The 72,089-nt window shown below is 44.5% G+C and overlaps 1 protein-coding gene and 1 long non-coding RNA gene across 3 annotated transcripts; one reads left to right on the forward strand and one right to left on the reverse strand.

Annotated features, from left to right (window-relative positions):
• Positions 1–909: 909 nt before the first annotated feature.
• LOC142488096 (uncharacterized) lies at positions 910–25,723 on the forward strand. The gene is made up of 5 exons (XR_012799393.1): positions 910–1,027; positions 18,740–18,883; positions 22,859–22,914; positions 24,369–24,451; positions 25,502–25,723. It is a non-coding gene; the product is annotated as an uncharacterized LOC142488096 (long non-coding RNA).
• Positions 6,431–37,901, reverse strand: GDNF (glial cell derived neurotrophic factor). Of its 2 annotated transcripts, none has more exons than XM_075588462.1 (3): positions 37,852–37,901; positions 25,500–25,733; positions 6,431–10,815 (listed from the first exon to the last, which is right to left on the reverse strand). In XM_075588462.1, exons 1-3 carry the CDS (start codon positions 37,856–37,858, stop codon positions 10,337–10,339), a joined length of 720 nt encoding a protein of 239 aa, XP_075444577.1. In that variant the 5' UTR covers positions 37,859–37,901; the 3' UTR covers positions 6,431–10,336. The 2 variants fall into 2 exon arrangements, with proteins under 2 accessions (XP_075444577.1, XP_075444583.1); XM_075588468.1 differs by lacking the exon at positions 37,852–37,901 and adding an exon at positions 31,823–32,559.
• Between the last annotated feature and the right edge of the window lie 34,188 nt (positions 37,902–72,089).

Raw genomic sequence — 72,089 nt, forward strand, 5'->3', positions numbered from 1 at the left:
GACCTAAGGGGTTACTGGCCTACTCCGTTCCCCTAGCTCTTCCCGGTCCTGACTCTAACTGATCAGTACTCCCAGCGCCTGCAGCAACGCATTGCAACCAGCTGGGTGCGTGCAGCAACCGTGCTGCACAAACCCTGTGCCTTCTTGTCAGACCTCACAGCACTGACAGCCGTGACTCTGACAAGACAGCACACAATCTCACTAAGGGCAGCGTCCCTAACCTAGGGCCGTCCCTTATCAATTACCCACTAGCCTGGTGGGGAGTTGGGGCCTACCTGGGATATGGGGGACCTTACTTGGTGCAGGAGCTTCACTCGCTCCCTGCACCCTTCCTTCCCCTTCTGCTCCCCAGCTCCAACTGCCGTTCACAGCGCGCAAAATGTATCTTATTCTGTCTGTCTGGTAATCCTTGACCCTCATTGGCCACTATCCGGCACCTGGTAGCCTTGGCCCTAAGCCTCATGGGAGTTGTAGTCCTGTGGAGGCTATAAACACATTGGGGCCGCATGCGCGCCTTCCCTGCGCATGCACGAGTCCCCAATGGCTGCTGCAACCTCTCCTGGGCTGTTCCTACCCTCGCGCGACTTCCTAAGGGCTGCCGTAACTGTCTGGCTAGTCCTGCGCATGCGCGACTCCGTCGGGCCGCCGGGGGCTTACTGCGCATGCGCGAACTGGCGCAACATGGCAGCGCCCTGCACAGGAGCCACCGGAGATCTCCAGCGCACCGGAGCGCTCCCTGCTCGGCCCCCACCCTCCGGAATGGCCGTCGGGTCTGCCGCTTGCAAGAGGGGTGACCTGGCTACATGTATTACATAGTAGATGAGATTGAAAAAAGACATGTCCACTGAGCTCAACCTATGTCACATTTAGATGACAGATACTTATCCTATATTTGTATTTACAGTATATTGGTCCAGAGGAAGGCAAACAAAAAACCCCCAGTGAAATATCATCTAATGATATAACACTCCTGGTGTTCCCAGCACTCCAAAAGAAAACAGAAAGACTGATGGTGTATCAATAAAAAGTATGTATTGCAAAACACAACATCCTAATGCAGCAGTATGTGGAGGCGAACAGGGATATAAAAACTGACTGCAGGTACAGCCTGAAAGGGGGTGGGGGTGAAAGGGGGTAGGGGAGGGAAACGTGAGATCACAGAGAAATGGGAAAGGAATAGGAAAACCCTAAACGGGGAGGGAAATGTGGAAATAAAGATGCAGGGGGGGCAACGTTTCGGGGTGGGAAACCCCTACTACTGGCCCATTCCCACAGCCTCCATAAGGAGGCTACGGCACTTCCCTACACCCTCAAAACCCAATCCTCCTCCTAACAGACGTAAAAACAAATGGTCTCACGGAAGACTCAAGGCATTACGGCCTGTTTACATGAATGTGCCTTGCATCTTAGCACTATTTAGCACTATTTAGTAAATGTGGGCCTCTTGTAAAGCCCTGCTCCTTTGCTTCTTACAATGGTACCTCGTCCATAATTATTATAAAACCATGTCGGGTATTTTAACAATTTACCAGTGCTAAAGAACATTTTTCCTTTATCCCCTGAAAGGTATCGGTTAGTACAGGGGTGCGCAAAATGCCGGGGGACCGCGCGAGGCCTCTGTAACTCACTGATCTTGATTGAGCTGGCTTCGGGCGATGCGTCACCATGGCAACACGGCATCAAATGACGCAGCGGGGTCACGTGATGTCAAATGACCCCGCAGCATCATTTGATGCCGACCCCCTTTGCGCACCCCTTAGTAGATAAAAAAAATGTTTTACACATTCTCTTTACCTTTATTTTTCATCTTGATCACATATCTTATCATAAAAATTGATCTAAAATAATATCTCCATGGACTCTTAAATATGTAAATTTTTAAGAACTTTAATAATACAACTTTAGAATTGCTTGACTCGTTCTCTACTCAGATCTTAAAAGAGCAATCCAAGCTGTTTTTATTTTCCCTTCATTTTTGAACACAGGATTGAAGCAGGGGATCTCTGGAGCTGAACGCCATTAATTTCAGCTCTGGGGAACCCCTGCTTCCGGAGATACACACCTCCTTTGGGGGTGCTGGGATCTCTCTGCAGTGTTCTGTAGTTTAAAGTGCCTGGTCACAAGGGCCAATAGGAAGCCACACCGGATGATGTCACGGCATCCTATTGGCCCAGGAGCTTTGAAAAGCAGACATAATTTGAACCCTGGGGTAGATACCGGCACCCACCACGAAGGTAAGTACTTCTGGAAGCAGGGGGTCCTCAGAGCTGAAATTAATGGGGTACAGCTCCGGAGACACTCTGCTTTCAACCTGTTCATTTATTTTTAAACGCTTGGATTCCCTCTTTAATGAGCTCCAAACAAAAGCTTTATGCATTGTATGGTCTGAGATAATTGTGCAGCTACTCCACAATCCTTAGCTCTCTATGCCATGCATTGCACCATAGTTCGCTTCACTTGACTTTATTTCTTAGTCTAACATTTGTATTTGCGTTTCTCATCTCGCCTTGTTCATTTAACTATTAACTCATAGTACACTATGATTGTACTAACTCTAATATAAATGTATTGTAACCAACACTGCATGTGATTTCTGGGATAAGAACTTGGCATCATAAAACCACAGTAGTGAGTATCAAACCTCTCAAACAATACTATGTAATTTAAAGCATTGCATTACGCCCGCCCATTCATGCAGACATACTGATATCTTGTGCTAGTATTTAATGAAACCCTGATTTTCAGAGGTTTGTAACTTATGAAGAGGATTAGCAGGAAATACTGGCATGTTTAACAAAAGTCACAGAAAACATAATAATCTTTATTCTGGACCCAGGCTCACTTGTAGCATGTGAGTAAGTCCATGTAGCTTAACTCGTCCCCCTTAAAAGCACACAAAGTCCTTCTATTTTCTTCAACTTTATTGAGGGAAATTAACAGAAATATAAAAGTTCTACATGTGGATTGTGATAGCAGATTTCTCTTGTCAAGAGAATAACCTTATGAGAGGAAGGTGTTCTGCTATGGGGAAGTGCTTCTCTGAGGGGAAGGTAAAAAGAATTCCTTTCTGAGGGAGCAGAGGAAGATGTGTCTACTCGCTGTGTCTGCTGATGGAAAGAGAGAGCACACATTCCTGTCAGACAGGAACACACTAAGGGGCAGAGCAATTTGCAGATAAAGGCACAGGGAGAGGAATAAACCAATCTCAAATATGAGCATTGGGAGGTTGCCAGGGCAACGGACTAGTGGCTGTGTAAAGGGGATTACTTGTAACAATAATGTTGCAATATACACAGGCACTAGCTGTTTCAGAGCAGGGAAAAGCATGTAACTTAACAAGGTAGCCTGAGAGCTGCAAAGGTACACAGAAAATGAACAATACTGTTCCAGGACAATCTTAATGCCATTCAAGTATTAGATTCTCCGAAAATCATTAGAAACAAAATCAACTTCAATGTTTTTTTTAACAATTAGCCTTTAATATATTGAGTATTTCCCCGCTATTGTCAAAAATCACATTTATAGCTTTACATGTATTTGACCTCCAAAAAAATTGCATTTCTAAAGCAGAAAGTGTGTAAAAGAGAAGGATTGGCTCAGTGAGTAATGGCACTGACTCGGTAAACAACAACACTGAGTGTGAAGCAGGGGAACCTGGTTCAATTCTTGGTGTCGTCTCCGTGTGATTTGGGCAATTGATTACCTCCTTGTGCCTCAGACACCAAAAATCAAATGGTAAGCTCCACGGCCCAGGGACTGTGTCTGTGACATTTCTACGTGCTGAGTACCAAGCATTATACTGTCATTGTGAAGCGCTTGGAATCCCACTGGGAGACAAGCGTAGTATTATTATTAAAAACAATATACAGCGTTCTATATATGGGCTATAAGAATATACCAAAATATCAAAAAGATCACTCTTGATGGCACCCATCTGACAATGTAAGCAGCCATAGATCTTATTCTGCGAAACCTAATGGTTTATTCTCTTCTTCAGCACCTTGAAGCCGCTATGCTGTATACCTGTCAATGGCTTTTGCATGCAAAGCTGCAGCCTAAGGCCGCGCTTATAGTGCTGGCGACGGCGACGCGACTGATGCCGTCGCCACCTGCGAAAGTTATCATTTAACTTTCAGCGACGTCGCTAGCGACGGGGTCATTGATCGGTTTACAGACAGTCACATGTGGCGACAGTCTGGAAAAAAAATCAAATTTAACCCGCTTCCAAATTTTTGCTTGCGACATCACTCCGTCGCGCTTACCATAAGCGTTTGCGACGGAGTCAATTGTTTTGTTTTGGAGCGCCGTCACCTTCGCGGGCACTATAAGCGCAGCCTATGGCTTGGTCCCCGCTGGCTGCTGCAGCGCTCGGCGGGGACAAGAGCCGCCCCTCAATGTGGCCGGGCCCGCTGCAAGGGGTGGCCGCTGCGCTGCACGGCCAGTTTTTAAGGCAGACATTAAAATTGTGAGTAGAACTAGCAATGGAGCGCTAGGCCACGCCCCCCCACGGGTCAGCCAATGAGGGTGAACCTGCCGGGTGACATCATGGCTGCGCCCCCCCTGTCTTTTCCCCTGCAGCTCACTGCAGACCGGGGAACTCGGCTGCACGCGCCGCCAGCCTTGCAGGTGCGCGTGCAGCGCAGACAGCTGGGCCGTAGCCTAAACGTGCACACCCTCTCCCCCCTCACTGCATGGCAATAATGTGCACATGGTGCAGCTGGGGTAATATGTGAGAGGATCATTATGGGTTCTTAAGAAATCATTGTATTGTGACACCGCTACTTTGAGATATTTGGGATATAAATAATGGAATTAACTAATTGCTGTACCCTACACCGAATATTTTCTCACATTTTTCTAATTGCATTACCTTCATAAATGAGCAGGGTTGCCACCTTCTATTGAAGGCTAACCCGGAGATAGTATTGTTTACATTTATCATCTTCTATATATATTTATTTTTCTTCCCTTGGTGGCGCCTCCCGCCATCCTCCCCCTACAAATCCCGTCAACATGGCTGCGCGACGTCAAATGGTGCCGAGTTGCCATGACAACGGGATGCTACGTAATGTCGCAGTGTCAAGTTCCCATGACAACAGGATGAGTTATGGTACCGAGGCGTCACATGACGCCATGTTGTCATGGCAATGTGATGCGGCGCAACGTTGCCACGTAGTGGCTCGTCATGGCAACTGGCGTCACGTGACCCCATGGCATCACGTAGCATCCTGTTGTCATGGCAACACGGCACAATTTGACGTCGCTCAGCCATGTTGACAGAATTTGAAGGGGGAGATGCCAAGAGATGAGATTTACCAGGTAAACAAGTAGCCCGGAGATACGTGGTCGAAACCCGTAGTCTCCGGGTCAAACCCGGAGTGGTGTCAACCCTGTAAATGAGTGAACTTCAATGGCTAAGAATAGCACATCTGTGTCTTTTTACCAAAATGCTCCTATCGTAATAAATGTGTCGTACTCTCATGCAAAATTCTCAAGATACTCGGAAATACATGACAGAGCAAGAAAGCAAGTTTGAATGAATTCATCCGTTATAGATGTAGGGGCACATTTGTCATATTTTGAGGCAGCTTAAGGCAGAATTGGCCTCTTTCCAGAGAAACCAATATTTTTAAGAAGAGCGCTTTTGTCCTCTTCCAAGATGGCTGTCGGGCAATTTCCTGCTTGCCATGGTGAACTCAAAAGCCGCTTTTACCGATTGGCTCGCTGGCAGCTGTATAGCTATGTGACAAGCTGGATCACAGTTACTGAGAGGCAACCTCCGATCCAGGCAAATAACCAAATCCCTAACACAGGACCGGTCGCTACGTCAATGTAGTCTGAATCAATACGCTCAAACCAGGCTCTTTCACCAGTGACTTAAACACAAGGCACTAATTCGCTCTGTCCTGTCTCACATATGTTTACATGGAAGTCAATATCTGGCAACAAATCTGGAGATTCCTTTGGAATACTCTCTCTGTGTTCGGCTCAGAGTAAAATGTACAGAGGTCTTTCAAGTGCCACATGTTTTCAGAATTTACAAACACTGCGCTGATCTCTCTTGAGTGGGTTGGAAGGGGGTGGGGAGGAGGAGAGCGAGCGACCTTTTTGCATGAGACATATGTTAGTATCTCACTGCTGTTTATTGTTGATTTGACTTGTTGCACCTGGCAGCGAAAGACTTATGTGCTAAATGCTCATTGGGTGACTCTCTTCCACATTGAGTGTGCTGCAAATATTGATTTAAAAGCACAAGGGATCTATCTTTCTCTCATGCTACCAAATTCTAGTCGTATTTGCCTAATTTAAACGAGGAGAGGGGTTTGTGGCATTTTTGTGCCGACTTACTGTGCAGACAGGAAAAAAAAAGACACAAAGAATGATAGAAATGAAGTTTTATTTTGTAAAAAGTTATAAAATGAATATTGTACAAAAATAAAGTCTGTAGAGAACTTTGGTTGAGTAACACAAACGACTGAGACATAAATCGTAGGTGAAAATGAAACTTTCAGATAGGCAGATAGATAGTTTATATCTTCATGACATTGGGAGAAAAAAAAAATCACAAACTTTACCCTTTTCGTAGACCAGCCACAATGCATTGAGGATACAGTACTTCATTATAATCCGAAGCAGCGGTTTCCGGTCGTTATCGGACGGAAACTTCCTTTAAAATCAGTGGAAGTGTTCGGACGGTAACGACCCACGCGGTCACTTTGGACTTTATTTAATTACCCTTAAGAAGAAAGGCCTGTTAGCAACTAGTGCATCAATTAAACATCGTTGAAGGAAGAATATTCAAATGTAAAAAAAAATCCTAAATATGCATGTTTAATTCAATTTCCATGACCATATTATAGCTGCATTTGGTCACACTATGAACGGTGTCTCAGTGTACAGTACTTCATTTGAAGGACGGCCTGTTTTGTACACGACTTGCCATATGTGAGAAATAGATAATGATTTGAGTGCTAGGTTTTAGGGTTGCTTTGTTGGGGTCAGTATGCAATTGTTTTGGTGGGGATTGTGAATTGCCAACATAAATCATTCCTGAAGAGCACAAGACAGGTATAACTTGTAGTTGCTGAAGTGCAGAAATCTGCAAGTATCAGTAAATAAAAACATCATCAGGTTAAAACCCCTAAGTACTTCTTAGGCTGAGATTATGGTGTCGGCGTCGCTGCGTGCGCGCGCCCAGCAAGCACTCTTGCTGTAATGGGCTATGCAAGTTACCCCAGTGCCTGCGCGCCTACCGGCGAAGAGGCGCATTGACGCAGCAGTGTTATGAAAATACAACAAACGTTATATTTTCAGGCGACAGCCTCATGCCGCCAGCGCACGTGAGCTGGTTCAGTCAATGAGGGCGAACCAGCTTCGTGACGCTTCTTGCCATGCCCCCGCATCGCGTCTACAATCTCCTGCAGCTAAGTTCACAAATCGCTTGGGCTAGATGAGTGTGTGCGTGGTGGCGGGCTCGCTTGCATGCGGCCACGCAGGGACCATAATTCAAGCATTATGTTTAGATTCAGGCATTTGCCATATGGAATAAAAATACGAGGTTCTCAACTCCAGTCCTCAGGACCCCTCCAACAGGTCAGGTTTTCAGGTTATCCCAGCTTCAGCACAGGTGGCTCCATCAGAACTGAGCCTCTGATTGAGCCACCTGTGCTGAAGCAGGGAACCACTGATTGAGCCACCTGTGCTGAAGCAGGTATATCCTGAAAACCTGACCTGTTGGAGGGTGGGGGGGGGGGTCTTGAGGACTGGAGTTGAGCGCCCCTGCATAATGGAATCAAGGTTTTGCTAAATGTTTAACACTCTTAGTGTATTCAGGCCGTTCTCATATCTATACAAATAACCAGTGTGGCCCATGGAGTCTGTGTACTTTTCTCACATCGTGTGGTCCAGGCTCTTAACTATCATGCAGTGATAATCTGGACACAGACATGCAAATGAACCCATCCAGAGTCGCAGATTCTTCTTCTACAGAAACTGACCTAATGTGCACGTTTATTGCAAGTGAGCTGTAACTGATTTGAGCAAATTGCACCAGATGTGAGTTTTGTTTCTCACATGAGTTTAATCTCATTACATTAAGTAACTTGTTGTTTTTTTTGTTGTGGTCAGAAAGGTAAAAGCTAATTTTTTAGGCCTAATGTCCCAAGCAACCATACACAATAAACACCAACATAAATGTGTGTGACGGTGACACTGGAAGAAAGGTGGAAATGGCTCCAGAACCTAATGTACTGGTCAAAACGGTGAACAAATACTGTAGTGCCCACGGTTATTGTAACACAAACCAGTGGCAATCGCCAAAAAGACCCAGGTACATGCTGGATACATGCATTAAACTTGCCTTAAACTAGACCCAGCATTTCTGCATTGATTAATGGCCCATCAGATTAACAGCGGGGGTCCCTGGCAGTCCCATTCAAACTGAATTGGAATGCCAGGGATCCCTGCTGTGTTAATCCTATGGGTCATTAATCAATACAGAAATGCCTTAAACTTGCCTTAAACTAGCCAGGTTACACCGAGCACATACCCAGAATGTAACCGGGCTAGTTTAAGACAAGCTTTAGAATACTCGTGGTCTTGTCTGTAGGTACAAATAGGTCTTGGCTGTACTGCTTTGTACATACGTCTCTTGCAAAATGTGATATTTGCAGTAATTTTTCCATTAACACCTTAGCTACCAGAAAGGCCTGCACTGCAAAACAGTGTCAACACAGTTGTTAAAAGTAACCTGTGCTAATAACTATACCAAACATCATCTGTTTCTTGTTTAAAAACTTCCTGGGGTTTGACTATGTTACGTTCTCACGTGTACTGCTCATGTGGGCTGTCAGCATAGCAAGCACTACAGAAGGAGACTCTAGAAGTGTAGTGTTCGGGGCGGTGCACAGGGCAGCTCCTCGGGACCCAGGGATTTAATCTAGATCAGCCAAAACGTCAGATGGGGTGGTGGTTGCAAAATGTTTAAGGGTTGGGCATGTTTGCAGCAAATTATAGGGTTTTTCACCCACACTGCTTATTATACTACGCAAGCAATGTGTGGTACTGGAGCAGTTCCCTGTGCTCAGTCTACGACCCCCCTCCTGGTATGAAATGTGTGAGGTATTCGGATCTCGGAGCTGGACCGCATTAATTTCAGCTCCCCCAGAGCTCAAATTAATGTTTCGGCTCAGAGGACCCCCCTGCTTCCCATATGTTAAAAAAAGGGGGGTGGGCAGAGCGTGGACGGCTGCATGAAGTCTCCAAAAAAAGGTAAAGTATGTGATTTTACAGCGATCAAATACATGTTTTATTTGCATGCATTTTTTTTTTATCATTTGAATCTCGAGAGTATGCTCCACTTTGGCACCATTGAAGAGAAAGTTTAATAAATAGGAAAAAAAAAAGAAACATTCATAACTGGACCGTAATAAATAGCAATAACTTAATTCTCAATAAATATCCTTTATATATTCATGTGTCTGAATGGATGCATGGCATCAAGTAGTCTGCTTGGTCCCATGGACCAATAACTAATGTATTGTCAAGAAAGAGAAAGAACTCCATTGTAAACCAGAAGAAACACGTTTTTGTGCTGTGTGGTTGATCGTTCCTCTAACAATTGTTTAAAAAAACAAAAAACACAAAGTGGGGGAGTTTTTTCAAAGTTTGACTCCAGCAAATTTATCAATTATATATTTTTTTCATTGACAAATATCCCCCATTTCTACTAGAAAATGGAAATTAGATCATGGTTTACAGTTACCTGTAGATTGTACATTGCTTAAAAAAGCATTTGGTAAAATGATGTTGTCAAATATCAACAGTTATTGGACTGAATCGTTTAAGTCAACTGAAGTAGGATGTATTGTAATTGCAAATATTTTAATTAAACCCCAAATACAGAGCTAACGGTTCATCTTATACACTGTTTTTTTGTTGTACACAAATATACAGGAAAACCTGACATGCATGATGTATAAATGGTTGTGTTTTAAAGCTGGTTACTGACTTATCCAGTCTTCACTGCTGGTGAGCCATATCATATATATACTTGTGATAATACATCCATCCATCTAGAGCTTTCTCTCAGAGTGGGTTCTGCGATTGATGTTCTCCTGCAGAAACACCAGGGCCCTGTATTTGTAAGTGACCCATGCCCTGATATCGATGCTGGACATATGCACCAACAGGTGCCCATGAAAACGTTGGTGCTCCATCATCCTTGGTCCTCTTCTCTAACTGAATCCTCGGGAGCCTCAGTATGGGAATCTTGATCCCTTCCTTTGCATTATTGCAGGAATGCAATGCACACTATCACGTAGCCATCCTAACAAAGTCAGATACATCCACATCTTTTAGCGGAATGTTGTTTCAAGGTATGATAAACTAAGTTGTCGTCTAAAAATGAGAGATCATCATCGTAGGCGATTGGCCTGCAACATGCTTGTTTGACTTTGTCATTGACCAATTTTTTCTTTCTTGTCAAATTTTTGAGAATTTGGTCATAGGTTGTCTCTGGGGCATTGCAGGATCCACTGCAGTACCGAAAGATAAGTTCTTCCTTGGTTTCATATCCCAAATCCAAGTCTGTCACGTTCAAATGTATCTCCCTTAAGACGCAGCCTTTGTTTTTCCGCTTTCTGTCTTTGCCTGTTTTCTTACTGGAATTCTCTGTGTTTGCTGTGGCGCTTTGTCTTCCTCTTTCTCGCCTGGAGAGCATTTGCTTGTTGGATGACCTCCTAAGTCTTTTTATGGTGTCTTGAATGAATTCCAATACATCATCAAACTGATCTGGATATTCATCGGGTATTTCAGCTGTATTGTTTTAAAAAGAAACAAAAAGAAAAACACAAAGTATGTTATAAAAGCTTACTGCCAGATTTAATATGAAATAAAAGAATTAGCTCTCAGTCACACGAATCTTTCAGTATTCAAATAGACGGGAAGCAGATTTATATGTCCATATAGATATTTTGTCATGGGTGAGCTCAGGGTAAAAACAATGGGATCTCAAAATCCAAAAACATAATTCATTTATTGAGTACTCATCATTATGGCCAACTTTTCTATCCACTGGAACATGTGTAACAGCAGATCTTTAAATACACACATGTCCTCTTGTTATATTCTCTAACTCAGTGTTTTTCCACCAGGGTTCCTATGAACCCTAGGATTCCGTGGGCATCCCTAAAGGGTTCCATGTAATATTCAGGTACTTCTAAAATTGTACCAAATACAGAAGAATTTACAATGCATCTGATCTCAGACACTATTAGAGAGGGTTGGGGTTCCTTACAATGCACTATTAGAGAGGGTTGGGGTTCCTTACAATGCATCTGATCTCAGACGCACTATTAGAGAGGTTTGGGGTTCCTTACAATGCATCTGATCTCAGACGTACTGTTAGAGAAGGTTGGGGTTCCTCAGAATTGCACATTCCTTAACCAAAAAGGTTGGAAAACACTGCTGTAACTATACATGATCCTACCACATGAGCATCATTATTAATAATGTGTCCAGTATTTGGTTGTGAGTGAGCAAAGGGGACATTACAGTAATTCAGGAATCACAGAGCTGAGACCTCACCTTACCTGCCATGAGCTGTGATCCACCATTATAGAAATAGATACCATGCCCCATCATAATGTTATATATATATATATATATCTCTTTTAAGTGAAGTAAATAACTTAACTATTTCAAGGACTACACAGATAACAACACCTATTAGCCTCAAGCTCTGGACAATTTTCCATTTAAAAATGTATTTTTATAAATGACTGTCTGACAGGTTCAGAAACCAAGTTGGGCTTTTCCAAACTGAAGCGACCAAAGAATAAATATATACTTGGTCTTTGTGCTACACCTACAGAGTTCCAAATATTCTTTGTAGCTACTTAAGACCCTACGGCTACAGCTTTTGAACTTTACATCTTTTATGTAAATAATATTACTCAACCAAAAACGTTAATTCACGTTGTTAGTAAAACCATATCTACATCATCAGGAGCTATGTGACCGCATCGAAACACGAACAGTTTAGACCACTAGGAAGATGGAGAAGACCTGTTTAGCTGCGTGGCTATTTTGGTTGTTTCTGGTAATTTAATGGTGCTATTGTAATGGTTAATACATTGAACATTATGTCATCCTGCTGCTAAAAGAGTTTATAAATATAGGATAAAGTATCTGTCGTCTCAATGTAGCATAGGTTGAACTTGATGGACGTATGTCTTTTTTTACATCTACCATGTAACTCTTCTCTGTGCCATTCCTTTCCTACTCCTCTGCCTTAGATTGTTATCTTGTTTTTTTTTACATCTGTGTTTAACTCAAGGGATATTGTGTAAATCAGTATTGTGACCTGAGGAGGATAGAGAACTCTCGAAAGCTTGTCTTATAATATCTATTGTTAGTCCTAATAAAAAAGGTAGCACCTAATACGGAAGTACTCATTTACTCTGCACTATCACAACTGGACTAACACGGCTATTCCTACTTCATTCAAAAGAGTTGATGAAACTTTAATTATTAGCGCTTTAAACCCTCTATTGTCCCTTACTATTTTTCACTTCTCCTCCATTGGAGATGGGTAATGACGTAGTGAATAGGAAACGTTTACGAGCGAGAGCTATGAACCTTATCGAAGGTCGCAGAAGTGCATCATTCCAACACCTCAATTCTGTGCCCAGTGCCAGAGAAAACCTCTCTTCTTTGTTCTAAAATTTGTCACGTAAAAAATGATTTTCATATCAATCTAAGGCAATATATAATAATTGTGCTGCCTATATCACCAGATATTATTTTCATTGCGTAACATAAGCTGTGTAATGTAAAGCAGGGGTGCTCAACTCCAGTCCTCAAGCCGCGCCCCCCAGCCCCCAACAGGTCAGGCTTTCAGAATATTCCTGCTTCAGCACAGGTGGCTCAATCAGAGACTGGAGACGAGAACCCCTGATATAGACCACGTGTTCTATATGTTCTATGAATATGCTAAAAGTGAAGCATAACTAATAAAAATCAGTTCCTCCTATTGACAAATCGAAAGATTAATTCCTTTAAGGATAAAGCACACCTCCCAGACTCCAATGTTGGTAGTCTTTGTATATATTTATATAAACAAAAAATTATTCAAGTACACTGCAACCATTTTTTTCCCAAGATGCAAAGAGGGATCTTTTTTTTTTTTATATATAAAACTCACTATTAAACAAACAACCACTGCTTCCAGGTGCTGTTCTATATCATAAAAAAAGACTACTTAAGACACGCTTTGAACTTTGAAGTGTGTGTGATTGTTGAAGTTGGAATGGGGAAAAACGTCGGTTTTTATGACAGACTAAGCAGAACAATATAATCTTACCATGTGTACGCAGGAAGAATCATCGTGCAAAATGGCAGATTTATTTATAGAAAATGTGTCTGTTTTTATAATAAACGAAGAACTAGGAAAATCTGCAAATGAAACTAACACGAGCCCAGATTCACGGAAAAGAGCTAAGCTTTGTGAAACACCCAATTGATTTAAAACAGCCAATAAATAGGACCATTTTGCTTCCTTCCCTCTGACGAAGTGGCAAAGCAAGGTCTAAATTTGCACTTGAATAAATGCATCTTCTTCAATCCCTTTACTGACCAAGGCATGCGCAGTTACAGTGGAGAATTAAAATATGCAATATACTGTATAGTGACCCTACTGTACATCAAGCTCGCCAGTCAAAAGAAGGACTGCTGGCAATATCCACAATTGTAACCTCAGATCTCACCAATGAGCTTCTATGTAACTAAGATAATGAATGCCAACGAGGACACACCGTTACATAGTTATATAGTTACGTAGTTATATGCATAGTAGATGAGGTTGAAAAAAGACTTGCGGCCATCAAGTTCAACCTATGCTAAATTTAGACGACAGATACTTTATCCTATAGTTGTACTTACAGTACAGTATATTGATCCAGAGGAAAGCAAACACAAAACCGCTGTTGCCGCTCTTCGTATCCTGTTTAGCATGTTACACCCTGCAGTGTTCTGCGTGCCGCACTTGTACTGAAGGCTTTTATTCCCCTAATGAGTTGATTTGCTTTCACCTAACTACAGGCATACCCCGCTTTAACATACGCAATGGGACCGGAGCATGTATGTAAACCGAAAATGTACTTAAAGTGAAGCACTACCTTTCCCCACTTATGTATGCATGTACTGTACTGCAATCGTCATATACGTGCATAACTGATGTAAATAGCACATTTGTAACAGGCGCTATAGTCTCCCCGCTTGCGCACAGCCTCGGTACAGGTAGGGAGCCGGTATTGCTGCTCAGGTCGTGCTGACAGGCGCATGCGCGAGCTGCCGTTTGCCTATTGAGCGAGATGTACTTACTCGCGAGTGTACTTAAAGTGAGTGTCCTTAAACCGGGGTATGCCTGTAATATCATACCTGCCATCTAACTCTCAACTGTGTGGTAATGGTTCAGGACATTTTGCTGCTTTGTTAAAGGCAGTAATACGGGCCGTTTTTTTTTCTTACAAACGCAGTTATTTGGGCAAGTCTACAACAAACGTACTCAGACTTTGCTTTTCAAGGCGAAGTCCCACTTAACAGCATGCATCGCAATACAATGAAAGCACAAGGCCCGGGGCGGCCAACTCCAGTCCTCAAGGGCCACCAACAGGTCAGGTTTTAAGGATATCCCTGCTTCAGCAGAGGTAGCTCAATCAGTGTCTCAGCCAACGACTGAGCCACTGATTGAGCCACCTGTGCTGAAGCAGGGATATCCTTAAAATCTGACCTGCTGGTGGCCCTTGAGAACTGCAGTTTGCCATCCCTGTACAAGGCCAGGCCATCCCTGTACAAGGCCAGGCCATCCCTGTACAAGGCCATGCAACATGTACAGTATTCCACTACCTGGTTCTATACCCGTCAGAGAGTCCTGCAGAGCACAGTGTTGCGAATCCTCCTGGTTCTGGCGGGATTGTTTACTTCAGCATACAGGAATTTCTGAATAGATATTTCAATGCAAAGCCCGAAGCCCAAAATAACTCTGATGACTATCATATCAAATATCACTGACTATACAATACACACTGCTTTTGTTGCATGTTCATACTGCATGTTGCCGATCGAGGTATGCTACAGAAAATTCCAATGTTTCAGGTACTGTGCTGAATGTGCAGGGGTTTTTGGTTTGGGACAGCAAGATGTCCCGAACTTGAAGACAAATCCCCTTGCCTGCCTGAAGTTAGCGATAGGACGGTCGGATTTCAGTTATGCCATGCAGACAACACAGTGAAAAAGCAAAGTGGTGTCTGCCGGGAAAGGTTTGCCAGCCAGCAGCACAGTATCTGCCACAAGCATATAATGTTTCTCAGTGGAGAGGAATACGTAAATAGAAGCTCCTCGCCATGTATGATGCACCAACACCTATGTGGGCTATCCATTAAACTGTGATATAGTGCTGACCTTGCCACTATAGTACAGAAACGCCCACTGACTATCCCAATTTAATGAATAACACCACATATGTGCACCAGCGAAATCTATTGTTTCTGCATCGAGTACATTTTTCTACTTATCCGTGTTATTATTTATCTGGCCGTGTAATGTGCGAGCCTGCACCCTTTACAACTTTAACCTGTTTTCTACGTTTGCTTCTGGGTTTCTATTATGTTTACATTTTCCCTTTTCTTTAAAGGAGTAGTTTCCCTTACTCGATGTTTTATTACCCCTCCTGTAAATGTTTTTTTTTTTTTTTTAACATGGTGATACCGTGAAACTGATATGTTTTGGTCATGGGACGCCCTGCTTTCTAAGATACATACCTGTAATAGCAAGACTCGTCCTCTCTGGTGGAAAAAAATGGTGATTCAAATCTCCCGCATCAGACAGGCCAGTATAGAAAGCCACAATGAATGTTCTTAGTGGCGGCTATGTAAATACACAGAAATACTAGCACCACCTTTCCTGGTATGAATCTGAGGAATCAGGAGGTCCCTGGTGCTGAAATGAACGCAGTTCTGGAGACCCCCTGCCTCGCACCCATGTAAAAGAAGGGGGGTGGTCAGACTACTCCCTTAAAGTTTCTCTATGCAGATACATTGTGTTGTAGGTTGTGATATTTTTAATGATCCAACATTAGTTGTTCATAGATAAGTGCCTGTAAGGATTCGGGGAACACGTCCCTTGCGGCGTGTTCCCTCCTTACCTGCTGCTGCCGCGACCACTGTTCCTGCCCATGCGCGCTCCCCTGCTCTCATTACAGAGCGCGCGCGCACCCGCAGCTCTTCTAGCTGCCGCACAGAAACTGGTCCCGCCTCCCGCACGCGTTGCGCGTCTCTCCCACGCAGTGCGCACACGCAATGACATGCAACGATCCCCAGCAGCGTGGCAAGTCTCTCTTCCCTGCCTTGTTGCCTGCAGCCTATCCCAGCTGCGCTGGGGCCGCGCCTCCGCTCTACCCCCTGTCCCCATTGGCCTGCCCTGTCTGTAAATACTTCCTGCTTCCTCCTATGCTTTGCTCAACATAATCCTATTTAGACTCGTGAAGCTCACTTCTATTGTGCAGTGCTCTGTCTCCTTTGCAGTTAACCTCTTGTGTACCGACTCGGCTTGTTTGTGGACCCTTCTGGATTTTGGACTTTGGCATACCCTCGACTACGGCGATCTCTCCTACCCTTGAACATGGCATACAGACTTGGACTACGCTGCTCTCTCCAATCCCAGACCACGGTTCACAGACTCCTACTATCCTGTCTTCTCCAATCCATGGACTCGGCAAGTATACCACATCTCCTACACTCTCCAACCCAGACCCTTCAACGCTAAACTATCCGCCTTCCAGGCATGCCTCCGCTGCTGCGGGTGTGTGGTGTTATACCTTCCCACCTCAGTGCCGGGGTCTTGTCTTGTTTGTGGGCAGCGCGAGCGTTACAGTGCCGTGTGCACAGCATTCAAAATGGCAAAGGTCTCTTTGCAAGTGCCCAAATTATAAACAGTGATTAGTGTCCCTACTTGAGTGGGGTAAGACATGGACCCAAGTGAGTGTTGTATTACAGTAGTTATTAGAAAATTCTAAATAAAGGCCGTTGGTGGGACTTTACAAAACTACTATTTCATATACAGTAATGCTGCCCAATCAGAAACATGTTGGGGAATATCCTAAAACCATATGTAATCAGTGTTAAAGAAAGGAACATGTTTGTCTTTAGTACAGGCATACCCCGCATTCACGTACGCAATGGGACCGGAGCATGTATGTCAAGCGAAAATGTACTTAAAGTGAAGCACTACCTTTTTTCCACTTATCGATGCATGTACTGTACTGCAAACATCATACACGTGCATAACTGATGTAAATAACGCATGTGTAACAGTCTCTATAGTCTCCCCGCTTGCGCACAGCTTCGGTACAGGTATGGAGCCGGTATTGCTGTTCAGGATGTGCTGACAGGCGCATGCACGAGCTGCCGTTTGCCTATTAGGTGATATGTCCTTACTCGTGAGTGTACTTAAAGTGAGTGTCCTTAAACTGAGGTATGCCTGTATATGGGACTGATTGTGGATAATCAACATGCAACTTGCTTTGTTAACTCCTGCACTGTCTGTGTGGCCTACAGCTGTGGCTGCAGTCAGCTTTTCCAGGGCCCAGGACTACAGTTTCCACTGGGCCCCCTCCCCTGCCAATCCCCTCCCCCCCCAGTGTCAGTGGCCTTTGTGAGACCCCCCCTCTATCTCCCACCCCCTCCTTCTCATCCTCTCCCCCTCCCATCTTTACCCCCTCTCTTACACCCTTACCCTAGCATCCCTACCGCTCTTTCTCCCCCTCTCTCTTCCAACACTCAATAACCCCCCCCAATACACACAATAACCCCCCCCCCCAATACACCCAATAACCCCACTCCCCTAATACACCACACTCCCCCAATACACCCAATATCCCCTCACCTCAATACACACAATTACCCCTCTTCCCCCAGTACACCCCCCCCCCCCCAAATACACATAACACTCGCTCCCCCAATATACATAATACCCCTCTCCCAGATAGATACAATAACCCCCTCCTCCAATACACCCAATAACCCTCCTACCCCAATACACCTAATAACTCCCATAATACACCCAATAAACCCACCTCCCCCAAGAACCCCTTTCCCCCAATACACCCAATAACCCCCTCTTACCCAATACTCCCAATAACACACCTCTCCTCAATACACACAATAATCCCCCTCATCAATACACATAAACCCATCCCCAATACACATAATACCCCTCTCCCAAATATATACAATGACCCCCCTCCAATACAACCAATAACCCTTCTTCCCCAATACACCCAATAACTCCCCCAAGAACCCCTTTCCCCCAATACACCCAATAACCCCCTGTCCCAATAAACCCAATAACCCTTCTTCCACAATACACATTAACGGAAATATGCAAACAAGCTTATCTTCCAGATATCTTAGGTGTTTGCAGGTATCTCTCCACATGTTGTAAAGAGGAGTGTTTTAGAAGGTACAGTATATAAGTCGGCTTAACAAGATTCACTTATTGTGTGCCTGAATCTCACTCACAGGGGCAAAGGACCACAGCAGTATAACTGCGCTATGCCACAACTTGTAATTTTGAGAAACTGCTTTATAATAACTTTTTTTCTTAAGTCCAAGCACCTAACAAAATCAATATGGTATACTGTATTACATATTACTTATTGTGTTTTTTTTTTTTTAAATAGGCTTTACGCCCTGAATTTCCCAATCAATCATATACAAAGTACCCATACATAATGGAAAAAGCTGTCAAGAATGATAAAACAATGCACAAAGAAGCACAAGTGTAACACTACAAGATTGGTGGAAAGAAGAAATTCATCTTTTAGGTGCTTCAGAGAAGTAGCTGACCTTCATGTCCAAGATATATTAGACAAATAGAATCTATTCACACGGCGTCAATGATTACCAACTAATAGAATGACCAAAGAACATGGGTGCTTTAGAGATGGTATTCGTACACACGAAGTAGCCAAGTGGTAAAACTACTGCCTTTGTAGTGGGTTAACTCGGTGAAAATCCCAGTGTCGGTTCCCTGTGGCCTTGGGCAAGTCACTTTATCTTCCTGTGTCTCAGGCACCAAAATTAGAATATAAGCTGTTCAGGATATGGACTCATTGGGGCAGATCTACAAAGCTTCGTTAGCCTATTTAACCTAATGTTAACCTAAATTAGAGGGGGGAGGGCGGGTCTCTAGCACTGAACTTGCTCAGATGCTGGAAAGCTCCCCACTCACAGCGTACTATAGAGTTCTACTGCTCACACCTGTTGCTAATCACACCCAGACTCTCCAACGGCTTCCTTTAGAACCAGACCAGTTCCAGGTGCAGTAGAGCACTAAAGTACAGTATGCTGCGACAGTGAAGCTATCCAGCAACCGAGATAGTTCAATGCTAGAGCTGCTGCCTTGAATAGCAGAGGTTGTGGGTTCTTAGGCCCTAGGTTTGTCAATGTAGGTCTTATAGAAATCTTGTAAGAGGTGTGGGGTGCGTCATTGTTTTCCTCACCCAGTTATCTAAGGTGTGCTCTTTTTGAGCATAGGTGACTGTTCATGTTATTAAGAGTGAGGTTTGAGGGGATGTATATGTATATATATATATATATATACCTTAACCCTGGCTGTGCTCAAAGCTGTGACCATGCAGCAAGCTTAAGCCTATAGGGAACCATGTTAAAAATGGTTATTGAGGCAAAAAGTGACACTGTGTGCTCATTTGCATGTCATTTCCCAGAATCCCTTGCTGCAGTGGAAGTGCTGTATGCTGGGTGATAATGGGGAAAGGCAGGGTTGCAGACCTGCCTGAGACATGCAGATGAGCATACAGTTATATTTGTATATATATATATATATATATATATAGTGCTTGGGACGCTAACTAAGAAGCGTCTCTCTCTCCCCAACCCCCCCCCCCCCCCCTTCCCCCCGAGTCACCTTAAGCTAAGAAAGGCATTGCTAACTTAACATGGCATTAATAGTAGTTATCCAAAGATAGTAGCGGAGCACACAGCTGTGCTCCGCTACTATCTTTGGATAACTACTATTTTGCACACCCACTCTGCGTGATGCACGCACACATGGACTAAGGATCTAAGAAGAGTTTTGTATCTCCCCATTCATGGATCTAGGGGAAGTTGCTGACCAGTAACAGTGCCGCAGGTAAGAGTTCCTTTAGTCTTTTGAGGTGCTTTTTAAGCATTATATACCCTCATTATAAGACAAAATACTTTATTATGTTACTTCCTGCTTTATGATGCACTGGGTCCAATACTCTAAATTACCATTTTAGACCTTGTCCGCAGTTTTGCTATATATTCAAGCATTAATTGCTTTTGTATCCCTTTTGCTGTAGCACTGTTTTTGGGAACCTTTCCCTAATCTTCCACTGTAACATGGCATTAAGTCTATTCTAATGAGCGGTTTTGTGTGTGTTGTGTATTCTAATGAGATAACTAATGGCCATTCTTTTTGCATAAAATTAGCTTTGTGGACACCCATTAAACTGAGGGAAAATAACGTCTGTTATCTATTTAGGTAACATCGCGTTATTTGCCCGGATTTAAGGGAGCTCTGTGGATCTGTCGCATGGCGCCTGCACATTTCTTTGTACAGAACTGCGTGCATTGCTAATACTCCATCATGGAAAATAAGATAGCATTGGTTTTTATAACCTTACCGTCATTTGATACTTATTTTTGATTGAGTTCCCGGTAAAGGGTCAGACAGTTTTCATGTTACTGCAACGTACAACACACCTGTCTGTTGCTAAATTTCCCAATCCCCTTCCCTCCGTAAAAGGTATGACGTCAACAGAGCCTCACTTTCATGTTGTGCCTCAGTTTCATTCATTTAAGTGAGGGGACTCGGAGGAGGGGGTATGTGCATCATGTGACTGACAGTGATAAAATGGATGCCCTGGCAAGGGCCAATCCCTGAGCTCCACTTTACAAGTTAAATAGTTTTGCAAACGGAGGCCTGAAATCCTGACTCTAATAGGAATAACAACAAATGCAATAAAATATACATTACTGGAGGTGTATGTCAGCAGTGCGCAAACTGGGAGGCCGAGAGAATTTAACTGTGTGGGCTCACACAGGATAACGCCCCCCTCCTATCACATGGAGTGAATTAGCAGGAATTAAGTTACTACCACTGTATGCATGGTGACCAGTGACGTCACCTTCAGGATATATATTGTAAGACTGGAGGTCTTACGTTCCTGGGAGTGACAGCCAGAGGAGCCTCACAGTTGGTAATGTAAATATATTCCTGTGTATAGGTATAATGCCCTGTCCCTGTGTGTTGTTTTGTAGTTAGGGAAAGTGTCCTATCCAGTTAGAGTCCATAGCCATGAAAGTACAGAAGCTTACAGGTTCCTACAGAGGAAGCCTATGTCCTATTGGGGTTATACAAGCAGTAGCCCTGGGATCTAAACGGAGCTGCCCTGCTGAGAGGCCTCTTGTTGTCTCTGAAACAGAGTACTTAAGACAGGCACAAATTACTTTGCACCAGGATAGTGATCCCACAGTTCATGATAGTAAGGGTAACCTAAGATGGGGACCAATTGATATAAAGAGTTGCGGACGCTACACAGAAGATGGCCACTTAAGAGTATAGTAACAGCAACAAGCCTAAGCACCTCCCTAGCATAAGAGAGTAAGGATTTGCTAGGGAAGAATACAAACATGGTTGTTTACCAGTTACAGTGTATATAGTAAAAAATGTCTTGATATTAAGAGCATTATCAACAGCTCTTAATTAAGTAATAATCCCTGAAGAACAGGGCATTACTGGCCAATAATGCCCTGGCTGGAAGAGTTGAAGGCCCGAGGCGAAGCCGAGGGACTTTAACCCAGCCAGGGCATTATTGGCCAGTAATGCCCTGTTCTGAGGGGATTATTACTATTATAGGCTAAATGAAGACTTTTTTTCATAAATATTAGACACTTTTGTATAGTTATCTAATTTTTTTAATTAAAATAAAATGGTAAATACATGAAACACCTCTATATACGCTTACACTGCAGATATCTATATCCACACACTGCCGCCCCCTCTGTGTACACACACACACACAGCAGCTCAACACACAACACAGCAGATCTACACACAAACTGCTGCTACACACACACAACACAGCAGATCTACACACAAACTGCTGCTACACACAAAAGCACACCACACACAACACAGCAGCTCTACACACACACACACACACACACACACACACACACACACACACACACACACACACACACACACACACACACACACACACACACACACACACACACACACACACACACACACCACAGCAGCTCTACACACACAACACAGCAGCTCTACACACACATACAACACAACACACACTGCTGCTGCTATACCCATAAACACTGCTACTGACACACACACACACACACACACACACACACACAATAAAAAATGCAGCCACTTACTAAGCTTTGCAGACTCTCTCCGCCCCAATTCAACTGAATCTGCTCAGAAAATCTGTCAGCTCGGGAGGGTGAGGAGTCAACCCGTGACTGATACGTCCTGACCAATCCCCTGCCCTGTCTCAGAGCTGTTACTTCATTCAGACGAGCCCCCTGCCCTGTCTCAGCTGCTCTGAAAGCTCATTGGCTGGAAATAAACACATTGAAAACTACACATTGCAAGCTGCTTAAATTCCGGGCATTACTGATTGGATAATGCCTGGAATTTTAACCAATCAGAGAGCAGGGTTTTCAATAATGCCTGGAATTTTACTGCTTTAGCCTGTAATACAGCTTATGTTTTTACGCTGAAGGTTCCTGGCGCCCTTCATTATTCCATCAGCCTGCGCGGATCCAGCACACTGACAAGGTATGAGAGACTGAGAAAAGCCATGTACATACAGTACTGTAGTAATCTTATGTAAACTCCTTAAGAGCCGGGCAAGGAGGGTTGCATTTCATAGTTCTGTTGTTGTATGACCTTATATAGAAGAGTAAAAGAAAATACCAATGCACAACCCTCTGTGTAACTAAAGAGACTCTCTTTTGAACTGAGGAATATGAACATGTTACAAATATTGTATTGCAGATTCTGTATAGCACGTTAAATAGAATTAAGAGATAAAATGGTTAATTATATTTAAATTGCAGACTTCTAAGCAGCATTAAGTATAAGAAAGATGGGAATCTACAGCAATATATCTTGGTATTTTTACTTTGGCTATTTTTTGTTTCCGACAAAAAAATGTTTACAAGATCTGGGTTGGAGTAAACTTCATTGGATAAATATCTGCATCAATTATTATAAACTTGTCTAATGTAAAAAAAAAACATACGTGTGCCAACCACATGTTTCTGCAGCTGCATACACAGGCAGACATGTGAACCACAGACTCTCACCTAACTGAAGAATGCTGCATTGCAGTAATGAGGGCTATTCTCAGCCAATGTATGCATGGGGACCCGTATTTTCTTTTAATATATCCTACATTTATTTTTGCATATATATTTCCCCAAGATAAAGAAAATGGAGTCGATTTTGAAAGTATTTAACCACGGTGAAAAAGCCAAACAAAAGCCAACGAGTGCCGTGCAAATTCTCAATACGCGCACATACAGTAGATGCAGAAGAAATACATTTCTTTTATTTGGCTTGGGTCTGGGTCAGAGGTGTCTGTTGCACATCTTCTTAATGCAGATCATTTGCCAAGGGCGTTTACACCACCTGGGCTGAGGTGGAGTTTGTTAAAGCTAGGAAACGTGCATGAAATGATGGGTCTCGATGCAGCCTTTGATACCAATCCAGCATTGACGCATGTTTAAACTTTCTTCCTTACACCAGAATGAAATAATATCTTATAAGGGGTATCGATAAGACTTGAATGGCAGATCGAGCTCTAATGCCCTTTAGCTGGAGCTAAGTCAACTCCCCTCAATTTATGGGTAAACGTTTAGTTCACGAGTCTGATAAGTAGCCTCCCCTCTGCATAATAAAAGTAGAATAAAACAAATTGGACAATGTGGAATAACACATTAAAATTAAATGATTACATCTATAGGTCCCAAATATTTATTATTTGAGCTCCTACACCTCGTTGGTTATACATGTATATAGTATTATCTTCTGCCCTATCGTGCATAGGTATTACTCTGTGATTTACCATATTATTTGATGCATATATAATCACTAGAATACAACACAGTTCTACACAATGTGTGCGTAAATAATACCATCATCGTATATCTCCCAACAAAATCTAATTTTTTCAATCATTTAAAAGTCTTATAACTTTCTGTGGCTTTTCTGTTTCCTTTATATTACAGATAAAGCTAGCGGCTAAAGAAGAGAGAACCCTTGAAATGTGTTACTTGGGCTGAATGAGGAATATGACATGAAAGATACCGAGGTCAAAACCTTCTTAATGATTAATACAGTTCTGGTTCTTTAGCTTATTCACTGACATACCAAATGTGAAAAGGACATTGTATTATTTCTTTGGCTTTAAGGTTCATCAGAAATTGACACTGTCAGTGGTATCACCTGTCCCCTTAGCCAACAGAAGTGTTACATAACCAGAAGGCCTCTTCCTTTTAGCCAACTCCATTCAAAGCTACTAAATAATAACACAATACGCCCAAACTCTGCAAGCATTAACTCTTTCAGTTCTCTTGCAAAGGGAAACACATCGAAACAAAATATTTTTGGGAGCGATGCTTAGCTCAAAGGAAAAACACTGTTTGAACATGTTATTTTGAAAATAGCAGTTAACTAAATTTAAAAAAAAAAACAGATCAACCCCAAATTTATTTTGTGTATTTTTACAAATCTATTGTTTCCTGAAAGCACTAAATACTTTTCTACTGACCATGAACAACAAAGTATTCACATTTTCAGGCACAATGTCAAGAGTCTGGGAACACGTTTCATCTGGTTATAGTCAAATTCTTGCATAGTTATGTGAAGTTACTTTTTATAGTGGTTATTTTTAATTTCTCTATTTCTAAACCCCAAAGGGTTTAACTAAATAGCCAACTAATTACTATTATTATTGAAGTATTTAAACTTTATACTCATTACCATATATGTTTTGTCAATTGGATGTAGCATTGGGCGCCCCTGACTTTTGTTGTATACATTTGCCACGCTCAGTAGCACTCATTGTGCCATAAATATATATTCATGATATGGTGGGTGTAGGGAATGTGTGTGTGAGAATATTATAAGTCGCACTGATAAATCATCTAAATAAGTAAAATGATATATTGATTCTAAACCAAAAGATCATAATGTAGAATGACTCCTTGTATTGATGAGCAAGGTTTACTGCAAATGAGTGAGATTAGACAGGTATTTCATACCTGTGTCATCTGTGATTAATTACAATAACATGCTCTAAAAGAGAGAAGTGTTATAGAGAATGTGGGAAAGGCAAAAGATAGTATACTTGTTCTTACAGTAAACGTGTCGATCTTGTGGTCCCGAGCTGGCAGTGGCACCCTCAGGAACCACCTCGTACATCCCCAAAGCTTGGTCCTCTTCTTCCTGCTGAGGTTCTTGCAGATGGGATCGCTTCTTACCAGCTACCCAGTTTAAGGGCAATGGGCTGTTGAACACAGAGCTCAGCAGCAAAACGCAGACAGCCAGAATAACCCATAACTTCATCTTAGAAAGACTTCCAAGAAAGGGACCTTTCAAATAAAAATACATAAAAACATGAATCATCATGACATACTTAATTCATACAGTGGTTGGCAGATGTTGTTGTACAGTAGGTAATCTGCTGCTAGTTCAATGTGTATGCTTTGCAAGAGTTTCCTCGGTTGCCAGGAGACACCAAGCTCACAATAGTTATATAATGTTGAGAAACATTAGGCTTGGTTTGTAATCAAGGATCGAATCTCCAGCTTCACTAAACTCCTTAATAAGAACCCAAACCACTTTAAAAACGTGTGCATTTTATCAGGGACTATATTTCCAACAAGAGATTGAAGCGAACGCCGGGAGTGCTACCTCATCATTCAGATAAACACACATTCTTCTGCACGGCCACTATCCTGTACAATATTGAGTTAGGCGGTGTTTATAGAAGACAAAATGCAAACCCAGATATGTGATAGGCAAGAAAAAATTCCTTCTAAATGTATTAAGATCTTCAAAGAAAATAATCACTTTCCACTTCTGCGATTTACTTAGTACAGAAGGTTTGTTTCTAATCCTCGCACTAAATTGTTTGGGGATGTGTCATCTGCCCCTAGAGTAAAAAAAAAAGCGTGAGATCCCCTGTACAAACAAGTTACATGAAAAGAATTTACAGCGTTTGGGAATGAAGCAAACACTATCATTTTTCCTTTCTCTGCATTGGTATTTCAGCTACATGCATCTCTCAACTACTGCATCTCATCATTTCCTGATATGTCTTTGGTCTTACTTGACTTCTGTAAACATCTTCTGAAGCATTGTGACTTGCATGGGTTTGTTTTGATTTGGAGTTCTACCCTAAAATTAGCTTTTCATTACTCATTCCTATTTCTCCAGTTTGTAATGCTTTATAGTTCTGCTGTACAGTGTATTTGTACTGTTATCGTTATCCCTAACCGTGTGCACTCTGGTTTTCATACAATTGAATGACTAACATGATAAATGAAGTAATGAGAGCTCCTGGTCTGATGGTCTTGAAGCTTTCAGTTTTTAAGTCTAAAAAACAGGTTATTCATAAGATCCATGTTAACATCTAAAGTATAACAATGCATATTTCTTAAAAGTTGGAGATGCCATATAGCGCATTGAAATGTATTTTCTCCATATTAACAAGTACTGTAAAACCACACATAGAGAAGAACAGACCAGCTCTCTGCACATTATTACGGCTACGATGAACTACTGGATGTGGTTGGTTCATTAAAATCTACCACAACCTGTGACAAACATCCATAAACACAATGGACGGGACGTTATTTGTTCAGTCAAAGGTAAATGTTTTAAATAGAGGCTACTGATTATTCAATGTTGGAAACCCTATTCCAAAAACCATGCTGGAAATCCCAGTGGAGCTTGGATTCAGAAACGTTCACAAAGTCATTGCATATCAAGAAGTCTGCAGTAAAAGCCAAGTTTACAATAAGAAATTATTCTGCGTGGGAAGCCCTACAGCAGGAACGGCCAACTCCAGTCCTCAAGGGCCACCAACAGGTCAGGTTTTAAGGATATCCCTGCTTCAGCGCAAGTGGCTCAGTCATAAGCCTCTGATTGAGCCCCCTGTGCAGAAGCAGGGATATCCTGAAATGAGAGCCATGTGTATGCAAGTGGGACCCTTGAATACACAAGCAGAATTAGACATTCATGTTTGCTCATGTTAGCCCTTAATCCTTAATATACAGCCCTGACACCACAGAAATAAATCCCTAGTTTACGTATACTGAGCTCCAAAACAGGAGCTTGTCTTTTGACAACTCAACTTGTCTTGCCCCCATCAGTATTATGGATACATTTATTAAGCACTACATCATTTGTAATTACAGATGTTGGATTAATAGCACCAAAGCATTTCACATAGAGAAGTTAAACAGTGCTTTCTGGATCAGTTAAACAACTTATCATTCCAGCACATGGTTTGTGGTTTCATCATTCATTCTTTTAAAGATTGTTGATATTTGTATTATTATGTTGCACACGACGGCGTTTTATGTATTTATCTCAACTATGATAAATAATACAGCTTTTAACAATGAAAGGTGGTACAAAAGGTGCCTATCAATTCCCAGTAAGTATTCCAGATCAATAATTTCCTAAACTATATATATATTTCAATGGATAAAGCAGAAAGGGCTTAACTTAAAAACAGTGCATCTTGGAATGTTATCTAATGATTATATATATATATATATATATAATCATTAGATAACATTCCAAGATGCACTGTTTTTAAGTTAAGCCCTTTCTGCTTTATCCATTGATAATATCAATACCAACAGAAGAAGAGATCAGTGTATCTCGAAAGCTCGCACAAATAAAAGCATTTTGTTAGCCACAGAACGGTATTGTCTATTCCCCCCCACCCCCCAAATAAATATGACAGAACTCAGTGTCCCTGGGATCCCCCACAAAAATACCCCATTATCACATTACAGACTCCTGAATTTCAGACAGTGATAAGGTTAGAGCTACACTTGCCATTAATACAGTGGCGATGCCAATTAAAAGCCTCACACAAGGATGTCTTAGGGGGCAACTACCCCAGCTAACTACTTTTAGTGATATGGCTGCCATCCTATATAGAAAAAAAGGGTTCAAAATAATATTTATTTTAGTTCAGTGAGGGATTTACCAGTTAGGGGTGCGGAGTAGACATTATTTCATACATGACATTTCTTATGTGCTCGCTAGCATTATAATTGATATTTTATGTCGCTCGTATTTCTGCGTGGGGGGACGTTTTGCTGCATTACAGCAGATTAGGATGAAATATCATTTTCTGTTGATTGTGACGCATCCCTTGGACATTTATTATGACGAATAATATGGTCGTCGAGCTGTCAAGAAAACAAATACCTCGCTTGACAATCCAATTTGGTAACTACTACCGTTTTATTTTCAACCCTTTATTTGTAGAACTATTTGAGGGTAGAGAAAAGAGAAAAAGGGGGCGGGTAAAGGTGGGTCAGTGCGGAGAATGGGGTATGTTTGTTGTTGTAAAATACAGTACAAGACTTTAATGCCAATCACTTGAACTGCATCTTTGGCTACTTAATTGAGCAAACACATTTCCTAGATGGATATGGGGTTGGGAGCTCACGCTATATATCTTAAGCCAGGGGTGCCCAGCTCCAGTCCTCAAGCCCCTTTGACAGGTCAGGTTTTCAGGATAACCTGACCTGTTGGGGGGACTTGAGGACTGGAGCTGAGCGCTCCTGGCTGAAGCAATAAAACTCCAGCTTCCCTGATGCAAAATAACTCGGATTATTATTTGGATTTAATGGCGGAAGCTCCAGGTGCCAAGACTGCATCAGTTCAGGTGATCATTCAACTGCCCAATGGTCAGTAAACATGCAGAGTGCAAGTAATGTGATGGTGTAGGAGTCTGATTGGGATTCACAAAGACTATTGTACAGTTCTATCAGCCCTAAAAGTGAAATTGCAGCACAAGACCTGACAGTGGAGTGAGCTATCACAGACTGAGAGAGTTGATGTCTGGAAGGTGACATATAGTATGTTGTAACTGCATTGAGCAGGTATACACATCCTCCATAGATGAAAGGGTTAAATAATAATAATGTGTATTTCTATATTTAACTTCCGTTCCCCTTACCTGTGCTTTTACCTACTTTTGACATTATTGAATAGTCTTCTAAATTCATAGCTATTCTAATGAGAATAATTTAGGTTGTCTGTATATTGTCATCTAATATGCATATAAACATGAAAATGCAGTTCAGGAGTTGTATTACATGGACAATTCTTGTAATGTCCCAACACATTTTCAAGTTTACACTATATACTACTGTACATTATCTGATCATTATTGTTAACACGTGCTATTAGGTATACATAATCTATTTTCCTTTATATCACTTTAAAACAATCTGAGACAGCAGACTGTCCTATTGATCAATCAGTCAGATACATTAGTATACAGAAAACATGTAACATGTGCAAAAGGACCAATTACACTTCTATTTTCCTATTTAACATGTGTTACACAATTTAGATTACACCAGGGGTGGCGAACTCCAGTCCTCAAGGGCCACCAACAGGTCAGGTTTTCAGGTTAACCCTGCTTCAGCACAGGTGGCTCAATCATTGGCTTCAGTTATTATGGCTGAGTTATTGGCCAACCCTGGGTAAGACTTTAAAATGTTGGTGTTTTACAAATATTAACTTCTGACCATTCGTTTCCTACGTTAGATAATATTAATGGTAAATACAGGCTATTGTGTTAGAGCTAGTGAAGATAATGATGATACTTGCTATAAAATAAAGGCCCGATACAATTCGTCCTTTCAGGGGTGAAGAGGGTACTGACAATAGTTTAATGCAGTTCCCCAAAGTGAGCACTAGAGGTCAGGATAGAACGACTTCTTCAGCATAACTACACTATTACTATACATAAAGTACAGACTGCATCTAATTAAGCGTTTTCCTACCAGTCTTGTACCATATATTGAATAATGCCTGAATCATTAGAAGCTACTTTTAGTTTCCTACTAGGAGTGTATTATGTTGTGATACTCCTGCAGCCACAGACTAACAAATTATTTGCGTGCAGTAGCTCTAGCAACCAGTATTAACAAGTTTATTATGGAACAAATATGGAAAACCAAAATCTTACTACCTTGCAATAATAACGTGCTCTGTGCTTTTATGTGGTATGAGGTTCATGGCAGCACTGAAGTGAACAGACAGGCTGCATGAGCTTTTCATTAGATGTTTGTCATGTGGAGAAAAAACAAATCATTCCAAAAAGGCAAAGGTCCAATATCATAAACGTTTATATTTGTATCCTTCTTGTTAAAATGAATGCATTCCCCTGCAACATTCAAAGTTACAATCAACGATAACAGTTGCTTCTATTTTTGTGATTTGTTTTGGTTTCTTTTAGGACTATTGTGTTCTATGCATATGCGTATTAAAACTTGTTTAACCTGCACAGGGCTATAGGTAAATATTGAAATGCATGACATATTATACTTTCAGTACCGACTGGCCCAGTAATATGATTCTGGCCACTCCAACACTAAGCCCTCAATATGTTATGTATTGAACGTTTTTATTTCCAGATTGACTGGAAGTGCAGAATAACCATTTGCAGGTCCCCCTGGCAGTGACGGGGGAGATGGATCCAAATATTCTGTTCTGTGCTATTTAAGAAAGAATGTGCTTTATGTTTAACCAGACATGTGGCTGCCATTGTAAACCCATAATGTACAAAGCGGTGTAATGTTATCAAACGTACTGCCAAAACATGTCACATCTCACATGGACCAGTTACAAATGAGTAACACTTTCACCAACTCCAGGCACTTGTTATATAGTATGTGGAGTGAATGGCAAAAGAAGCAATCAATAGCACATTACCTGGCCAAATCTGTATTTAATGTGCAGATTCTTCTGAAGGCAATTTTGGAACATTTGGTACAGTATGTACTGTAACCTTCTTTCCTATGCCTAAAATGTTTAGCGGGAGATCAAAGGGAATCCATTCATAAAGGGAACATTAATGGCCAATATTAGTCCCCATAGCATCATGGATACAATTAGAATAACACACTTGCTGTCTCTTACATTTTAATTATCATGGGGGGAAGGAAAATACAATGTAACAGTTTGAAGTGCAGAATTTAAAACTTGCTCCCATTGTTTACTTAAATGTCTGGTGTTGTATCATAGCAGGTTACGGCACTTTAATCATATATAGCGATCACCAATCATACATATTCCTATTAGATCTCATTTGATTCTCAGTAATTAGCAGTTATTTGGTATCTCTCTACGAAGGGAAAGTAACAGGAAAGCAGCCTTTAAAAAGACTAAAACTAAAAAGTAAAACTATTTCCCTTTCTCTGCAAATGAGAAGCGGTCTCAAATATGGTTTGGGCATCACCGACTGTGAAACAATTAAAGTGAGACCGGAAGATATATGAAATGTGGGTTATATTTTTCTTTCTGTCCATGTATTTATTGCCCTGAAAAAAAAAGCAAAATATCAGCTCAACTACACTGATCAACCAGGTGAGGATCCACCCTCTGCTCCAAGGACACCCAAGCCACCCAAAAGACCTACCGTTTGTCTGGCCTCTTTAGCCCTAAGATGGACATGAACTCTCCAAAAACAATCCGACCTCCTGAAAATGTGTGAGCTGCTGGCTGCCCAGGTATCCTCCTAATGAGAAGTTCTTCTAGCAGAAGTTCACACACATGGGCTCAATGTACAGAACTGCAGCGCATACAATGAGAAGTTGAGGGCTGTGCTGCAGACAGACTGGTGGCCAAAGAGCTTCTCGTGGAGACTTGACCCTGGCTACCTTCTTCCCTCCAAGATCAGCAGAAGAAGAAGCAGCCTTTCTGCACAACGTGGTTCTGGATGCTAAAATCCTCCCTAGGAATCTGAGAAACACACACCATCAACAACTGCGGGGAGTCAAATGAAGACATCAGGGCTCCTGTAACAGCAGCTGGTCCAGAGGGATCAGGGGGAGGCAAAACAGCTGAGAAGTAAAAACAAGACTGGATAGTGGAGTTAGATCACAAGGCTTGAGACTTGTTAGCTAGTGAAAAGCAAGACTTCCTCCTGAAACGGATCTCGACACATAGCAAGATTAGATCCAAGTGGAATGTGTAGAGTAAGGCAGATTACTTCTGCAATCCAAACTTGGTGAGGGCATCCAGCTCCTTACAACGTGAGAACAGCCTCTTTAATCCTCTGCACTTGTCCTGCAAGGGTCCTGTGTTGGAAACACTAGCTTTGCTGGATAGCAAACCAATGCAGAGAGAGCAGAGTGCAGATGTGGTGCACTCCATATGAAAGGAAATATTTGCCAATGGAAGCAGCAGTGGGGTGGATTTATAGGCTCCCTGCCTGTGACGTGCTCTGGGGGACTTCTCTGATTCGCTTTCAGGCATGAACACATTCAGGACCTCTTCAGTCTAAGAGAGTTTCTAAATGTCTGCTTGGTGAAGTCAGTCTCTAATATCATTTACTCTGTGGATGCAGTAAAGGAGGCTTCTGGAGATGGCTTGCATTCTTCCCCCTGAGCTGCATTGCATTGCCTATGTAATAGCATACATTAAATAAGCTATGGTGGGTAAAACAGTGCCCCAAACCTTCCACCATAAAGTACAGCAAATACAAATATTTCTTGTGAGCACGTTCACATGTCTCTGACAGGTCTGCCCCGGGCTGCAGTGGAAGCATTGTATGCTAAGACATAAAAGGTTGCAGACCTGTCAGAGAAGTGAATGTGCTCACAAGTAATATTTTTATTTAATGTCATACAGGAATTCATGCAAACTCCTAATGCCAAAGCCTAGGGTTAATGTATCATGATAACAGTAGGTGAGACCTAAGATTACTGTATATCTGGATGTGTGCACTTCAGATGTAAGGTGAATTCAAATTGGGGCTGGTCATGTTTTATGTCTGGTAGTGTTCCTTCCTTATCAATGATAAAATAAATATTGTTTCGTTGACACTGGAGTGAACACGAAACAATGCAAATCAACATGTTTACACAGATGGGAAAATCTGCTGCGGCTGGCAAAGTAAAGGTGCATCCAGTTTAATGCACAATTACCAATTAACAAGGGTTTTTGTTTCAGATCTGCTGTCCCTTCCTGCTTTATTAATTCTGTTGCACCCAAACAAACATAATGTAATTGCAAATGCTGGGTTATAGCATACTTAGTATGTGTGTAAAATATGCTGTGTGTGCTAAACTGAGCTTGCGTTCAACTAGAGGACTCTCATTCACACTACCTGTTCTGTTTTACTAGCTGGAGGCTATGGACAGTGTATGTAAATAGTCTCAGGTTACATGTCTATATTTATTTCACTGTATGTGGGATATCTGTATGACCGGAGGGATGAGGTCCCTTTAAAGCCAATACATTATTAAACAGACGAACAAGGCAGCTTCAAATAGCTTGTCAAGAGCCCCAGCATAGTATTAATGTAGTAGTAAAGGAGTACTTCAGTATTAGGTGATACCTTTTTTTTAATTTGGGCTAATAATTGATATTATAAGACAAACAAAGTAAAAAAAAAGTAAAAACTGTTTAGTATTCTACACTGTAAAAGTAGTTTATTTTTATTTTTCCATTCATCCCAAGTTAAAATGGAAGTTTTTTTAAGAGGAAAAATGAATGCACCATACTGTAAGAAGGCTATTTTTAATTCTTTGTTTGCTAAAGGTGCTCATTTGCATGTCATTACCCAGAATCCCTGGCTGCAGTGGAAGCATTGTATGCTAAGAGATAATGGAGAAAGGCAGGGTTGCAGACTTGTCTGAGACATGTAAATGTGCTCACAATTTGTATTTTTATTTGGCATACTCATGTCAAATTATTAAGCATTTAATTACATCAACTTTATCTCTGTCAAATCCACCTGAGTAATCAGCAGGCATGTTAACAGTGATCAAACACGTGACATTACAAAAAGATATCTCTCCATTGTTACAGTTCATAATAAAAATAGAAAGTAAGAATCCCAGGACACACCATAAGAGTTTGTTTCAAGGCTACATAGACTAAAATGGGATTGGTGAAATGAGCATGTCTTAAAATTTTCTGTAGTATGGGTTGTGCAAACTGAATATTATATGTGTGTGTTTTGAATATTTTGAATATATTAATAGCATCTGTGAAGAAAAAAATAAATATATATATTTCTCATATACCTTACATTGTAATTTTGTATGATATGCTTAGTTACTATTTAAAACCAGAGACAGAACATAAAACACAGACTTGTTTGCTTGCAGGATGGTTGTGACAACTCTAATACAGAGTGCTTTTCCTGGTAATGTACAGGTTAATAAAGGCTTCATTCAGACTTAGAACTTTGCAACTAATATTGACAGATTTACTATAAATCATTCTTCCTGTTATTACACAGGTTACTAAGAATTTATATTAGCGTTAGGGACCCCTGAATTGTGGTCTGCCGTGAAGTTGGCTCAGGAGCTTACAACAATTTTGGCCAAAAATGTCAAACTAAAAGACCATTTTACTTAATAGATATTTATACATATATATTTAGGCACTGTACCGTGTATGAGTTTCACTGGATGTTCTAAAACTGAGCTCTGTCTGGGTTTTATGTTCTGTCTCTGGTTTTAAATATATATTGCAATGCTCAGTAGCACTCCTCTGTGACACTCATATGCTTATATATATGTTGTGGTTATTTTGGGGGTTCAATAGGAGCTTGTTAGGTGTCCAGTATGCTTAGACACTAGAATAAGAATGAAGGTGATACAGTATTTTTTCCCCCCAGATTTACTGTAGTATAAGTCATCAGAATTGATATATTTCTTAAGTATTTTGTCACTCTGCTATCATCTCTCTCAATATAGTATATAATATATACCCAATGGCAAAGGGAAGAGAAGACCTCTGAATTCCAGGAAACGTATACACTGCGGGCTCTATGAAATCAACAGTTACGCGCGCCCTGATGCCGGCTCGTCAAAAACACGTTTTCTGCCTCAAATACGACATATTTATGAAGCAAATGTAACTCCGTCCTAATTCCTCCCACTTGCTCCATAAACACTTCATCTCGTTGCAGGCAGACGCAGACAACCCCGGAAATGCCACGACTTTGATTATTACATAGACACTGCCTGGCGCAGGTATATTTCAGTAACAGCTTAGTCATGGAATTTTCCCATTGATACACAGAGCCCTGCATGTTGGGGAGAACACATCTCTCTCTTCTGTAACAGATTAAAGGACACTAACTCTGTGTGTGGAAAAGAAATACTATTCTTGCATATAAAAGAACCACTTGGAATTAAGATCCTAGTAGAGCTCCATATTTACACATGGTTACGGGTATATATGTATATCTTTATTCAAATAGTGCTTCACAGCAGTAATACACCTGACATAATCATATAACACATAGTGGGAATGAGCGCTTGAGACTTAAAAGTAACAGTAGGAAAAGGGGTCCCTGCCCCGAAGAGCTTACAATCTAATTGGTAAGTAGGAAGAATGCACAGAGACACTAGGAAGGTGTCCTGGTAAGTGCGTCTGCAAGGGGCCACGGTCGATGTATGAAGTTTATAGTATCAGTCACGGAGCTACCCATATGCTTCGTTAAGGAGGTGGGTTTTAAGATGGGTCTTAAAGGTGGATAGAGAGGGTGCCAGCCGGATATACCGTAGAGGAGAAGAGAATTCCAGAGGTGTGGGGAAGTCCGTTTAAGGTGGGAGAGGGCTTTAGATACAAAAGGGGTAGACAGAAGAGCAGAACGCTAGAGTCGGGTAGGTGTGTAGTGAAAAATTAGGGCTGAGATGTAAGGAGGGGCAAAGGAGTAAATAGCCTTAAAAGTGAGGAGAATTTTGTGTGTAATACGGAGTTTAATAGGAAGCCAGGAGAGGGATTTCAGCGGGAGAGACGCTGAGACAGATTTAGGAGACTATAAGAAACACATAAGAATTGCTGTTTAAAGGGGGCATTAGTTGTTTACTGTTACCATGGCAACTTGTTGAGCACAATCAATGTGTTTATGTAGAAGATTCACTCATGAGGCAGCTGGATAAAACAAGCTGTCTGAGCAATGCAGAATTCAGGACCATAGGGGGTTAACCCTTTGAGTGCTACTTTTTAGTGTCCTCGTAATGTTCAAGCCAAAATAATGATGATATTCTTCATGTACACCTAGACTAATTATATGTGCTATTTTTTGGTCAGACCCTATAGATTATACTAATATTCATGGCTTAATGTTATTTTCCTACATCTCACAGACATTTCAGTGCAAATGCTAAATACAGTATGCACAAAAAAAAGTGAGTCATGTGAAGTGAATGTGTGCTTGCATAAATCCTTCATTCAATGTCACACTTACACAACCTGTCATTCTGTTTCCCTCCCTTATAGCTACTGTATCACAAGAGTATTTTTATTATTATAAAAAAGTATTTCAGCAGTATATTGTCACAAACATCTAATGATAAAAATACAAACCTGCTTTCCTGAATTCAGAATGGCATAAAATTTTAATGAAATATGATATTTTAACCTTTCAGCGCCAGTGGACGGGCGACAATTGCGCGTATGCAGATTACATCCCTCTGAGGGCCAAAGGGAACTCTATTTATTTTATTTTTTTTAAATTACCAGGAAGTACCTGTAATGCATTGAGAGTTACCCCTAAGTTTCAAGTATGCCCTGGGCACAGAGTTATAACAATATGTTACATTAAAAGAACAGGGTTATACAGTCACTTCACAGACATTTCATGGACAGACAGAGCTGGAAAATTGGGTACAGGGGATAAAAGGTCTGGTGAGATTCAGATTGAAATAGAGCAGCTTTAACATCAGCGAATGGCAGCAAACAGATCTCACCCTTTGGCTGCCCTTCTGCTGCGTCAAAGGCTGTGCGCCATTGGGGCAATGCAGATGTACACTGAAGAGGTTCAGATTTAATGCAGCTGTTAATTAAAGCCCTTTGTCCTCTTGGGTCATTAATATTCTAGTGAGTGGGGTTGACATTCCACATTGTACAAGCAGATGTTCACCCTTAGCACCCTGGTCCTGTGCAGAGGGGAGCAGCTCTTAGGGAACCACATCAGGCACCAGCCTTTAGGGCGATGGAGATGTACAGTACACTGAAGGGTTCAGTGTCATATGGGTTAAATGTAGGTGATTGATACCATATTTATACAAATCAAAACAAGTAGGAATATTCAATATTTTTTTCAACGTTTAATGTCTTTACAGTAACAAAATGCTTCAGAGTATTTATACTATCTATTTATCCAATCGAGTAGTTGCTCTTTCATGTTTTGTTTGATGAATGATGGAAGCAAAATGTGTTTTAAAGGCAAAGCACAATAATTAATCAGATGACTTTGAAATGAAGCGTATCCAGAGAAATTAGAAACTGTATCCCCCCCCTTTGAAAACCAATCACATTAATAAGATGTTTAAAATTAATACATACATTCTTTTTTTTGCCTGCTATGTGGGGATGGCCCTTTTAAGGTTTAGATCTTATTAGCACATTTTTATACAGTTCTCCTTTACATACGCTAATGATATATTTCTTATATTGTACTGTAATGTAGTCAGTACTTACTGCGCATTGAAGTTTTCAGTAAGAAGTCCCTGCCCACAAATCTTATCACCTCATGCCTGAAATATATGATAGTAAAGGTTACAAGTAGCTAATAGTAGGATATAAGTAGCTAATAGTAGGATATAAGTAGTGTGACAGAAACCAGGGGATGGTAATAAATTCCGTATATAGGGCTCCCAGGATACTAGACAGTTTCTATCCTGTTTGGCCTGGGAGTGCAGCCTTATAATACATACACTCCATCCCACAGTTTGGCAAGCGCTGGAACTGAGGGATGAGAGATCCAGACCAGAGTTTGTCTGCTGCCTGATTTCTGTCACCTGTCATGCTAATTAGGAATCAGGTATGTAAGACTGATTTCCTGTTTGCTCTGGTCTCTCCACAAGAGCCAGGAGGCTGGAAGGCTGCTGAACTACAGAGGGGAGAAGCCTCTTCCCCAAACAGGTTCAATCTTTCTGTTCATTTGTGTAAGACTGCAAAAGTACCTTGTTTTGTTGTTGGGAGTGGAAAAGCCACTTCCAACCCTGAGTCAGGGATATCTAAGTTAAGTTATCGCTCAGGTGAGCAGCTTTTGTTTTGATCTGTTTTCTGTTGTATGCACTGTGGCAGTCTCAGTGCCTGGGACTGAATAAACCAGGCATAGCCTGTTTAAAGGAACAGTACGTGACGCCTCATCATTTAACCTACCCTAAAAGACCGTGTTCTAAACAGTCCCGGACAAACGACGGAGCCCCGGAGTAAGCCGTTTGTCACATATGGTGGAGAATGCGGGCAGAGCACTAGGGGGTCTGCGGGTTGAAGAACTTTGAAAGAAAAAAAAAAAAAAAAAAAAAAGTTTTTTTCATCCTCTGCAAACAAGATGGAAGACGTGGTGGGTGCGCTGGTACGCAATGTCGCTGCCCAGAAAGACGTGAATGAAACCCAGCAACAGCTGTTAATAGCCCAGCAAGAAACTAATGCAAACCAGCAGCAGACGAATGCAGCCCAGCAACAGCTGCTAATAGCCCAGCAAGAGATTAATGCCAACCAGCAACAGGCGAATGCCAACCAGCAACAGACGAATGAAGCCCTGCAAAACGCGAATGCAAACCAGCAAGAGACAAACCGCTTGCTGAGAGAGGAGCAACAGCGGTTCGCTCAGGGCTTACAGCAGGAACTCGAGATCCTGAGGGGGACTATCAGTAACCTTCCACTGGCAGCGGCAGCCCCAGTTCCGAAAATGACCAGGGCAAGCCACTACCTTCAGAAGATGGGACCCTCGGATGATGTGGAAGCCTATCTTCTCACGTTTGAACGCACGGCACAGAGAGAGGGATGGCCAGAAGCTGAGTGGGCTGGTCTAATCGCACCCTTCCTAAGCGGCGAACCCCAGAAGGCTTACTTTGATCTAGAGCCAGCCGAAGCAAACGTCTATGCAAAATTGAAGTTCGAGAACCTCGCCCGCCTCGGCGTAACCACGGCTGTTCGCGCCCAAAGGTTTCACGCATGGTCCTTCACGATGGATAAAGCCACCCGAAGCCAGATGTATGACCTCATCCACCTCGCCCGGAAGTGGCTACAACCCGAGATCAACTCAGCCAGCCACATCGTGGAACGGTTGGTCATGGACCAGTTCTTGAGGAAACTTCCCTCTGCCTTACGCCGTTGGGTCAGTCGGAGTGACCCCCACAATGCGGATGAGCTTGTGGCCCTCGTAGAAAGGTACAATGCAGCAGAAGAGCACCCGCAACCCACAGTCGTGGAGCAACCCCACTACCCGAGGTTCCAGGACTCTTCCAGAGACGGTAAAAGGGTACCGGGGTTAAGGGGCGCTGAAGAGCGGCGACCCCCTTCACGCAGCACAAGCAACAGTGGTTCGCACACTAAGGGCAATAGCCAACATGGGGAGCCGGGAAAAGGCTCTAAGTGGGACACAGACTATGTACCTAAATGTGTAAATTGTCATGAGAGGGGCCACACAGCAAAAATCTGCCCGCATTCTCCACCAAGAAGGCCCAGTGGGAGGACCCCACATTAGCGGTAGCAAGGGGAAATATACGGGACCAGAATAGTACTCCTGGCCAACCAGATAGGTCACTTGCTTACCCCTACTTCGAGGTAGAGAACGACCTAGTATATCGGGTTGATAAAAGGAAATCAGTTACAACTAAACAATTGTTGGTACCACGGACATTCCGTAACGTAGTATTACACCTCGCACATAGTCATCCATTGGGGGGACACCTAGGGGTGGAAAAGACAAAAGAAAAGGTTCTCCGAAGCTTCTATTGGCCTGGGGTTCTGGCAGAAATTACGAATTATTGTTCCTCATGCCCAGAATGTCAGATCACCGCCCCGTTCAAGGCGTACCGCAGCCCATTGGTACCCCTTCCCATAATAGAGGTACCATTTGACCGGATTGCTATGGATCTAGTAGGACCCCTAATAAAGTCTGCTAGGGGACATCAGCATATATTGGTAATATTAGATTATGCCACCCGATATCCGGAGGCAGTTCCCCTACGTAGCACCTCAGCTAAAAACATAGCAAAAGAGTTAGTAGTTCTGTTTTCCCGGGTCGGGATTCCTAAAGAGATTCTATCTGACCAGGGAACACCATTTATGTCCCAAGTAACGAAAGAGCTATGTAAACTCCTAAAAATCAAGCATCTCAGAACCTCAGTCTATCATCCACAAACAGATGGTTTAGTGGAAAGGTTCAATAAAACCTTAAAGAGCATGTTACGGCGGGCGGTTGATAAAGATGGGAAAAACTGGGATTGTTTGTTACCGTACCTGTTATTTGCCATTAGGGAAGTTCCCCAATCATCCACAGGCTTCTCCCCGTTTGAACTATTGTATGGCCGACACCCAAGGGGTTTACTGGATATAGCCAAAGAGACTTGGGAACACGAGGTTACCCCTTACAGAAGTGTAATAGAGCATGTTGCCCAGATGCAGGACCGCATTGCTGCAGTCCTACCCATAGTGAGGGAACACATGGAGAAAGCTCAAGAAGCACAGAGGAATACATATAATAAGGGTGCTAGGGTCAGAATTTTTTCTCCAGGTGATAGGGTACTAGTTCTGGTTCCCACCGTGGAGAGTAAATTCCTTGCTAAATGGCATGGGCCATATGAGGTCTTGGAAAGAGTGGGAGAAGTAAATTATAAGGTAAGACAGCCAGGTAGGAGGAAACCTGAGCAAATATACCATATAAACCTACTCAAGCCCTGGAAAGATAGAGAAGTCTTGTTAACCCTAGTACCCCCAGGTCCGTCAGAGAATCAAGAAACTGACCCAGAGGTTAGCATAGCTGAAACCCTGTCTGTTCATCAGAAACGAGAGGTTCAGAATTTAGTGAGAAGAAACAAAGAAATCTTCTCTATACGGCCAGGTCGAACTAGCGTAATTGAACATGACCTAGTCTCTGAACCAGGTGTCCGAGTTAACCTTAAACCGTACCGAATCCCAGAGGCCAAAAGAAAGGCTATAAGTTTAGAGGTTAAAAAAATGCTAAAACTAGGTGTAATTGAGGAATCCCAAAGTGGGTGGAACAGCCCTATAGTCTTAGTCCCAAAGCCAGATGGTACAACAAGGTTTTGTAATGACTACCGGAAACTAAACGCGGTGTCAAAATTTGATACTTATCCTATGCCCAGGGTAGATGAACTTGTAGAGAGACTGGGCAAAGCCCGATATCTCACAACCCTAGACCTAACAAAAGGGTACTGGCAGGTTCCCCTCACAGAAAGGGCAAAAGAAAAGACAGCCTTCTCAACCCCAGACGGCCTCTTTCAGTATAAGGTGTTGCCTTTTGGCTTACATGGAGCTCCCGCCACATTCCAAAGAATGATGGATAAAATTTTAAAACCACATGCTCGGTATGCTGCCGCCTACCTGGATGATGTGGTAATCCATAGTGAAGATTGGCAATCCCACCTTCCAAAGGTCCAAGCTGTGCTTGACGCAGTCCGGTCTGCTGGACTAACTGCTAACCCCGCTAAATGCACTATTGGTCTGGAGGAGGCCAAGTATCTGGGATATTCTATTGGCAGAGGTTTACTCAAACCCCAAACACTCAAAGTGGAGGCGATACAAAATTGGCCAAGGCCAGTTACAAAAAAACAAGTAAGGACCTTTTTGGGGTTAATTGGGTACTATAGAAGGTTTATTCCCAATTTTGCAACTAAGGCAACCCCACTAACTGACCTCACAAAAGCAAGAGGACCGCTAATGGTAAAGTGGTCCCCCGAAACCGAACAGGCCTTTAGAAGCCTGAAAGAAGCTCTCTGTGCCCAACCAGTGTTGGTCACACCTGACTTCTCCAAAGAGTTCGTAGTCCAAACCGACGCATCTGAGGTAGGGCTGGGGGCGGTACTCTCCCAGGAGTCTCAAGGTGAGGAGCACCCCATCCTTTATTTAAGTAGGAAACTAAATCCCCAGGAGAAAAATTACTCCATAGTAGAGAAAGAGTGTCTCGCAATAAAGTGGGCTGTAGAGACGCTCAAATACTATCTGTTGGGGAGAAAATTCCGGTTGGTCACAGATCATGCACCTCTTACCTGGATGTGTCAAAACAGGGAAAAGAATGCTAGAGTGACCAGGTGGTTCCTAAGCCTACAACCCTTTAAATTTTCCGTGGAACACAGGTCAGGGCACAAACATGGCAATGCTGACGGGTTGTCAAGGATGCACTCCCTAATATCCATGGTCGCTCATCCCTCGAGGTCTGAGCTGGGGGGGAGGATATGTGACAGAAACCAGGGGATGGTAATAAATTCCGTATATAGGGCTCCCAGGATACTAGACAGTTTCTATCCTGTTTGGCCTGGGAGTGCAGCCTTATAATACATACACTCCATCCCACAGTTTGGCAAGCGCTGGAACTGAGGGATGAGAGATCCAGACCAGAGTTTGTCTGCTGCCTGATTTCTGTCACCTGTCATGCTAATTAGGAATCAGGTATGTAAGACTGATTTCCTGTTTGCTCTGGTCTCTCCACAAGAGCCAGGAGGCTGGAAGGCTGCTGAACTACAGAGGGGAGAAGCCTCTTCCCCAAACAGGTTCAATCTTTCTGTTCATTTGTGTAAGACTGCAAAAGTACCTTGTTTTGTTGTTGGGAGTGGAAAAGCCACTTCCAACCCTGAGTCAGGGATATCTAAGTTAAGTTATCGCTCAGGTGAGCAGCTTTTGTTTTGATCTGTTTTCTGTTGTATGCACTGTGGCAGTCTCAGTGCCTGGGACTGAATAAACCAGGCATAGCCTGTTTAAAGGAACAGTACGTGACGCCTCATCATTTAACCTACCCTAAAAGACCGTGTTCTAAACAGTCCCGGACAAACGACGGAGCCCCGGAGTAAGCCGTTTGTCACAGTAGCTAATAGTAGGATATAAGTAGCTAATAGTAGGCTATAAGTAGCTAATAGTAGGATATAAGTAGCTAATAGTAGGATATAAGTGGCTAACGGTGGGATTTGAAACCAGTTTACATGATTCGATATTATTGAGACATTGCCACATCCTACTTCTTTTCCCTTTCCCTTTGATCATATGCTTCATTGGGAAATCCAACAATAGTCTGATCTGTTGGGGCAATTATTCAAGTAAAGCACTTTTTGGGGAACTACACAATTATGAAGTTCTAACCTTGCCCTACAACTCGATTAACCATTAATATTGTTGTTTGTTCTTGTATAGAGCTGCTAGTTTTACATAGCGCTTTACAGAGACATTTTGCAGACACAGTACCTGCTCCGTTAGAGCTTACAATCTATGTTTTTGGTGCCTGAGGTACAGCAGGTAAAGTGACTTGCCCAAGGTCACAAGGAGCCGATACCGGGAATTGAACCAGGCTCCCCTGCTATCAAACTCAGTGCCAGCCAGTGTCTTAACTCACTGAGCCGCTCCATTAAGAAATGCTGCACCTATCTATCCACAGATAGCCCACATACAGTACAGTATAACTTAATATTGTGCTGGTTAGGGTTGTCAGATGTCAATTATATACTGTACTTGACCCAGAAAGGCCTGTCGAGACGCATAATTGTCCCGTATTTTAGCGCCTTCACGTGAAATGCCTGTACTCAAAATGACGAATGAAAACAGTCATAAAAACAATACAGGCATACCCCGCATTAATGTACGCAATGGGTCCAAAGCATGTATGTAAAGCGAAAATGTACTTAAAGTGAAGCAATAACTTTTTCCACTTATCAATGCATGTACTGTACTGCAATCATCCTATACGTGCATAACTGATGTAAATAACGCATTTGTAACAGGCTCTATAGTCTTCCCGCTTGCGCACAGCTTCGGTACAGGTAGGGAGCCGGTATTACTGTTCAGGACATGCTGACAGGCGCATGCGTGAGCTGCTGTTTGCCTATTGGACGATATGTCCTTACTCGCGAGTGTACTTAAAGTGAGTGTCCTTAAACCGGGGTATGCCTGTAATAGTCTTCTAGTTGAGTGTAATACGTACCTTTTCCTATAGATGTCGCCTTACTAAATGATTAAAATAATAAAGTTAGGACACTGCCTGGTCATCGCATAACACCATGACACCCTGCCTTATAGGCGTTATGTTTTCTCCCCCCGCAACTTGTTAGCTCAGTGCGCGTCTCTCCCCGCCCGGCCAAGCGCAGAGAGGATAAAAAGAAAAGAATATAGAGGTCAAGCGGGAGGCACCATTCAGCTCAAAGCACTGGCAAATCATTCCTCATTTATTATGTCACCACTTTCATACCGGATTTTGTAACACTAGTGCTGTTCATAATTTGACTGTCAAACCAACGTATTTAAAGCTGATATACATTATTTTGATAAATACCATAAACATGAAACTTGGCAGACAAAATATTGCATGGTGAACACCAGATGTAGACTTACTGTCTAAATAAAGCTTAAAGCCATGGCTCCAGAGATAGTGCTGCCATGGTTGCGCTGCGGGGGGCAGGGTTGCCACTATGGGTCACGCTAACCTATCTCCGGGCTACGGGTTTAGTGTTCAAATCTCCTAGAGAGGCGTTCAAACTGGGGGTCGGCGGTCGGTGAAGAAGACACAGGACCGCCAGAGCGGCGCAGGGTGGCAGTAAGAGGAGTTGAATGGGGAAAGCAAAGCAGGGCGGCAGAGGAAGGACGGCCGGGGAGGAGAACGACCCTGCGGTCCGACCCAGAAGTCTTCACTAACTTCTCAGCCGGCATCATTCGGTGGGCGGCACCTCCCCTGCATGGTTCCGTCAAAATGGCTCCACAACGCCAAATGGCGTCGCGTTGCCATGACAATGGGACGCCCTTCGGTGCCGTGTTGCTATGGCAACATGACGCCGCGACGTCACGTGATATTCCATTGTCATGGCAATGTGACGCCATTCGCCGTTGCTGAACCATGTTGACGACACCATGCAGGGGCAGATGCCGCCGGAGAAGTTAAGAGAGTTAAATATATAAATAAAAACCTTTAAAGAAAAAAAAGTCTCCGGTTATCATTGAGCAGAAGGTGGCAACTCTGGTGAGTGGGGTGGGGGAGGGGTCCATGCTTCCGGATTAGACCGTGGGATAAGACTCACAGCTATAATCCACCGGTACCTAAGAAGTTGCGGTTTCAGTCCTGCGGGTTGCCACGGTGCTAAAAACAGTGACTCTCGCTACATCTGCACTTTCAATGCTCTACAACGCCAATGCATCTTTCTAACTAAGACTGTATTGTTACTACAGCAACTACTTTACTATAGGTGCAGGATGGCAGAGAAAGTATCTATCAGCTGTATTAAAACGAAGGTAAAAAGGTCTACTTACTAGCAATGCAGGAAAACAAAGGCTTACATTTCTATGACCGTAAAAAAAATTGGCAAAACAGAGGTGTCAACATTGGCTAATTAGTGAAGTATGTACTTTTTTTTTTAATTCTGTGCCAGGGCGAAAGTAGATGCCATTAAACACGCCCCTTTTGTGTTACTTACATAGGATTCTGCAGTTTATAGCATTAGCTGCCACAGGGCGATTTCTTACTTCTGTGTGTAGTGCCCAATGTTTGTTTAGGTTAGTGATATTCTGGGGGTAACAATATTATGTTTGATTAATGAATGCTAATTATATTTCACCAGCATGAAGGGGATTGCCTCAAATGAGTGAATCCAACTGTAGCATCATTGTATGTCACTAGCAGTGCAGGATTCATGACTTACCTATTCCTCGACCCTTGGAGTTGGGGTATGCCCTGAATCCCCCCCACGACCACCCCCATAATTAATGTGGCTGGGAGAAGCAGGTCGCAGCTTTATTAGCAGTGTACACAATAACCAAAACTTGGGTACCCTCCTAAGTTTCTCTGTAACCGTCCATGAGCCCGAGGGCTTATAACCACTTGCCAAGTAGCCACCCAAACCACTTGGCCCCAAACACTACCACCACTGAAAGGACACTGCAATACCGACCACCCAAGCCAAGTATGACCAGCCTTTTCCCAATGACTACTGGAGGTACCTTGGACCTCCCCTCAAAGAACCAATTTTTCACCAGGGTCCCTTCCCCCTCTAACACCTTCCTGCCACCTAGCAGAGCATTTAACTCATTTAAACCGCCCTTGCAGCCTTCAGGAAATAAAGAGCCTTCTCCAGACTTAACTGTAGGCTCAAATTAAATATGGTGTTCCCTATGTCCGATACATGGACCCCATCACTCCTAAACAGCCCTACCTGCACTCCATCCAAATCCAAGTGTCTCATTGGTACACATCCCAACTCCATTACAAACCCCGCTATCGCTCTATTCACCTTCCCCCTGTAGCACTCAAATACCTTCATACTCCTTGCCCCCTCCGTACCGCCATGGGAACTATTTCTGACCACACCAAGAAGGGGCTACCTAGATCCTCCAATGTCTGCACCAAGTCCCTCTGCATCATCCTAATTAAGTCCAAAGACTGCACTGCCGTCGGGTAATTTCCTCACACATGCAAAACCAATATCTGAGGCAAACCAAACACACCCTTATGCCTCCAAACCTGTGTTGCAATGCCCTCATGCCCCGCTTCCCAAATCACAACAACTGAATAACTTCCCCCCTAAAATCCAACTGTTTTCACCTGGTCTTCTCTCCACTCTTGATGTCACCCAATGGACATAGGAGTCCCCACTCATCCATGTCTCTGCCCGGGAACCTATAATAAATAAATTAGACTCATTCACACTCAGCCTTACATAACTCCTGAATGTTGTAGAAGACCATCTCCCCACACGCACGATAGCCTTCACACTGAGACCCCATCTTGCTGCCTCAGATGCTGCACCGATCCTAAAGGAGTTGGAATTTACCCTCAGGGGACACAACCCAGCCTCCTCTAAAAGCCACTTCAGCACAGGAGAACTTGAACCATGACAGAGCAGACCCATCTTCATTCAACCATAAAGACCTTTCACATGCGGCCTTACACCCATGTACATGCTTACCAAACTTACCAGTAGAATGACACTCCCCCTCAGCTGCGACAGCGAGACCCACTCACCTTTACCTTGCTGGCGGTCTTGGACCGCCTTATCAAAAAACAAACCAACATCCTCATGCCTGAAGCCCCCTTCCCTTCTTCTGGATGTACTGACCAACTTGGTCACCCTTAGAGACCCAAAGAAAGCTATCGAGAACGTGTCAGAAAATAACCTCGCCTCAAACCCGCTGCTGCAAACCACTCTCATTGCAGCCGCTAACTTTTCCAACTTTTCTGCTGATATTGGCACCCTATTATTCACCCCTACCGTTTGCTGCCTCCATTCCATTACAACCCTTCCTATCAGGAAGTCGTTAGAGCAATCGCAAAATCCCCATAACTTAATCAAAAAGGTTAAGCCCGCCAGTGACCTCTCTACCGAAGCTGCTGACCATCCCCCCTCGCACTTCCATAAAATAAGACTCACCAGCTAGTCCCTTGTTACCTCACCTTCTGGGAATATGCCTGTACTACCTGGAGACAGAAAAGTCAACTGCTCCTCCTAGGCCAGCACATAAGCTACCCACATACCCGGGGCCACTGAGCCTCGAACCAGCTCCATCACTCTTTCAGCACCAAGACCCAGAGGAATGCTGGGCATGGCTCCCTCACTGTCTCTTCTCCTGGAACAACAGTGTTAATACCGCTAAGGTAAAGAAGGGGTTAACCCGGCCCACTACCCACCCGGTAGGCATAAACACCCACCACTGGCCAAATACCACCTTCACCCATCCCTTCTACCCACAATAAATATTTAAACACAATACTAGCCAATTCACCCATTCATTGCCAGTGTGGTTACCTGTGCCCTCAATGGGAGCAAAGATAACCCCAATGGGAATGAATGGGCACCCCCTTTACCCCCAACAACCATAATATTACAGTACAGTAATGGGCAAAATTACTATTATCCAGATCTGGATAATAGGGCATTTGCCCATTCAAAATAAAACATTATCCAGCCTGCATAAAGGAAATAAAACTTCTACTTACCCCTGCCAGGATAAAGGCTGTCCTCGTCTTCCTCCTCATCCTTGTCCTCCGTTGGCAGGAACACAACAATAAAAAATACAATCTAATGGCTCCTAGCCCCTTAATCACCTTGGCGATTAGTAACCGCTAAAGTAATTAAAGGGTTAACCTTAGCCAATTGTTAAGTAAACAACATGGAGTCTAACTAAAAAAAATATATTTTTTAAAAACAAATTGGAAGAATGGATTGCATCAAAAACATAAATCATTAGCGACCTTATTCGTGTTCTTACAGTTGAAGCACGTTTTCGTGTTCTTTATATGGTGTGCTTCGTTCATACTGTACGTATGAATACATTAAGAGTTGTTTGTGTCTAGTCGCATTTGTCTTTTAAGCCAAGAAAACGTTGGTGTCCAAGTTTGATCATTTATGGCACACAGAAGTGGCGTATGTCTGTAATTGTTTTTATACATACCATTTGCATATGTTCACCCCGATGCAACATCCAAACTCAACAAATTGCTTTTTTCTTTAGCGAAACCAGATGGTATTTTATAATAAGCCCATAATATCACCAAAAGTTGTGCTGCTCAACATTGCACTAAATTGCTTTATTTCTACAAAAGGGTACAGATTAGTATTAATGTTTTTCTTTATTTCAATTTGCCAAATTATTAAATTGCAAATGAATGCTTTCAGTGAACTAATAGTTAATAAGATGCAGCATTGTCTCTCACGCATGTAGTTTCCATGTTGTCTGCTGAGCTCAGGCTTTGGGCCCTTATCACATTCAAGAAATGTCCTGTGTTTCTTGTGTAAACCCGTGGGGAAACATACAAACCGGCGCCTTAGAAATTGGAAATTCCGTGGATGGTGTCACATAACATGTAAAATCAAACACAAAAAATAATCATAGTGTATACTGCTAATAATACAATGACCGACCACAAACTGACACACAAAACTAAAACACTCAACATACACCACACAAACAAACACAGGCTAATGAGAACAATTAAACGGCTTTAATAAAATATAGTATCAATAAAATCAATAAATAAAAAGGAGAAAACATCTTGTAGGCGATCTGGCGGTAAAACCAGAATCCTACTTACAGCACAGCAGTGATAATAAGCGTGGTAGTCCAACAATAGCAAAACAGCTCCTGCTCTTTCCTCCGTCACCGGGGAGGGGGGTTCTGCAGCACGTCCTACTGACCAGTACACTCTTTGTTGAGGGGTGGTTGTTCGCTTTGTAGTTGGAGGTGTCCCCACGCATTAAACGCTGCGCATGTTTCTCCTGAGTCGCCACGACCTCTGACCCTACCCATTTCGTTTCGTCACTTCCTCAAGGGTTGTGTAAACCCACTACTTTTTGCTCTTGGACTATTGCTGAGGCTTTGGTCTCAGTCCCTATTACTAACTTAGTGGGCCACACGTGGCCTACGGTCCGATTCCGGACAAACACAGACACAGTATGGGTGATGCAACTAGTTTACTTATGCCTTTCTGACTCTAGTACTTTGTGATCCTCTCCTGAGAATCACTACACACAGTACACAAATACAATACAATCCCCAATAACGCTGCACGGGTGTGAATCGGTGTCAGTGGTGCATTAGCCACCCCAATCTTGGGTATGTTGATTTGTGATGGTGGTGGGACACCGTGGGAGCTCGTTGTGTACTAACTGTTGCAGGCCTGTGCTCCGGTACCGCTGTGCTTTATAGCCATTGAGGTTCCCCTCCGACGGTGCTTGAACTCTGGTCCACGTCTGGCACTGTAGCTCTCTGCTCCTGCTGCCACGTGCACGCGTGCTCTCTCTGCAAACCTCAACCGAACCTGATAGTCCTCAGATCCTCGCAGATCTGACTCAACATGGCCGACCCCCTTTTTAAAGGCCCCCCCCCCTCATAGTCCCTCCTCTTCCACAGCCGTTCTCATTGGCTGCTCTCATGTCCATTATAGTTGCATGTACAGAGCACACTGGAGAGGAACCAGTGTGTGAGTGTGTGTGGATCCCATCACACAGGGGGTTTCACAGAGATCTCAGGGGTGAACGCGATAGGTAAGAGATTGATCCACAACACAAACACAACCCCCGCTACAGCTTGTGTATTTGTAAGAGAGTTATCCAGTAATCTTTATAATTAGTGAAATAACATAGTTCATATATTTAAATCCCCCTCTCTGTATATACATTGGACTGATAACTGCATTTTAACTTCTACTAGTTTACAGAGAACCTGCCCAAAATGTTAAGCATATTTCAAGTTTTTTTCTTAAATGACTCTGCCAGGGCGACTATATAATTGAAAGATGCAGTTGAGGACTATTTATTGAGCAGTTATTGCAACTTTTGGGAAATCACTGGCTACCAAGTCCATCTGAGACAATGTATCCTAAAATTCCCTTGACCTTACACTCAAATGCGAATTTTTTTTTTGTGTTCGCTATATTTATTTTTTTATAAAATGTTTTACCAGGAAGTATTACATTGAGCTTTACCTCTCGTTTTCAAGTATGGGCTGGGCACAGAGTTCTGATGACAGATACATGGTTACATTAAGTGAACAGGGTATACATTATATGCAAGACATTGCAGGCACAGTTAGAGATAATATATATTATAGGCGTATGTACCAGTTACAGACCAGATTAAAATGTGAGACAGCCTTGGTTTTGAAAGAACTTAGACTGGTGATGGCAGTGAGAGTCCCCGGTAGACTGTTCCAGTTTTGGGGGGCACGGTAAGAAAAGGTGGAGCGGCCGGATACTTTGAACCTTGGGACCAGTTCGGTCGTTCTGAAATCACCTTCACATGTTTCCCTTAAGGATATGAGAAATGAAAAGAATATTATCCCGATATACAATGTTACCACTAAATGGTCATGGAAGTACCTGGAAACATAATTCCCCAACAGTTCAAAGGTTGCAGGAGAATGACAACGTCTGAAAGGCATCACTAGAAGCTCACGATGCCTGTAGCTGTTTTATAAAGGAGGCCATATGTGCCCCGCATATTCCGTTTGGCGCAGCTAAGAAAAAGCACTTCTTAAGCTCAGAGTTTAGAGCGAAAGATAACAATGTATTTTATAACAGGGTGTAACACGCTGTAGTAAACACAGGTTTAGATAGATTTCTCCTTCTCCACAAAGATGATGTGGTGTCCACCTGGCAGGGTACATGGTAAAGTAAATACCATATTATACTGTAAACCCCATACTCTACTACAGGAGTGCGCAAACTTTTTTGTTTGCGCCCCCCTGCCTGCTCTCCCACCCTGCTTGCGCACCCCCCTTACCTTTTCTCCTGCGTCATGTGACGTCGCGTTGCCATTTGACCCCGCGGCGTCCTTTGACTCCATGTTGCGATGACGACGCGTCGCCACAAGCCGCCGGAGAGAAAGTAAGAGGCATACAGAGGCCTCACACGCTCCCCAGGCATTTTATTTAAATGTTGTGGTGAAGACCGCGGAGCCTCTGTAAGCGCCGCGCCCCACTCCCCGGAAAATGTCGCGCCCCAAGTTTGCGCACCCCTGCTACTAAATATGACTCTCTCTCTCGCAATGCAATTTTGCACATTTTTAGCGAAACACAGTTGAGACACTTTTGCACATCTCTAGGAACGATTATTCTACTGGTATGTTCCAAAAACATTACCCTGCCCAACCAAACAAAGGGAAACAGTCCAAAAATATTCCCAGAACTTGGCGGCTTCTACAGTTATAACGGATGTGAAAGCCTAATTCAGCATGAGAAAAAGATGGGGAGAGATGCTGCTTTTCAAAATGTCAACAACTGCTCTCGGCAAGTAACCCCACTTTCTGTGCCTGTATAAGGATAATACTGAATTGAAATGGAATAGAAAAAAGAATTCCAAAAATAAAATGCAACTATGGTCTTGACAGAAGTTTGTATGTATATAGCTACTGTATATAGGTACTACACTTAAATCAGATTGGCACAAGAGGTGCTGGTAATTCAGTTGCCAGTGGTAGTTTACTAGCACACAGACTGTCGGTAGAAAACATTGCGTTATCATGTTACTAGCCCCTGTCATGGGGTTATTTTAATATAGTGCTCTACTACCAGTATTATTGCTAGCACAGCCATATATATAAAAATTGTGTAGCTAGCAGGGTTGGCTCTTTGGTTACTATCAGTGTCTATGGACATACTCTAGCCGTATCCCTGCTGCAGCATTTGGCTAATCCACTTACAGTGCTAGTAATTGTAAGTGTTGGTCACTGTTTCTCTACTAGCATAGCTATATATTGAATAACAGTGTAGCTGGCAGGGCTGGCTCTATTGATACTACTATTACCATTTATGGTTATATTATAGTCGCACCCCTGCTGCAGCTTCTGGCTGTTTGATTACAGTGTTATTGAGTGCTAGGTACTTTGAATCACCTTGCCTGGTTGCACTCTGTTTGGCCAAACAGGTTCCAGTCACTATTCTTCACTGGAAGTTACATATACGTTAGGCCAACTCTGTTGCACGTGTTTACATTGTTTAATTTATTTTTAAGGTTTACTACATTTCGTGTTACGGTAATATATGTTTTAAGTACACTTATTAAAAGTTATATTTTAAATCCACATAGTGTGCACATAAGTGAATTTTCTGTTTGGAGCACATACATTTGTGTGCCCCTTCTGCTTTCCTGATTCACTTCAATTCACAGTCGCACCTATAGTCCTTGATAATTATCGCTTACATTTATTTTTCATTTACATTACAATCAGTTTACAATTACAATTACAAGATATACTTGATCACTACCTACCCCCTCCCTCTTTTTTGGATATCAATCCTACCTCCTAACCAAGCAAGCTGTGCGTTCCTATAAGCGTATCTGCAATGCCGTTGCAGTATTACAATTTGCTTTAAAAATTGAGTCTCTAATAAGAATTGGACGGAGAGGCGTCCACGATCGAACACAGGGAAAAGCGTCACTGGAGGTCCAGTCGTACTCCCGTCGGAGTAAGTTAATGAGTCAAGTGGCAGGCCTGACACTGCGCTATGAGACCGAGATGGCCGATGCCTGCAAATTGCTGGACCTCATGGCCCGTAACAAGATTTGTATCTTCGAAAAGTATTGGTAGTCTACAGTATAGTACAAAAAGTTAGTTTGTGGCTTTTTATTTTCATAAATATATATCCATGGTCGCTCACCCCAGTAGGTGTAAGCTTTGGGGAGGATATGTGACATAGACCCAGGATAGTAGGCAGCTTTCTGTCTGATTTATAACAGAAAATGCAGACATACTGTGGATGTGATCTGCTCCACAGATTCAAAGTCACTAAGGCTGGTGGATAGGAAATCCATACCAGACTTTACAATGGTTCTGGTTTCCCTAACCTGCTCTCCTAATTGAGGAAGAGGAATATATTGCAGTTAGTTTGGCTGATTCACTCTCTCTTAGAGCCTGGAGGACGCTGGTCCCCAGGATTCAGTTCGGGTTAGACGCCGGCCCCCCCCCACACGTGTTGCAGCATCTGAGGATCTATTGGGATGCTGTCTCCATCTGACAGTTAAGGACTCAATGTTATATCTGTGTGTTATTTAAAGTTGGTAACTGGCTTAACCAGCCAACATTGCAGATAGGGATATGCATGTGAGTTAGACTCCTGACAGGAGTAGATGTTTGTTTTTATGATTTCTTTTGTTTCTTAAAGTGACGGTGTTTAAAATGGTTAGTGTCACTAATGGAAAACTAAACCGCTGAAGGTTGAGGGCTGAGTGCCCCTTGTGTGTATACATGTGTTTGTCCCCCCTTTTCTACAAATTAAACCCTGGAAGACTGTGTCGTGAAGATCCTGGGCAAACGGCAGCGCTATACAAAGGGAGCCATTTGCCACAGTTGATGTGTTGGTAAGTGTGTGTCTGTTGATGTGTTGGTAAGTGTGTGTGTGTATGTCTGTGTTGGTAAGTGTGTGTGTTTATAAGTGTGTGTATTTGTACTGCATATGTGTGTTTCATGCATTATGCATGTATATTTAGTGTTTTTTTTTGTATGTTTCTAACACATGTTCCCCCACCCTAAGGGAGATTCACTGCTGTTACCTGGTGTTGGTGCTACCTGTTGGTTCGCATGAAGGCCCTGAGCATCCGCCGGTGTTGTTTGGGGATAGACAGGACAGGCTTTCAGCGCTTGGTGGTTCTTTCTCACTGGTACAGCGCCTCCATTCCCACAGGGCCTATCATAGATAGTTGCAGTCCCCTGTGGAAAACACTTAGACTCCCTCCCTGAAGAAACTGCAGCCTCAGGCAGGAGTATATAACAGCAACTTGGTTCTTTATTTCAGCAAGATACAGTACAGCAACAGCATACTGACATTTCTCAGCAAGAGAGACTCACTCCCACTGGACCCTACATAACCCAGCAGAAGATCACCTCGCAGCTGGCTGCTCTCTTTGTCCCTGGACTCAACCCCCAGGGCTTAGGGCCCCAAAGGTCTATCCCTGACTCCCACATTCCCTGGTGGAATGTGGGGTAGCTGTTCCCACTCCCCTGTGGGAGGGGATGGAAGGTGAACCACTGCCCTGGCTCCACACTTCCAACACACTCTGACTACATTTGGATCTGCAGCCCCTTTTGTACCCAGGGGAGGATCCTGGGTCTGAGCCCCTGATAGGGCAGTACCCAGGCCTTAGGCCCACCCCCCGTCACTCAAGGGAGTTGTTTACTGCTGCAACAAGGAGCATGGATTTAACCCTAACACTGCCTGCGCTGGTGGCATGGCAGATTAGTAGCCAGGGGATACCTGGCTACATGTTGAATATAAATGTGTATTTGTATATGGTATGTGTGTGTAACACTAATGTTGCATGTTTGGTATGTGTGTATATGGTGTAGTGTTTGTGTGTATATGTGGGAGGGGAGGGAGGAGAGAGAGGATTGGGAGGAGAGATAGGAGGAGGAGGGGGAGAGATGAGGGATATAGATGATGATGAGGAGGGGGAGAGATGATGAGGGATATAGATGATGATGAGGAGGGGAGAGATGATGGCGATGAGAGATGATGATGAGGAGGGATGGGGAGAGATGAGGGATGATGGAGCAGGAGAGCGCAATCTTTTCTCCTGCGCCCCCCCTGCCGGCTGTCCTCCTCTCCGCGCGCCCTTCCCCCTTACCTTGGTTCTGGTGTTCTGGGCATCATGAAGTCACGTTGCCATGGTGACACGTCTCCAGAAGCCGTCTGAACCAAAGTAAGTGAAGTTTACAGAGGCCTTCGCCGCTTCCCTGGCATTCAATTTAAGTGCCTTAGGTAAGTGCGCGGGGCCTCTGTAAACCCTGTGCCCCCTGCAGATAAACTTGCGCGCCCCCCAGTTTGCACACCCCTGAGATAGAAGATCAGGGAGAGGATGGGAGGGAGAAAACATTCTAGTCAGTATTAATATTAATGTGGCCCTGAAATTTTTTTTGCCCATGGTCCCGCGAATATCTAGCTACGCCACTGCAATGCATATTGAGAATTAGTGTGCTACCTATCTATCCATGTATTGACTGGGGAACTGGATTTACAGGATATCCTTTCTAAAATGTGTTCAAACTCTTAGGCTGTGAGCGACGCCGCGCAGCGCCAAAAACAAATAGTATGCATCCCTGCAAAGTGCTTATACTTACCGCGACTGTTGCGCCGCTTGCTACTGCAATGCGGGCGACAGTTGAAGTGTTTTCCAAATTAGTTTTCTGGTCGCGTCACGTGACGTCCAATCAAAGAACAGATTTCAGCCTTGTCTCCCCTGCAGTCGCGCGCGCAGAATGCGCTTGTGCACATGTCGCTCTGTGACGTCGCAAATGTGCCATTGCAGTGCATCTGTATAATCGGAGCCTTATAACACGTTATTAGAATGGATTCTACTTGTAGTGCTTTCACCTCCGGGGAGGCCTGCATTGTGTAGCAGTGCAATGTGTTGCAGACGCTTTTGGCAGCAAAATAGTTCATTGTGCACGCTCCAAACATAACATAACCAATATATTATCATCGTGTATGCCTGACACAACTTTCATATCACGAAAATCCCTAAATAAAAGTCAATTTTTAAAGTTGAGAAGAAAGTGAAGAGGCTCCGATGTTGGGAATAAAAGGTTCTCGGTTAGGACAGTTAAGTGGAACTATCCCTGCAATTCCCTATCTTACAACATGCAGTGCTACCTACAGATGTAGCAAAGCTTTCCGTTCGCATTGCTGCAGTCCTGCGAACCTGACGATCGGGGCCCGGACAGATTAACACTGCGGGTCTGGGGGACTTCAGGAGCGTAATTAGGGAAGACTGATTCAATATGTAAATACCGGCAAGACACCTGTCAGCTGTGCAGGCTTTTGTCCTGAATGCAAAATAGGCAAAGTTACTAAAATACACAGAAGACATTTGTGAAGCTTATAGACTTACGCGCATATGCAAGAATTGGCTCGTGGCAGTTCCCTGGTGTATTAAAGTCCGAAATAGAAATAGCCGAGAGATCAATAACTTAGTCTGAAACGTACCCACTTTTTGAGGGGTTTTATGGGAGGAAATGGGTTCATTATGTTGTCTGGGGAGATGCACAAAACATTACGGTCTTATAAACCATGGAGATAAGATGTAGACTCACAAGAAGGCATAAAAAGAGAGACACAGACAGTGGTCTAGCTAGAAAGGAGCGGGAACCCGGGAAAACATTTTTCAGGGCCACATTAAAAATCAATGTATTCTGTAGATTCAAAATTAAATATACCACACACATATAAATATATATTCAATATAAAATATAGATTACTTATCTATATGGGGTGGACATTTTTGCCGCCCCCACATTTTGCCGCCCTAGGCCCGGGCCTAATGAGAAATCTGCCACTGGAAAAGCTATTGATTCTCATTGTGGATGGCTGCAGAGAGGTTCCCATCCTCTACTTTACCGTAAAGTATTGGGTGGGAACCTCTCTGCACCCATCCACAATGAGATTGAATAGCTTTCTCAAATACTATTGGGCTTTTCTCTCCAAAGGTGTGTAAAATTTACCATACACTTTAAATAAATCAGCATAGTAATATAAGATAACACTGACTGCAATTTTTTTCTCCCTCTCCCCAGCCTCTCCCTGATCATCTCTCTCGTAATCCCTCCTCATCATCATCTCTCCTCAGCTCTCCCCATCATCATCATCAGCTCTCCCCCTCATCATCATCATCTGCAGATCTCCTCCCCATCATCAGACCTCCCCCTCATCATCTGATATTCCCCTCATCATCTGATCTCCTCCTCATCATTATCACCATCATCAGCTTCTCCCCCTCATCAACATCAGCGTCTCCCCCTCATCATCATGATCATCAGCGTCTCCTCCTCATCATCATCAGTTTCTCCCCTTCATAATAAGCTTCACCCCCTCATCATCATCAGCTCTCCCCCTCTTCATCATCAGCTTCTCCCGATCATCATCATCAAGCTCCTCACCCCTACCACATGCAACACTTATCATCTGAGATCAGACTCCAAAAGACTGTTCATGGTCCCAAGGCTCAACAAAGTATCCGCCGCTCCTCCTTCTCTTACCGTGCACCCCAAAACTGGAACAACCTACCGGAGACTCTCACATCCACCACCAGTTTAAGTTCTTTCAAAACTAAGGTTGTCTCACATTTTAATCTGGTCTGTAACTGTTACATAAGCCAATAATATACATCTTCTCTAACTGTGCATGCAATGTATTGTATGTAACGGGTATTCCCCCCCCCCCCCAATCGCAGATATAGTGTGGGGTGCAAGGGAACATACAAGGTTACCATAGGTGTGGTGCATTACCTGTTGGCTCGCAGGAGGGCTGAACTTCCGCCACGGGGAACCTGGGGCACTTATACTAGGGTTACTCACTTACAACGATGCAGCGCCTCCACCTGCGATGGCTCCCACCAGAGGGGGAGTGGTTCCTCGCAGGACAATCAATAACCACGTACAACGGAATTGATAATGACTAATACCTTTACTAACATGCATAGAACACATATAATATCAACACATAACAACAGGTGTCCCTTGCTAAGGGCAACCTGACTACAGCGTCACGGCGGACGCTAACCTTCCAAAGAGTGCTCCCAACCCGTGTCCAGTAACCCCAACCCAATGTCTCGCACTCCCAAGTCGTATACCAATGTGTGTGTGACTGCGCAGCCACTATGTCTGGTGATAGGCCTTGTTGGTGCACGTGAGTTTGTGGGTTACCTGCCCTGGCTCCAGCCACGGGTGCTGCTATACCACTGGGGTTGAGTCGCCGGGATATCCTCCACGCGTGGGGTGAATTCCGGCATGGATAATATCACCGCAACTCTGCACCGTCTGTACCTTGGATAGGGTCTGTCTGCTACCAGCAGGCCGCAGTCACTGCTAGCTTGGTCTCCGTGGAGATAGTCCAGCTCCCTTTTAGCAACAATCAATATGCTTTACTCACTAACTAATAAATAGATAATGGGGCAGAGTCCCTTACCTAGGGCCTGTCCCTACAACACGCAGCTAGGATGACTCAGGGTTATCTGGGGCCTAGGGGAGTGCTGGCCTAGTGCAGGGAGTCACTGACTCCTGCACCCTACCTCCTTCCCCTAGCTGCTCCTGTCACCAACTGCAATGTGCTCTCTCCCCGCGAAATTTATCAATCTCCTCTCCAGGGAGATTCTTCAGCCCTATTGGCTCCTTGGCGTCACGTGGGGTGCTGCTGGGGCTCATGGGACTTGTAGTCCTCTTCAAGAGCCTTCCCTGGTAGGCTAGGGCTTCGCGGGCTTTCTCCTCCCCCTCTCGCGCATGCGCGATCTCCCTGGAGTCCTCCCGGCGCTCCTACGCCCTGCGCATGCGCAACACATCTCACAATGGCGGCGCCCTGCTCCGTGAACCGCCGGGACCGCAGCAACGCAATCGCCTTAACGACGGCCCGATCGCGTCCCCGGCAACCGGCCCGCTCGCGTCCCCGGCAACCGGCCCGATCGCGTCCCTGGCAACCGGCCGCAACTCCAAGCTACTCGCGGCTTGTGCACCAGAAGGAGGGGGGTCAGTACGCAAGGGGGGACCTGGCTACATCCTCCCCCTGGTAAAATCCCCAACGTCCACGCTTGGGACACAACTCAATGTAACTATATACAAAAGTTATATAATGAAAATGGCGTAACATACTTATATAATGAAAATTTCAACAACCAACCGTGATTCCACTATTATCAGCTCTAAATCAGATTGTACATTTCAGTGAACATCACAATAACTGACTGTACTTTGCTGCGAGCCCACTGCTGAGCCTCATAATGGGGTGCCCCAACTTGATCATAGGTTACCCGATTTGGTGGGTACCTGACTCTTTGGCTCCGTCGGAGCTGTTCTTCTGCAACTCCCTCAGGGGAGTAATAAACACAGTCCTGAGGCTCAGCCTCTTCCCTTGAGGGGAGAAATGTCTCTGCACAGTCTCTGTTAGGCACAAAGCTCGGGCTCTGTGGATCCAAAGGCTGGCCTGTTGGTGCCACCTTAGTATGCGTTAGCCTACGGGGCCCTTTACCCGTAGCTCCTCCGGGAGATGCCCCTTCTGTGGAGCAGTCCCTTTGAGAGGGTCCTTCCATAGGATCTTCAGGAGTTTCAGAGTGGGTCTCGTTATTGACAGTCTCTTGACCCAGCTCTGATACGTCGGGCTCACCGTTGAGCGGTGTGGTCAGTATCTCTGTCTCTTCATCTTCCACTTGTGGAATGGGGAGAAGATGATTACGGTGCCATACCTTTACCCGGCCGTCAGTGTCTTTGATGCGATAGACCGGGAGGCCAGGCATCTGGGATTCTATTTCATACACTCCGTCTCTCAATCGGTCGGCCAATTTGTGTTTTCCCTGGACTCCGAGATTGCGAAGCAACACAGCATCCCCAGGCCGAAGTTCCCGATATCTGACCTTATGGTCGTATCGCCTCTTATTGTCAGCATTTAGCTTAGTGGTGGATTTCTCTGCCTGCTGGTACGCCTGCTGCAAGCTGTCTTTGAGTCGTTGCACATATTTGAAATGGGTAGCATTATGTATCCCATCCGTTGAGACTCTAAGACGCACATTCACTGGCAATCTCGCCTCTCGCCCAAACATGAGGAAGTATGGGGAGAATACAGTTGACTCGTGTCTGGTGCAATTGTACGCGTGCACCAAGGCCTCCACGTGTCGACTCCACTCCGATTTCTGAGCACTCTGTAGTTTTCCGAGCATGTCTAGTAAGGTCCGATTAAAACGTTCAGGTAGTGCATCCCCTTCGGGGTGATACGGGGTCATTCGGGATTTGGCAATGCTCAGCATTTTGAGCAGTTCCCTGATCAATGTACTCTCGAAATCCCGTCCTTGGTCAGAGTGAAGGCGGTTGGGAAGGCCGTAATGTACAAAGTACTTTTCCCATAATATCTTCGCCACAGTGATGGCTTTCTGGTCTTTAGTAGGGAAGGCTTGAGCATACCGAGTGTAATGGTCTGTGATGACCAGCACGTTGCATATTCCCCGGCTATCAGGCTCAATACACAGAAAGTCCATACACACGAGGTCCATAGGACCAGAACTTTTTAGATGGCCCATGGGGGCGGCTCGTGTAGGCAGGGTCTTGCGCTGTATACACCTAGTACAGCGGCGACAGTGACGTTCAATGGCCTCTCGCATCTTGGGCCAGAAAAAGCGATATCTGACTAACCCAAAAGTCTTGTCTATACCAAGATGTCCATGATCATCATGTAGGGACTTCAACACCAGGTATTGTAAATTCTTAGGGAGGACTAGTTGTCGCCTATCCGGGTGGTTGTGGTATTGCACCACCCGATAGAGCAAGCAATTGTCTATTTCGAATTTGTCCCACTCCCGCATGAGCAAGGCCACCAAGTCATTGGGCGCGCGTTTCAGAAGGGCTGGGTTCTTCTTTTCAACGGCGCGCCGGATGATACTAACGACCGGATCTCGTATTTGGTAGTCTACCAGATCTTTCCACCGGAACACCTTGTCGTGTGTGAGGTGCATCCCTTTTGGGTCGCAGTAGGCGGCTGGGACAGCCTGCGACTGGCATCCCAAGGAATCGGCCACTCGTAATTCTGAGAAGGCCACTTGGTCGTTAACTATGGCAGCAGTTCTACACATAGCCCGCACTCCGGGTCCTGGAAGTACTTCCCATTCCTCATCATCTGGGGTAGCAAGTAGTCCTGGCCTTCAGGAGAGGGCGTCCGCCCCGATATTCAATGGTCCCGGCTTATACTTCAAGGAGAAGCTGTAGTTGCTGAGGGCGGCCTGCCATCGGTGGCCTGCTGCATCTAATTTGGCCAACGTATTGATGTATGTGAGGGGATTGTTATCCGTCCTTACCTCGAAGGTGACACCGTACAGGTAATCGTGGAGCTTCTCGGTGATAGCCCACTTGTTTCCCCTTCTTTCCCCAGACGGTCTATCACTTTCAGCAACCGTTCTTCGTGCTCCTAGAGTTCTTCCGAAGACAATGATGTCATCCAGGTATACCAGACACTCCCGCGGGCTCATGTCTCCGATAGCCTTCTCCATCAGCCGTTGGAAGGTAGCAGGCGCCCCACATATACCTTGGGGCATACGGGTAAATTGGTAGAATCCCAAGGGGCTGACGAAAGCTGTTTTCTCCTGGTCTTCCGCATTCATAGGCACCTGATAGTACCCCGATCGGAGATCGAGCACGCTAAACCAGTGACTTCCATTCAGCGCATTCAGGATCTCTTCAATGCGCGGGAGGTTGTACTGATCCGGGATCGTACGATTGTTCAGAGTTCGATAGTCGACACACAGTCGTACGGACCCGTTCTTTTTCCGCACTACCACTATGGGCGACGCGTAAGGTCCTCGGGACTCCGTCACAATCCCAACGGTTTCCATGTCTTGTATGGCGTTCCTCACATCGTCCACATCCCGAGGGGCGATGTGACGAGAACGTTCCCGGAACGGAGTGGCATCACTCATTCGAATGGTATGTTGGGCACTGCGGCTGCACCCCACATCCATCTCACTCGTGGAGAACACATGTCGTCGTTGAAGCAGCTGGGTGGTCAACCGTTCTTTCCACTCGGTGGACAGCGTCGACTCGCCGAAGTTGAAGTCCAGATCGACTACCCGCTCATGCGCGGCCGCCGCCCTCACCTGAGGCATGGTTCCCACCGGGCTGACCGGATATATGCATCCCAACTTCTGATCGACATCAAATTCCATCGGAAAGGGGGAGAGATTCTGCACATACACGTGGGTTCGAAGAGGGATCTTAGCCGTCCATTCCCTCACTTCGGGTAGTACTCTATACCCTCTATGAACCTCCTCTTCTTCAGGCGCACTCTCCAGCGAGAACAGTTGGTCGTTCTCGTCTCGGTTGGGATAACAACACCAGACGGCCATCTTTTGCACTCCCCCTGGTTATATGGTCGTCAGTCCGCGTTGACGATTGTAGAGGTCCCCATGACGCTCCAAGACATATACCCGGTGGCACTCTTCTCGTAAGATGGGGTCTAGGAGTGAATCTGCCAGCGGCAATTCGTTGGTCTCTTTCAAGTAGGCTCGGATTATAGCTTGTACTATGTACGCATTGGTTCCCAAGATGATTGGGTACTTGCAATGGTCTTGGGGCTCCGGGCATACCATGGCCGCTACCTGCATGGGGTGCTTCTTGCCGGTGTTCAGTTGGAGTATTTCCAGCTGGACCCTTACAATCCCATCGATGGGGTAGTCTTCATTACTAAACCCCCTAACCTTCATATGTTCGGCCGGCCTCAGGGGGCAGTGTTGAAGGTGCTGGTCATAGAACTTGCGATATATTATGGTTACTTGTGAACCTGTGTCCAATAGGGCCGATGCGTATATCCCCTCCAGTACAACGGGCACGATGGCCGCAGGGCCCACTTGATTGTAAGCTTCACAGGGTGAGGCGTCATCACTGGGGCCAGAGTCAGAAGGAGCATCCGTGGTTCCAGAATGTGGGAGTTCGAGGTCAGCTTCTGCCACAGGTACACTGCAGACCATTGATCGGGCTGATTTCCCTCTATCGGAAGGGTGTTCCTCTCTTTCTGGACAGTTACGGAGGACGTGACCCTTCTTACCGCATTTGTAGCACACAACCGGGCGGCTTTCCGGACGACTCATGGACAGGGAAGGTGGTCGGTCGGGGGGTCTTGGTTTGTACCCCTTGGATGAGGCAGCCGACTCTTCCTTCTTTTCCGTAGAGCCCTTTCCCTTGGAGGCAGAGGGGCTCTTAGGTTTAGCGATAGCGTGTAGCATAACATGAGCCTCCTGTATTTTCACTTGCCGCAGCAACTCGGTGAACTTATAGGGGCCCCCGTCCATTATCTTGCTGCGGAGCATGTTGTCTATGGGGTGAGTGGGGCTTGATCCCTGCAGATACTGCTTATGGAGCGCTTCATCCATCCCAGAGGCGGAAATCAGCTTACGATTGAGGAGGATTCCCAAGACCAGCTGCAGGCGGTGAATAACAGCAGACAAGTCCTCTCCCTCCTTCTGATAAAGATGGAAGTACCTCGTCCAGATCGCTCCTTCGTCTTCTGCTAGCCCGTACGCTTCCAACAGGAACGCCACCATTTCCAACGCTGTCAACTCTGGGTGTTGGTCCCTGTGGATGGTCACAATGGTAGAGGCGGGAGGCCTAAGACACTCCATGATACGCTGCCGCTTTACAGTGTCAGTGCACGACCATTCCTCTACGACTTTTACTGCATTCTCCCTCCAAAGGTCTATCCCCTCCTCCCCCTGGGGTATTGGAAGTACTCCCGAGAAGGCCTTAAGTTTCCGGTAGCCTTGAGACTTGGAGGCCAGGGTGAAGGCTTCTACGAATTGAGGTAGCGTCACCCCCATTATGGAACCTTCATTCGTTACACTCTCTCTGATATGCCTGGGGTGTACCTCGTGGGGTACGGGGTCGGGTGGAGAGGGCGGACTGTCAGCCCAACTATTGGCTTCCGTGAGGGCGCTTGGGGTAAAGGAGACTTTGGGTTGGGGACGGTCAACCCGGTTTGGGGTACTAGACACGGGTGCAAGTGGTGTCCAAGTACTGGTGGACGGTTCGTCAGGATCTTGAGGAGGGGCTCTCAGTGAGAACATTTCCCTTATTACTGGTAAAACCGAGTATATAAGGGGGTATCCTTCTGGCGGGCACTCGGGGGCTACTAGAGTGTTCGGGGCCGCTTCTGGGCATATGTCCCACCCCACGGTGAATAGTAGGGCACTCCAATGACAAGTAGAGTCGAACACCCTGCCACGGTACCATATTCTATCTGGCCCTAAGAGCTTTCTCAGTGAGTCTCGGATGGCAGTGTCCGCCACTAACGCCGGGACGTTCCCTACGGCAACAACGTATTTAGGTGGTTCACGGACGGTGGTAGCCCACGCGTGGACCTCTTGACGTGAGGGAATTACCATGTTGCTGATCTTTGGTGATACTGTTTTGAATAGGGCACCCCAGGTCTGATCTCAGCAGCGCCTCCAAATGTAGGCAACTGGCCGATCGCGTCCCTGGCAACCGGCCGCAACTCCAAGCAACTCGCGGCTCGCGCACCAGAAGGAGGGGGGTCAGTACGCAAGGGGGGACCTGGCTACATGTATATAATGTATACCCTGTTCATTTAGGTAACTGTATTTGTAACCATGTATTATTTGTCATCATAACTCTATGTGCAGGACATACTTGAAAACGAGAGGTAGCTCTCAATGCATTACTTCCTGGTAAAATATTTTATAAATAAATAAATAATCATCAGCTCTCCCCCGGCCTTAAACTGAAGGTAATCCGGTAGAGGAATCAGCACTTGTTACACAGGCAGAGCAGGACGACACAACGTGAGGAGTGCGCTCGAGCAGCAGACACCGGAAGTAAGAAAGACTTCCTGGTCGGACCGCTGGGGCGCGCTCCTCCCCTGCCTTCCTGCTCTGATGGTGTAACAAGTGCTGATTCATCTACCAGCTTACCTGCTGTTTAACGCCGGGGGCCCGCCGCATACCATCTCCCCCCAACTGTCTCTACAGGGGGGAGAGAGAGAGTGGGCCCCCAGGCTTTCCCCGGGCTATAGCTATGCCCCAGGACACAGAACAGATAAGAGAATTAAACAAAAGCAAATAAATACTGTTTTGCTCTTATATTTCATTCCAAGGACACGGGGAGTGTTGGATCCAAATCTAGATGAGTACAGATGTAGCCCGGCCTGTTCCCTGCAGCTGAGGGAATCAGTCTGCAGCAATCCCCAGCTTGGGGGAAAGCAGCTACAAGCAGCCTGTTCACAAACATGGAGATGCTGTGGATGGCCGTGTCTGTATCTTCCCTGATGCCACAGAAATGTTTTTTCTGTAGCTCCAGTGGAGGTAAGTCAGGCTACATTTGTACCTAATATAGTGTAAACCAGGTGGCTTTAGGCTACCATTATATATTAAAAGAACAATGAACAGGTATAGTGCAATATTTTCCTTAGGAACATTACTAAGATACACCCTTCTTATGTTGCACTACCACTACCACTACACACTAATGCAGGCCCTACTGTAGCTCTCTTGATTACTGTAACATTATTTTATCTGGCCTCCCTGCCTCACATCTCTCTCCTTTATAGTCCATTCAAAATACTGCTGCCTGAATAATTTCATGCTCTTCTAGATGTGTATCTGCTCCCGACCTCCTGACCTCTCTCTGCTGGCTTCCTATTAGTTTCAGTATAAACTAGTAATGAAAAGTTCAGTCCGCGCTCTGGCTCTTTAAACTTGGAGTGTTGGTCCCTCTCAGTTCTCTTGCTGCTTCTGTGTTTATGAGGTGTCTCCCCCACCTCCAAATGTGGTCTCCACCGGAACCCCGATGGTGATACCAATATCAGCAAAACAAGAAAAAACACAAAAGCGCACCAAGATGAGAGATAGATATTGTATTAGCAACAAATAATAAAATTAGTAACTTACATATAAAATTTCTTTAATAATCCCCGATTCTGGTGTCTATCACAGGAGTAGGGCATCACATAGGAAGTATGAAGGGTAATCTCAGTTCTGAGAGATCAGACCCGCGCGCTGGGGCTGTCTCTGTTCACTCTCCTGTCCTCCACGTGTGGTAGCGTGGTGCGGAGTGTAGCGCGCATGTGCAGGAACCGGGGCCTTCAATAGACTGTTGTGGCTGGCGGTTTTACTACCCACCACCAGTACACACTCAAGTGTACCGTTCCTGCTTATTTCCGATCGTTTCTATGCTATCAAAAACGGACAGGCATCCTAAGGACACCTATTGAAGGCCCCGGTAAATTGCAATCAGCTGATAGGACCCCCTGATTAGCCCTCTGTAAATTGAAGATGGACTATATATATAAGGGAGGACCTATGGGGTTAACCAATTCGATTCCTGAAGAAGCCACAGCGAAACGCGTAGAATCGATCCGCTGCGGGAGGTGATTGAGCTGAGGAGATTATTGGAGACAACTGCTGGCAAACCATCAGGAGACGGACACACTAGGCAGCCTCTTCCGCCCTGACCCAAGACGACACAGGACGTGACGAGGGTATCCGTGACGTATGCGGAAGGGCTCCGCCGCTCCTGGAGAAACCGGCGTTCTCCAACCACAGCTGTCCTCTCCCTCGAACATTATTGTATTTCAAAATGTGAGTGTATTATACATATATCTATCTATTGCTGCTAATACAATTTAGACTATACTACTCTATTGTGCGCTCTCTCTTTTACTTCCACATACCCCTGGGAGAATAATTGACTATCTACACTACAAGCTTCCTGTATCAAGACACCACTCTGAGGGGGATCCATTAAAGGGCTCCCATCAGAGAGAGAAGGGTCTCTGATACGCCTATCTTTGATATTGTAATCTGTGAGTACAACTATTACAGAGAACATTTACATTCAGACCATCATTGTTGTACCATCTGCACTATTATATTTATTTTCTTTTTCATATTCACGAGTCACACAGCGCTCCACTCAAATTTGAAAACCTCCCTAGCCTAGGGCCTGTCCCTGTAGCACCACAAGCTGGGGAGTGAAGACCTATCTGGGGCCTAGGGGGTTACTGGCATAATGCAGTAATTGCTGTGGCTGCACTGCAAGCCACACTGTCTTTTCTTGTCAGAGCTCACAGCACTGCAGCTGTGCCACTGACAAGACTCAGATTCAGATTAGGGCAGGGTCCCTATCTAAGGGGTCTTCCCTATGAACTTACCCACGAACCTAGCAGTACTTGGCTATAGTATATAGTTAAGCGAAGTAGCGCGTTGACGCGGCAGCGTTTTGAGAAGATAATACATTTGGTCTTCTCGGGCGACTGCCGCGTGACGTCAGCGTCACGGAAGCTGATTCAATGAATGAGGGCGAACGAGCTTCATGACGCCCCCGCCACACCCCCAAACGCCTGCAACACTATGGGCACAGATCTCCTGTGCTACAGCAGCGCGGCACGGATGGAACTCGCACTCTCTCAAGCAAGCGGAGTGTATGAGCTCGGCCTTAGGAGCTTATTCAGTAAAGTGCGACAGGGCCGTTGTGATGCTACTGCACAGGAAGTAATGTTCAAGTCAATGGGATTTTCTTTATGGTAGCACCAAAACGGCACTTTCACACTTTATCGAATAAGCCCCAAAAACAATTAGCAGTCACTTGTGTCTTTACCAATCCAGACAAGTAAATATAGTCACACATCACATTGAGCTGATCATGATCTCGTCTGCATAGGTGGGCATTAAGAGAGGCTAATCTCACACTAAGAGAAACATTAGAAGCTTCTGAAAGCCAAGTACCAGGGATAGAGCAAGCAAGGTGCTTTAAGGACAATTACTGTACATGTCCATAAACTCAATTTAGGATTAAACATCCTTCCTACAAGGCAGAAATGCTCATAATAAATATATCATCTTTTAACACATGCCAGAACTGTGGAGGACCATTTTGCAGAGGGTTGCAAATCTCCACCACAGGAGGGCAGAAAAGCGCACGACTCATCTTCCAAAGCACAATACAAGCACATGAAGAGGTGAACACACCATGTTTAAAGACAAACTTAAAGAGGTTGATAACTTGGACTCATCAAGTACAGAGAGTGAGTGAGTATGTGTACACCATACAGATCTACAAGTTCAACCATCACAAACTGCCAGACGAAACACCATGCTCACACAGAGCATACCTGGGCACATCATGGCAGATTATGGCACAGGTGTAAATGTGCTTGATGACAAATGATACAGCAACTAGCGGCCTGCAGGCCCAATGTGGCCCACGATGGGCCTTGATGTGGCCTTTGGACTCTCAGCTGCCCAAGCAACTACTGTAGTATGACATTAGCAGGAGCAAAGTGTACATTTTCACACTAAAACTCGCTGGTAAGTGAATATAATAAAAATATATATGGTACAGATGCTAAGTTTGCCTGCAAAATGTTGAAATATTATAATTTTCACGTTTTTAAATATCTCCAAACTTATATGTAACCCTCCCTGGCCGGCTTCCTAGGGAGGTTATATCGGTGGGGTGTGTATATGACTATTCCGCATGGTTTACCTTGACTCAGGGTGCTGACATTCAGGCAGGTGGGCGATGATGTAGCAAAGTTGTATAATAATGGGCGCCAGGAATTTTATAGTATAACTGTTATTTATTCATGTCCCCAAACACAGGGACCACTCATATCTATCTTGACACATTGAACATAGAGAAACAAATATCAGATCCAGAGGTGGCGAGTAGGCAATGAGGAAAAAGCCCCCAGGCAGCATGCACTGGCTGATCTGAAAGGTAAACGGACAAATGTGTGGCTAGAAGCCAATGGAGGGTAAAGAGTTAACCAGTGCATGATTGCATTGGTACATACGTGTTGAGATGGTAGAACGTCCCAAAGGCAAATGGTGAGTACCAGTATACCAGTGTGTATAAAAACAAATTGAATATGGTCGTATAAATACAGAAGAACAAATATAACAGTGCAGGGATGGCCCAATCAAGTTTAGCTAAGCTGACAAGGTAATGGCAGCTATATTGGCTAATCAGCCTCTCCTTCTGATGACTGATGACGTAAGCAGAACACTCAGTGTAGGGTATCTCGGCAATCAGTGAACGGCTCCCCTTAGAGATACCACCGAGCTCTGTCGCAAATGTTGGTGGAGCATCTGGTGAGAAAAGTCTATTACTGATGCGACTGGTTTGTAAGAGATATAGTTCAGTGCATGTAAATTCCTCAAGTCTGAGGGCATAGAGCATATGTGGTACTGTTGCCACAGCTAGGGTAGTTAGCAATCCTAAACCCTATCAGTAAGGATAAACATTGATCGGACAGGTAGGGGGAGGGCGATTACCCCAATCAGTTGCCCTAATACCTGCAGATCTTTTTACACGAGCAGGGTTCACTGAAACCCCAGGAGACTTGGTACTCAGTAAGTGCTGGTCCCAGGTTTCAGGAGATCTATAGTTTGTAGTGTGAGTGTCACGCTGTGCCCACCACAAACTAGACGAGACCCTTGGTACTGAGGTGGGAATAGAGAAAACACCACCGACAGGCACGAGGATCCGGTCTGGAGTGTGCGTAGTTGAACTCGCTGGGTCAGGAGCAGGGAGAGTAGAGTCGTCGTAATACTTGCGAAGGTGAGGGTAGGAGAAGTCCGGAACGTTGGAGGTACTAGTCGCTGGGGTCGGTGCAGGAGAAGGTAGAATGGTCGAGGTCCGAGAGCCGAGTTCAGGTAGGAGAGTTGCGGAGGGTCAAGGATAGCCAAGGTCGGGGTTCCAGAGAAGCGGTGGTCCAAAAGCAAGCCAAGGTCGGTACACGGGAGATCAAGCAAGACAAGGCAGGATATCTAGGAGACAAGAGAGGTAAGCACAGGAACAGGAAGCTTATGCTCAGCCGATGTGCCAGTGGCACTGCTGAGCCTAAATAGGATGAGACGTCCAATCCGAGAAGGAGGCGGGACCGAGGAGTGTCAGTGCGGAGCCTGTCATAGGCTAAGATAAGGAAGCCAGGTGGGGAAGCTGAAGGCAATCAGTGCCTGTTGCCACGGAGCTCGGGTGCGTGGTGCGGGTCACGCGTGTGCGCTGCGCACAGAGAGTGTGCGCCGTGATCCAGAGGCGGGAACTCCCTCTGCGACCCTAGGCCGCGTGCACCCGCGTGAGGACGCCGTCCGGCGCGAGGAGGAGCCGTGCGCATGCGCGGAGGAAGCAGGAGTGCGCGTGAGACAGCACGAGTCCAAGACACTCTCAGCGGCCGTCGGAACAGGAAGGGAACAGTGCGCCTGGGCGTGGCGGTGCATGGCACCTGGCTCCTGACAGTGAGTGACCATTGTAGGCGTTGTCCCTGTAAGGACCTAGTGAGCTGAGAGAGTGACGTCAGTGGGTACTCCGACCCAGGTTGGCTAGTATAAGGAGGAGGAACTTCGGATTCTGCAGGAATCTCAGGGATGGATCCGTTGGTCTCGCTCGAGTCGCCACTCCCGTGGGCAGAATTTATCAGCGACTTCATGGTTCTATGTAGATGCTGCTGCATGTAAGGCAATCTGCACTCTGCACACTTAGCAGTGCTTGACAGGGCTCCTACTTGACATCGACATCCAAGTCAAGCAGCTTGGATGTGTTTCCTACGGTAATGACAAAAACTCTGCTGGGGATGTCAAAGTGCACTAGTTGTGGTGTAGTTGTGGCAATCGCCGTTTCACTTAATCCACACCCATACGCACCCACTCATCTCCTGTGATCTACCTATAACAGTCTCCTTTCCGCCCCTTTCACTTCAACAGCTCTCTCTCGCTTTAAACCTTTTTCCCTCACTGCCCCTAACCTGCGGAACTTCTTCACCCTCAGCATAGACCAATCACCTTGGCTCCCCACCTTTAAGACTATCCTTTAAACTAACTCCCTTCTTAAATAAAACATTTCATTAGCCTAGACTCATGGCTACTGCCCCTCACCCACAATCACTGCCAACAATGACTGCCGTCTACTGCACTTATTCCCTCAACTTTGTTATTTTCCCATCATGCCACTTAGATTGTAAGCTCTCTGGGGCTGGGATTTCCTTTCCTATTGTCTGATCTTATTTCTTGTACTTATTGTACTATAATTCCCTGTACTGTATTCTCTCTCTTGTAAAGCGCTAAGTACATCTGTAGGTGCTATATAAATATACAGAAAAACATACATACATTGCATATGTAGCCCCTTTCCCTATACCTCAGGAAAACGGTGGGCGACTATGCCTGCTGATGATACCCGTATGCTCACAGGAGGCCCGAGCCTCCGCTTCTTGGAGCCAGGAGTGAGCTCTCTCTCTCTTAGTGCAGCGCCTCCACCTATGAGGAATCCCAGCGTGAGCGGGAACACTCCTCATCGGAACCAATACAGTCGGTAATAAACAGTATCACACCAGATAATATATAACTTGTATTTACTGACACACATATAACAATACTATAAGGGTAAAATGCAATACAACCACCCCCAAGTCCCCCAAAGTACTGAGGGTGTCCTGAGCACCTATAACTCAATACCCCGACATGAGAAAGCCCACCCAAAGTGTGAGATAGCGCTACCCCCCCTTGTGCACATGTGATACCTGCATGGGTACTCCAGTTTGCATGGGGCAGCTTCCGGAATTTCTCTGACACAGATCCCACTCAGCTGGGCCTCCGACAGTAATCCCCTCTCGCCTAAGTGTCCCGGCCTCCACGTGGTTGAGCTCCAGCCGGAGTGTCATACACAAATGTCCCTGAACACTGCAGTCTGGTCCCCGTCTGCAATCCACTGCATGGATGTCTGTCCACCGGCACAACAGTGTAGCGGTAA

The sequence above is a fragment of the Ascaphus truei genome, chromosome 1 (assembly GCF_040206685.1).
Source record: "Ascaphus truei isolate aAscTru1 chromosome 1, aAscTru1.hap1, whole genome shotgun sequence".
In the NCBI taxonomy this organism is placed as follows: domain Eukaryota; kingdom Metazoa; phylum Chordata; class Amphibia; order Anura; family Ascaphidae; genus Ascaphus; species Ascaphus truei.

Bases quoted from the DNA above. Each gene is read 5' to 3' on its own strand.
- GDNF (XM_075588462.1), bottom strand. The intron at 10,816-25,499 runs GTAAGAACAAGT...AAAACAATACAG, and splicing joins ACAAGATCGACACGTTTACT to CTGAAATACCCGATGAATAT.